Here is a 72,089-nt window from a genome sequence, read left to right on the forward strand (position 1 = left end):
TTGAGCATCTGACTTCTGCCCAGGCCATGGTTTCGCAGTTTGTGAGTTCAAGCCCCACATCGGGCTCGTTGCTGTCACTCTGTCAGTGCAGAACCCGTTTCAGATCCTCCGTCCCCCTCCCTCTCTGCCCCTCCCCTGCTCGTTCTCTCCCTTTCCAAAAAATAAATAAAATGCAAAATCTGTCCACTTTAAAAGTAAAAAAGTAAGAAATGTAAAATGTATCCAATATACACAATGCAAATAGGCTTCAGTTACACATAAGCAACATTTACGACTTTTTGCACAAGACGCGATTGCAATTTAACATTTGTTTATATTACAAGTAATCAAGATTAAGGTCGGTCTGTCACTACACCAAAATGGACCGTGTCCATTTTTATCTAACATGTCATAGGTGATCAATATGAACTTGATGAATGAATGAATGATCCACTGGTGTTGATTATAGCTAGAAGGGAGGTCATAGGCATGAGTTGAATTTAGCCTTTGGTTTAGGCAGGAGCAGAAATGCTAGAGGTATCTTACATGCTAGAGGTATCTTACACAGAAACACTGAAGATGGGAAAAAGGAATTACTTTTTAGTTGCTGGAAAGGATGAATTGGCTTGTACTGGATTCAGTGATTGAGCTCAAGGACAGGACTGATCTAGGCAGAGCAGATGCAGTTGCTAAGTGGTTGTTTACAGGGTGTAACGTCAGAGACTTGTTTCAATTCTACGAAAAAAGAGTAGAAGGCAGTTTCTTAATGTGTGGTCCTCAATAGATCTGCATCAGAATATGTGGGCAGTTTAAGAGGGCGGATTCCTGAACCCCGTTCAGAATCCCTGAAGAGGGGTGGTGCCAAGAAAATTTGCATTTTTAGCAACCTCCCCAGCTAATTCTCACTTCCAAATTTTGAGAATTGCTGGGCCAGAATAACAATAGATCTGCAGCAGGTCTAAGACTCTGACTAGGGGAAAGTCTGCGTTATAAGGTAAGAAAGAAGAAGGGAAACCTTACACGAGAGACTGAAATAGCAGCCAGAGAGCCAGAGTCCAGAGTCCCCGTTAAGAGCCAAAGAGGGTGAAAGTTTAAGAACAAGTAAACTGCCAAAAGTGTCAAATGTAACAGAGATGTCAAGAAAGAAGATGGAGACAAGTCGTGAAGATGGAATCCGGATTTTTCTGGGCCCGGACCTGTCCTTCAAGATCCAACTCGAAACATTTCCTCCCCAAGGATGTATTTCCTGCTCCGCTGGACAGAGTCCATCCATCGTTGTGGTATGTAATTCCATTATAGCCTTTCATCTATTGTAGTGAAATTCTCGTCTTCTTCCTCATTAGAAATACCGGTTTTTCCTCCTCATTAGACTGAGAATTCCTTGAAGGCAGGAGCTGCTTCTCATTTCTTTTCAAATCTCCAGTGTCTGCCATAATACCTGGCATATAGAGAATATGTGCAAATGGCTGCTGATTGGGAAGGAACCGGGGGCTGAGAACACAGTCTGGGAGTGAAGGGAGAAGAATCCTAAGTGTTCGAAGGCAAAGGAGAGCAGGGAATAATTAGAGAATCAGTTCCTGGAGACCATGAAGAAGATGTGATTAAAACCACAGCCTTAGCTTTAAAGAAGTGGACGGGCAATTCTTTCTGAGTCCTGAAGGAAGCCACAAAGGATGGGTGTACGAGATAAAGTCACTTAGCCCAGATGGCCCAACTCTAAATAAGTCAGAAAGCTAAGGCCTTTGCTGAGAATGAGGCACAGAAAGCAGGATCTAGAGCCCGAAGAAAGATGGGAAGGCTGTTAGTGGGAGTGTGCTGGTGGTTGGTGGTTCCATAAGACATTAAGAGATCCTATGCTATATCCTCAGGCATTGTTAATAGAGTGTTGTTACAAGATGACTCCCTTTCGTAGCCCTTGAAATAACAGGCTGCATCTATCAGCCATGCTAATTGGAGCTGGCTAGCAGACCTGGGGCCTGAAACTCACTAGGGTCGCAGAGCTCTTCCTCTCTGGAACATCCCCTGCGCTTCCTTACCACCTCTTAAGGCATGCTGCGGTCCATCTCCTATCATAGATACTTGTCTTTTCCTTGTTAGACTGTAAATAGTTGAGGGAGAAGGCTGTGTCTTATTCACTGTTGTGCTGTACCTTAAGCACAGCGCTTTGTACACAACAGGCAGAGGATGTCTGTACCAGGCACACACCTCTCTATAGCATTTATCACACCATACCGTATTTGTTTGCTTCTTTGTCTCCCTTTTTAGATCACAAGCTTGAGGTTAGGGATGGAGTTGATGTATGTCTCTTTTGTGTTTGGAACTTTGTAGTTTTACAGATGTTTATTGAATCAAATTGTTGAAATGAGTGCACGGTTGAGAGACTGAATAAAAGATAGCAAAATGTGGGGAGTTGGGGAGAAATCTAAAAAGACAACACACTGCACAGACAGTATGTTTTGTTACTTTCCCTATCATCAATGTCATTCTGACATCAATCAGTAAGTGTGTAAATGCTGGTGAAAATAATGCTGGGGGACCGTTTTAAAATACGAAGTTAATGTTTGGAACACACGTTCTAGATCTTCTTATGTAAATTGCAAGCCTCTCCTTTCTCTGTAGAGGGCCTGGGTGAAAGCCCTAAGGGTCCCGTGCAGCTAAATGACTGCTTTGTCCAACATTAGTTACCTGCTTGTATGGGATGCAATGTTACATGAACGCAGTTACTATTTCCTTTAGAATAACAATTTAAGTTTGACCTTGCAGGGAGAAATAAAAACAATGTTGAAACAGGGTAGTAACAATATAGGATCGCAACAATGAAAATCCACCGCCGCGACCCCCCTCCTTCCCTTTTACAGGAAAAATAGCTACAAAAAGGTTATCTTTAAATTTTCTTTGGTTTGCTAGGGCTTTTTTTTTTTTTTTTTAACCACTTGCTGGCAGTCTATGAGCGTAGGAGAAAATGACAAAAGCTGGCCCTTACATAGGGCATAGTATGTGTCCAAGTGTTATTCTATGTGATTTACGTGTATGAACTCCTTTCTCTTAACAGCTCTTTGAGATGGATACCATTGTGATCTCCATTTTGGACGTGCTGAAACTGAGGGACGGAGAGGTAATGCAACATGCTCAAGGTCATAGAGCTAGAAGTGGGGGAGCTGGAATTCAAACCCAAGCAGTCAGGCTCCATACATCAAAGAGGAAAGCGCTCGGTTAGGTGTCGGGTTTACCTGTGTGAGTTATAAAGGAAATCACTTATCTTTGTTGATTATGATAATCTCCGTATTTACAGAGGGCCTGTTATATGCCAGGGACGCTCATAGACGTTTAACTTGCAGTATCTCATTTCTTCTTCACGATAAACCCGTGAGATAGTATTTTTAATCCCCATCTTAAAGACAAAAAAAAACAAAAAACAAAAAACAAAAAAAAAAACAACAACAAAAAAAACCCAACTCTCAGATACAGAGACGAAAATGCTTTGGCCAAGGATTGAAATCCAGGCCGACCTACTCCACTACGAGCTTCTCAGTCTTTCCTGGCAGTAAAATGAGAGAACGGAGGACCTCAAAGGGATGCCACGAGAGTACAATGAAATAATGGATGTGAAAAGGCCTCGGTGAACAAGTGCAAGGGATCAGGCCTACCCACTTGAATCCCTGTTGAAAACTGGTTACCCAGGGCTCCCGCCCAACGGTTTCTAGTCCCAACCCTGCCCCTTCTCCGCCCGACCCACGGCGATATCTTTGAATCTCTTTCTCTATCTCCTCGGAGCCTGCCCCCAAACACTTGGCTGAGCGGCGGACCGGAGAATAGAAGGTACGCGCGCGAGCAGGAGGCGGAGCTTGCCGCCCCGATCCGTACTGGGGGCGGCCTCGGCACATGCGCCGTGGTTCTGCGGCTTCAGTTGCCCCGGCCGTGCAGCCAACCGGGGCTCGCGGCGCGCTGGAGACGTATTAACGCTGTGTTGAGTCGTTGCGTGCGAGGGGGGCGACGTAAGGGCGCTCCGCGAGCCCGTCTCTCCTCGAATGAAAGGAAACAACCTCCGGCGACAGAGCCCCGCTCCCAGGCGCTGCCGGAGAACCGACACCGACTTCTTTCTCTTTCCCCTCATTGGCGCTTCTCCCCTGCCGTTCGCCTCTGGGCCCCGCCGGTGAGTCCCCACGGTAGCTCGGGGGCCCCCCATTCTCTGCCCGGCGGGAGAAGACAAGGAGGATGGCGGTGGCCAGGCCGCCGCCCCTGCCCGTTGTTAAGGGGGACTCTCGGTGGTCTCGCTTTATTGTCAAGGACCCCAGAAGCGCCGCTCGTTGAAGGCGCTTGGCAGAGAGGTGGCTGAGAAAAGTGCTTCGGAGGAGCTAAGGGAGCGGTTAGGCTCCAGCGTAGACTTCGGGGGAAGGGGCGCAGCATTTAGGGAGGAAAAAATACTGGGAATTTTTAGTCTTTGCCATCGCTTAGGACATATTTGGGAAGGAGGGAGACTCCCAGTTTGGGAAGCGTAAGAGGAAGAATGGTCAGGATGGCAAGAGGGTTGGCTTTGCGGAATGAGGAAAAACTCTGGGGTGGGGGGAATGAGGGGTGAAACTGAGATCTGAAACGAGGACTATTTGAGAGCGAACTCCTGGGGAAGGACGGTTAAAGAAAGTGGTGGGATATCTTCCTGGATTCGGGAGGATTGGAAAAGGACGATTAGGGGACCCTGACTTGACCACCGAAAGGACCTGCTAAAGTGTTTTACAGGAAGATAGTTTTGCGAGTTTATCTAGCGCTTGATTAGAGGGAGGTCTTGGAGTCTAGTGTGTATTGAGGAATAAATAACGGAGAGAGGATCCGGTACGTTATGTGTACCATCCTTTTATTATATGGACGAACAGCACGGCATTCTTTTGAAATTTGTTCGTTTCGATATTCGGCGTGGAAGTTGAAAAACCCTTTCTTTTTGAAAACCCCTTTTCTTTTCATCGGCTTACTACGTAATATCGGGTCTTATTCAGACAGTTCAAATTCTTTCTTACCCTTGGGTTTGAAACAACTGGAAAATTCCTTCAGTTTCCTTTTGAATAACCGCAAAAAGCAGTGCGAAGCATGTAATAATATCGTGCAACCAAATTCAGGTGCCCTTCCGGTTCATCTCGATCGTTTATTTCTCTCCACTGTAACTTTCCTGACCGAAATACTGCTTGTTTGGGGATCACGTTTATGTATTTTCAACTGTATGTTTCAGCTTGATTGCGTGTGGGATTGTTTGATCTTCCGGAACGGCAGTTTTTGTTTTGTTTTGTTTTGTTTTTCTGTGGAAATGGTCTTTCAGATACGAGACGTTGAATGAGCTCTCGACTTGGTTCTTGAATGCTCTCCTTGATGTTTCAGGTTATTTCCACCTTGGTGCTTTACAGCATCTTGTAAAATCAGGAACGAATTGATTGCCTCAGCCTAACTGATCGAGCTTTTATATTTTTTCAGACATTTCAATTATGTTTCTCACGCTGTTATCTTTGCTTCTCTTTTTCTGCTTTATAACATGATCCATAATGTTATGTTTCTTTTAAGGAAAAGGTTTCATTGTTGGGCGAAAGCATCAAAGTTTGATCTCTGCGTGCCCTGAAAAATCTTTTACGCTGAAATTAAAATGCCACATAGCTGCGTGGATCGTTATGAACCCCTTAATATTGGTCCTTGGAATGCCCTTATTCTCCTTAACGAGAGACCACAAGTGAGACAGCATTAGATAAAAATCTGTATTTTTATGATAAAGACATTTTTGTGAGGAGTCATTGTTTCCATGATGTTCCCCACTTCATGTTTCACAAGGAGGCTGTAAAAAATTAGCAAGATATGCACAGATACATTATTTTAATTTTAGTGGAAAAATCCATTTAGTCATTGCACATTGGGGAAAGTTTTTAATTGGTTTGGTGCACTTTGTTGTGTTTTCTGTTCACTTTACCAATTTAAACTGATGAAAACACTAGAATATTTTTGAATGCAAAATAAAGCGTACCTTTTTTCTCTCTTAGATTTTTGGGTATTTGATATCTTAGAAAAGGGAATTCTCAAAATTAGGATGACAAATTTACCTGTTTATAAATTCAAAACAGGCAGAATTCTGTACGGATACAGTTTGAGGGACACCATTTTCAGAATCAATTTCAAGAGTAAAAAGTGCTTTTCTACTCTAGGACTTTTTAGAACCTTACAACCCGGTTTTATAGGCTATGCTAGGGTTGTGCAGAAATTACACATTAAAGATGACTGTACAGATTAGATTCATAATGTGCTATCCTTTGAACAGGCCAAGGATGACCGGGGAGAAATGCTGAATATGTTACAGTGCTTTCAGAGTGTCTACTATTCATTGCATAGTCGTAAAGAAAGCTAATTTAGAACTCAAATAGCAGATTTTGGTGCTGTTTGAATTTTGCTGTTTTGCATGGTTAATTCTAAAGATTTTGGCAGCTATATTCTTGATAAAGCAACTGAACACATATTTGCCTGTACAAATGCAAACACACTTCCCCTTTTGTTTCTTTTGTTTCTCTGTTATGTCCTTTTTTTTCTTTAATCCTAAAAGTATTTGCTGCCTGTTTTCAATCAGTTTCATGGTTTATAGGCAGTGCTGTGAATACAGTACTGTTGTAAAGTATCCGATGGCGTTTGGAAGACTGAGGTATTTAAAATTGTAGATAGCATTAAGGGTTTGTTAAACCCATCAATGCAGAGACTGCCAAGGCCTTTGAAGTTTTGTTTAAAAAACAAAACAAAACAACCCTAGGTATAAATTGATAAAAAGACCTGTTTCTTTGTGGCTTCACGTTAAATTTTGATTAAGTATCTGCAGTTTTATATTATAAAGCACTGAGTGGTTTGCAGCTAACACCTTCCTGGCACCAGCTGCTACTGTTCTTGCTGGTGAATGAAGTGCTTCTCACAAAGCTACAATGTGGTGTCAGTGAGTCCATTTTTCAACATAGTATTATGAAAATACTCAAGTATATGGAAAAATGGGAAGAATTTTACTACATTTTAAGATGAACATTGCAGATTTTATTGATTGTGACTTCTGTTGTGGCAGCCTGGATCCTGGACTGCTTAGTTCGGTTGCTTTGGGAAAACTACACAAATCACATAACTGATTTTACACTTGTTTAGATTCTTCTTAAGAATCCATGTTGAGATTGATGATCTAAATCTGAAACCTTCTATCTGAGAGCTTTTCTTCCCTTTCTTTGTGTTTGACTTTACCACCTAGAATTATAATTTGACTAGATTAAAGGGTCACACAGAAAAATTCTCCTTCCTTTATACAGTATTGCTAATTTAATGTGAACGTTACTGCATTTAGAATACCACTCTCTGTTTGTAACTTTAACCTGCAGACTTTTGGAATAAGCCTCAGAGTCAGATAATATAGTTGTTTTTTTTATAAATAATCGGTTCCTAAACTATGGTTTTTACAAATAGACTTATAAGCTTAATTTTTTCTTTACTCTAAAGAGGGATACAATAGCAAAAATTTATTAAAGATGTATACGTGATTTTTTTCTAAACTTGAAAATAATTCACATTTTAAAAATAGGTGTTCCAGAGTCACGGTTAAGTGCATTCATTTCTCCTTTGTTGGTTTATGAATATGTGAACTTGAACGAGTTGTGCAATTCTAGAATTCTGTTCACTCTGGATATTGTGTAGTTCTCTTACAAGTTTCTGCTCTGTTCTCAGATATATAATTCTTGGTCTCCTTGAAGGGGAATCTAGCTATACATGAAAAATATTTTTCATTAATATTGTGAGCAGATGATTGTTTTAGTGTCACACATTGCACATTTTTAATTTATCCACGCAGAAATCGTTTTAGTTATTTCACATATCCTCTAATTTGGGAGCAGTTTGATTTTTCCGAATTATTTCAGTAACTTATCTTTATGCATACATTTGGTTTTTTCATTATGGAGGCATTTCAGGTTTTAATGTTCATTTGTCTATTCTAAATACCCGCTTAAAAATGCATATATTAAAACTTAGGTTAAATATTAAACAACTACATGACTGTGTAAATGGATATTAAAGCGCAATTAACCATTTTGTTGCCCTTCTCATTCTCTGTAGCATTTCTTGAGGCTTAAAGTGGCATTCTAAAAGCAATTTAAAAATCATGTCAAGCTCAGTTGAACAGAAAAAAGGGCCCACAAGACAGCGCAAATGTGGCTTTTGTAAGTCAAATAGAGACAAGGAATGCGGACAGTTACTAATATCTGCAAACCAGAAGGTGGCAGCGCACCATAAGTGCATGGTAAGTAGAGGCCGGCAGCCGAGAGACCCGAAACCGGGAGGACCCGACAGTGACTGACTGTTCCCGAACAGGATGAAAGTCAGTTAAATTTTTAAGATCTGGTTTCTCACTAATGCTATGCCATTTGTACTAGAAAAGTTCCTTTTAAAGTTAACATCTTGTTGACTGTTTCACTGTAATGTCTTTAAATATGAATCTTAATTGTTTTTAAATGTAATTTATAGCTCTTTTCATCTGCTTTGGTATCATCACACTCTGATAACGAAAGTCTTGGTGGATTTTCTATTGAAGATGTCCAAAAGGAAATTAAAAGAGGCACGAAGCTGGTAAGTTGGTATTTCTGCCTCTTGAGAATAAAACTTACTTTAAGTTCATTAAAGAGGAAATTGCTTATTTTAGAGTGTATTGCATTATTATTAACAGTATAATTTTAAATTGCAGTCTTCCCCGCCCCCCCCCCCCCCCCCCCCCCCCCCGAACCAGAAATTCCAAGGCTGGGTTTAACCTATTTATCACTTGACAAAAAAGGAGGGAATCAATATTTATATTGTTCCGATTTTTTTTCTTTTCAAAAAGAATTAAAATCTTGGAGGCTGTGTTGACTTAGAAGACAAGCAGTTTGCTTAATTTGAATAGATCACGTGTTAAAGGGTTCATTCAAGGGAATTTTCATAACTCAGATGTGTTTTCCTCTTCCGTCATCAAGTAATTGTGATCATAAATGAAGGTGACAGTACCCTTTCGGCAAAACAATGTTACCACTTGCTGCATTTTATTGTCGTTCAGCCATGTAACAGCATTTATGACTTTGTGTAACTTTTGATGGATTTTACTGTTTTTTCTGAAGGTATGTATGCTACAGTAACTTCCTGTAGTTGTCTTCACTACTGGTAACCAGATTGACAAGATACTATATTGCTGTTTTGGAAAAGTAATATTGTCTCCTCTCGGGACTTAGAAAAGTGCTCTCTGTACTTATGATGCAGTAGGGTTTACATTGAAACAATTTTCCCTCGTTTGGCTATTGTATTTCTCCTTTGAGCCCTTTATTGAAATTACATCTGTAAATGTACCTTCGGTAGCTTCACTCTCAAGTGTGCTGTTATTTTATTTTTTTAATGTTTATTTATTTTTGAGAGAGAGAGAACATGCACCTGAGTACACATGCGGGCACAGGAGAGGGGCAGAGAGAGAGGGAGACGGAGGCTCTATGCTGACAGCAGCGAGCCCGACGCGGCGCTCAAACTCACGAACTGTGAGATCAGGACCTGAGCCGAAAGTCAGACGATTAACCGACTGAGCCACCCAGGCACCCCTCAGATGTTTCATTATTTTAAAGATGGGTTTGGCAGAACATATATGTATGTTCTTGGGCACTGGATAATCTCCTATTTCGCGAAGAATAGGATGAGCAGAGGTAGGAACTGTCATTTTGATGATCAGGAATAATCCATTTTTTGTAAGTTGTCAGTCTTGTAGTGTTAGGAAAAAAAGCAATATGAAGAAATTGAAGGAAGGATTTGAGACTTGCTTTAGGGTAAATAATCTCAAACCCTAGAATCATTATTGGCATAGGTGGGAATTCAGAGGTCAGTTTTTGTGGTAGTGAGGCCTTAACTGTGAAAGCATTTGTATTCCCCCACACCCAAAACTGTTGTAGTAATAGAATGCTTCGTGGGTTTTTTTAAATATTTTTTTAATGTTTATTCACTTTTCGAGAGACAGAGACAGCGTGAGCAGGGCAGGAGCAGAGAGAAAGGGAGACGCAAAATCCGAAGCAGGCTCCGGGCTCTGAACTGTCAGCACAGAGCCCGATGCGGGGCTTGAACTCACGAACTGTGAGATCATGACCTGAACCGAAGTCAGATGCTTAACCCACTGAGCCACCCAGGCGCCCCTCGTGTTTTTTTTTTATCGTGATTTTTATTTGCTGGTTTTAGATTTCTTCATGTTTTTATGGCTTGCTGATTTTTGAGAACCAGAACAGTATGTTTTTATTTCCTAGCCCTTAAAAACAAATTCAGATGCACAGAAAGAATACTATTTACTTGCAAGTGGTTGTGCTGTAAACCTTATTACCCCATTATTTATTCCTTGGCATTATGAATATGTCTGGAAAATGCTCTACATCCTGACTCGTGAGCATTTTGCTCCCTTGACGTGGCTGCTCTAGTCAGAACGGGAGCAGTTTTGGTCTCAGTGTTACTGATTATTAACAAATGCAGTGCCTCGTTTTACATGAAGCAGTATTGCTAAATCCAGTGGAGATTTCATTTATTTGGACGTGTTTGTGAAGAGAGCATCTGAACTTTGTACACGTTTCACTAATATATTTTGATTACTTTTTAATGGTATAGTATAGGGAGTTAATTTTTTCCCAAGCGTAGCGCGTTGTAAAGAACGGCATTTGCCCCTCGAACTAGGGATGGAAGAGCATCGGAGGTTAAGACCACAAACTATAGTAACAGACTTGGATTTGAACCGCAGCCCTGTCGCTGGCTGGCCGGGTGACCCTGGACAAGTTATTTACTTGTGTACACCACGTTTTCCTCACCTGCCAAAAGGAGACAGTGGCAGTGCTTGTCTCCCAGGGATACTGTGAGAATTCAAAGAGAGACTGTCTGGGACTTAGCGTGGTGCCTGGCACGTGGCTAGGACTTGGTAAATGGTAGCCACCCTGGTAGCCAGTGTTTACAAATAATAATAACCCGCTCATGTCATTGTAGGCTAATGAGAAGCATGCTGGGCTGGGAAGTCATGAGGCTGGTTTTTTTAATAACTCTGTCAGTGACACATTATGTAACTTTAGACAGGTCGTTAACTTATTTGTCTTTTTGCCAGTGGTAAACAGATAATGCTGCATCACTGCTTACTAGACGGTGATGTTATATGACTAAAAAGTTCTATAAAAGATCGAAAGAGTTGCCTTAGGAAAGGTGTTTCAGAAGCTATTTTGAGGCCCTGGGCATCTATTAGTAAGGAATAGGGGCAAAAGGAAAGAATTTGAGCCTATAGTTGTGTTCCTTTTCCTCCTCCCAAATGTCAGGATTTAAATAAGTTACATGGGGGATAGGACTCGAGTGGCATTCATATGTTTAACTTTGATCTGTGCAGGGAAGGTAGGTCGTGAATACCCACTGAAAATAGACAGGTGCTTCCAAGTGAGGCTCCAGCCGGTACCTGGTGTTGGCTTAACAGGTGCTCCCTGGCACCAAAGAGAAGTTTCGAGAGAAGAGGCTGGGACCTGCGATGAAAGTGTATAGGTGACCAAATGGGGTCAGAGTCTGAGAGAATGGGAGGTCACAGAGCAGGAGTCACAGGAATGTGGTTTTTATGTTCTTGCTGCCATAGGCAGTTTTCCAAGGTTTTCATGTCAGTCACAAAGACGAGGGGAGGAAAGCTATTCTGTATAAACAAAATCATCTCTTTTTCATCACCTTGGAGCGCCCAGATGGACCAGGAATGGCCAGAGTACTAAGAATTTTATCATTTGAGCCTCTGTTTTTGCAGTTGAGACAGATACATATTTTTCCAGAATGGTTTCCCAGTTCCTATTGAAGCCATATGAAGACACCACATCTGTACCATCTACTCTTACCCTCCAGCCACCTAGCACAGAAATGCATACTTCCAAGTAAAATTATGAATCATCATGACTTTTCATTCTCTTTGAGGAGATGCTTGAGTATATTTGAAGAACATACTCTTTCTGGAGGAAGCTAGGTGGTGAAATCCTTAAGAGTTCTACGTTGGATAGCTACTGTTACAATTGGTAACTGTGTCAGATATATCACTCTAAGGACAGGAGTTCGGAAGGCCCTTTAGTTCCTCTTCCCTCACCCCCATGCAAGATTGCCTACAAGCCATCCAACGTAAGATTCTTCCCCACTGTTTTTTTAATGTTTTATTTATTATTTAGAGAGCACAAGTGGGGGGAGGGACAGAGAGAGAAGGGGACAGAGGATCCAAATTAGGCTCCGTGCTGACAGCAGCGAGCTTGATGTGGGGCTCAAACTCACGAACTATGAGATCGTGACCTGAGCCGGACTCTCATCTGACCGAGCCACCCGGGCACCCCTTGTCTCCGCTATTAAATATATCAAGGAGTTGTGATTCTACCCAAGCAACGTGAATCATGACCGTCATGATATTACACTCTTCAGAATTGAGGAATCCATCCTTCTTTGTAATTTAATTATCTCACTTAATTTAAAGCCATTTATTTTAGGTCTCTCTCCTTCCATTAAAGGAAGTATTTGGGTTTTTTCTTTACTAAAAATGGACAGTCTTTCATATACTTGATGACTATCCTCAGGTCACTCCTGAACTTTCCCCTTTACAAACTAAATTTTACTCCCATGTCTAAAGAAATCCTCTGAACGTTTTTCCTGCTTTTTCCAGTGGTAGAAATAGATAACATTTATTGAACACTTAAGATGTGGGCAAAGTACCTTAAATACATGATTCTTTTTAATCCTGACAGTCATAATGTGAGATAGGAGGTTAAATCTCACTTTATGGATGAGGAAACTGAGGCTCAGTGCAGGAACCTGACTAAGGTCCTGTAGCTAGTAAGCGGCAGAACTGGTGCTTGACTTTAGGGCCAGGCGACTCCAGAGCCGGAACTCTTCATCACCCTAGGTTATACTAGACTGCCTTTTATGCTACTCAATCCCAAATCATATTTTAAGAAACGTAATTATTAGGGCTTAGGAGTTTTCTAATAAATATGGAAATACTTCTGAATTCAGGACATAATCTAACTCCTGTTAATATATTCTCTTCACAGCATTGTTAGTTTGGGGGACAAAAATCTTACATACATACTAGGTGAGAATATTCTGATTCTGTTACCCTCAAGATATCTTTTGTGGCCTCTGAAAATGAAAAGACCAATTTTAGGTGGTCTTTACTTTGTTATTTCCTCAGTACCAGTGGAATGTCTGGCGCCCTAGAGAAATGGGGCATCTGATTTTGAGTTTATGATCTAGATATCGGGCATGCCGTGAATCTGCATCTATGACAATTTATACATACACCTTTTTATTGTGTGTGGGAGGAGCCTTGCCTATTCAGGTAAGTAAGACTGCTTCCTAGAGATGGTAAGGTTTAAAAGAGGGAGCGGGGGGATGAGTCCAGGAAAGAGGTTAACTACCAGAACAGGTCATTGAGACCGGCAGTAATGGTTCAGTTGAGTAAGGTGGGATAGTTGCCGGGTCTTTAAACCTTAGACAGGAATTTCAACTTGGATAGTAAGGGGATGGGGATGGGGAAAGCAGGATTTTTCAGGAGAAAAGGGATATACAGTGGTCACTATGGAGAATGAAACCGAATAACGGCAGCATTTTTGTCTGCTATACATAGATGTTCTGCAAGGGCATCTTAAAATGCATCCTGTCTAAAGCATTATTCATCATCTCCCTGCACTGAACCTTGATTCTCTTTCTAAATCCTTTACCTTCAAGTCTTCCTTCTTCCACATCTGTCACATTGACTCTCCTTCTGGGATGTCTCTGCTTCCTTTTCTTTCTTGATGCTCCCCTGCATCCAGTCTTCCTCTTCCCATCCTTCCAACATAACTGCTGGTAATCACTTGATCTCTGCTTCCCTGCCTCCGAACCTTTACTGGTGCCTTAGTGTGTATGAAATAATACCCAGAGGCCTCAGCCTGCCCCTCAGAAGTCATAATCCACCTTTCCCATTCTTGAACTCCTTCTCTCTCCTCTTGGTTTCCCATACATCCTGTTTGTCCCCAATGTTGTGCAGGCACTGACATTATCCTAGCTGTCTGTCAGTTCTGTTTTTGAGTTCAGCTCAACCTTACCTCTGCCACTGAGTTTAACATGCTGTGCACTGTAATTGTTACACCTGTGCAAGTTTCTTCCCTACTATATCGTGAACTCTGGGAGGGTAGAGACGATTCTCTTTGCCTAGCGCAGGATTCAGTGGGGACAGTGCATGGAAGGCACTTAGCAGGGTACTTGATGTCTCATTTGTGCTCAATAGCATTTTAATAAATGGGCACTCATTCATTGTTGAATTGGAAGGAGAGAAGAGCTTCAATCGGATAATAGTGTGAAACCTTAATGGCTAAGTATAAATTGGCTAGGGAGGTGATGGTGTAGCAAAAAATTCCTCTTTTTTTGTTAATCAAAATTTTAGTGCTGTTTGCAACTCTAGCAGTTTGAAAAGGAAGGAGAGAAATCGAAAGGGAAAACTCAGGTTGGTTACTTGTTCAGGATGGTAGAGCGCTATGTATGCATCACACCGGAGGGTTGTCGTGTTTCTTCAACATTCCCTGGCCTGTTGTTTCCTTAGGCATTGTATTTGTCAAGTCCTCCGTCTGGAGTCTAGAATTCATCTGTCTGTCCATTTATCAGTTACTTAATTTAGTGCCTACTTTGTACCAAAGCAGGATGCTTAGACACTTTGGGTACAACCTCGAATGCGTCTAGTTTAGCCTTAGGAGTATGTAAAGAATGCCACAAGAGAGGTGGGATACAGGACCATCATGAATTCTATTTGGGAAGTCAGAAGGCTTCACAGAGAGTGACATTTGAAATGTGTTCCACTGGGAAAGTGATGCTGTAGAAGTCAAAGGGGGAAGAGTTTCAAGGAGGAGGAAGTGGTCAAAAGTATTAGGTAAGTATTAAATGGCAGTGCTATTTAAAGTAGAGTCAGTGGCTCGTTTAGCATTCGGTAAGGGCGAAATGGGGTGCCCACAGTGCACAGAATGCTACTGCTGCTTGCTTGCTTGCTGCATACAAAGAAGCAGAAGATGCCAGGTGATTAGTGGTGCTACGAAATCCTTAGAGCAGTGGTCCTTAGCCAACTTTTACATCAGAAGAGGAGTGGGCAGGGCATTACAGGCATGTATCTTTTGAAAAAGATTCCTAGATGATTTTGGATGAACACTCCTGGCTGTGGACCAGTGCCTTAGAAGATGGGTTGACCAACTTTGATTATAGGACCAGGTAATAAATATTTAAGGATTTGCCAGCCTTATTGTCTCCATTGTAGTCACAGACAACACACAAAGAAATGAGCATGTCTATGTTCCAATAAAATGTTATTTACTAAAATGGCTGGTGGGCTGGGTCCGGCTTGCAGGACCCCTGCCTTAGGGTATTTTTGTGGAAAAACAGGTAAATTCTTCCTGTGTCACTGGCCTCGTGGTCATCTGTGTAACTGAGTGTACGTGCATCACGGGTATATTCATCTTAATGTGTACTTTTTTAAAAAGCTCAGGTGATGGCATGCAGATTAATGTGTGTAGGTATTTTACGTGTCATTTGTATTGAAATGAATTTTGCTTTACTTTGGAGATGATTAAGGAGAAAGAATGTAAGGTAAAAGAGAAACTTCAAGTCCACTGCTGGAGAAAATCAGCTCTTTGACTGTTACTGAATAAATTATTTTTTTCTTTTGCCTTCACATACTACTTCTTTGTCATTGAGAATAATGTAAATTTATGTCATTACGTAACTACCTCTTATCTATTTGTGCTAATGGAGGAGCACCCAAACCACTAATGTAAAATAATCTGTTTGGTTTTGGGGGATGTGTTGGTACTCACTTGAGTACGGATATGTGTTTGACATTTCCCACCGAGTGAGTATATATAGTGGGCAACACGGCAGTTTAAAGTACCCTCAGCCTGAACTATAGAGCTGAGCTCAGAAAAACTATCTGAGTGTTTCAGATGAAAAAAAAAAAAAAAAACAAAAACCTTCAAACGCTACAGTGAGAATTTATATTCCTCATCAGTGATGACTCACAAAGTCTGATAGAGTTGGAGTTTGTGATATTCAGACCAAGGTCAGGAGACCAGGTTAAGTAAGAACTTGATAGGCTTAATTAGTTCATGGCCCTCCAATTTCAAAAAGCTTTCTGAACTCATTTATCCAGTAACTGCTTAGATTTAGTCTGTTACTCTAATGAAAACAAGTACTTTTCAATGGCTCTGTTTTTTAGAAGCACTTGGAATTTTAAGGTCCTAACCTATCAGTTTTGTCCTTTTTTAATAACTTTGATGGTTTTCGGATTTCTGTTTTGCTTTCCAGCTTTCCATTTAGACCTAATTATTACATAAAGTTTATTATTAATAATATTCTGTTGTTAACTTGGTGCTTTTGTGAGACCCTCTTCAAAACGCTGAACTGTTTTGTTTTGTTTTTTTTAACTGTAGCTGTAGTATAAACCAGATACAGTTATGTGTTCATGTTTCACCCTACCACACAGTGGTATTCTTCTTAGGAATTTTTAACAGGTAAATTGGATAGCTGTCATTTAAACAGATAAGTCAGAGGTCACTCTTGTTTTCTAACAGTGTTGGATATGTAAGGTATTACTGTAAATAAAGCCGTGAACCTGGAGTTTAGGAGCATGTTTTAGGCAGCTCTGAAAACTTACCCTAACGGCCTTGTCCCGCATTCATTTTTATCGAAGGCAGTGTTATCCGTTATTAAAAACAACACAAAAAGCCAGACACCAGTGTAAGGTGAACTGCCCTCCCTTTAGTTTTGTCTCCTGTCTCCTGTGCAGATATCCCTGGTACCCTGTCCCCAACTCCAGTGCTTTTTATGTTTCCCTGGCCTGCAGACTCAAGAATATGGCCTCGTTTTGGAACCTCTTTTGCATTCTCATACATTTGTAGCCCTTTTCTTAGAGCAGGTGTCTTGAGAGTAGTTAACCACTTGGCTGTGAGGATTTATATCTATACGGTGGTGGTCGGTGATAGATACTGGTACATACACAGCAGTTAAACTGGGCAAAGCGAAGTCTTAGCAAGTGAGCCCTTTGTCACTTGGTTCCATATGGCTCTGTCTAGCCATCAGATTCCAGCTTTCCTTTCTGCCTGTCCTAGAAGTTGGCAGTCTTATTTTAGTTTTACTTTGTGTGTCTCTGTGGTCTTCGTTGAGTTTTCCCTGAGCTTCGCCCATAGCTCCCGAGAAAGCAGTATTTCGCCTTTTATTCCTTAGGATTTCTTCCTTTTACAAACTGAACTTCAGCCCTTGCCTGGTTTAATTGACTGAGGAGCAGGTACATCCCAGCTTCTGGCTCCCGCAGGACTTTAGCTCAGTCATAGCCCTTTCGGTTCCCTTTATCGGCACTCATGTGTGATTTAGTTCCTCTTTAGTCTAGGTCAGCTCGTTGAGACTAAGCTTGTGGGGTACAGCTTAACCTTAACATAGTAGAGTTTCACTGATAGTAGAAGAGTGGTTACCACAGGCAGGACGGTGGGGAGGTGTTGGTTAACGAGTAAGAAGTTGCAATTGGGAGGGTGAAGAAGTCTAGAAGCCTGGTGTACGGCACGATGACTAGAGTTAATGCTACGTTGTATACTGGAAATTTGTTTCAGAGTAGATTTCTGGTGCTTTCACCACACACACATGCACACACACACACACACACAAAATGGTAAGCGTATGAAGACATGAAAATGGTAAGCATATGAATACGTGGCTATGCTAATCAGCTCAACTGTAGTAACCACTTCACTAATATTAAAGTATCATGCCATGCATTCTAAATATGCATAACTTGTATTTTAAAAATTTAGGAGCTAGTGTAGCTTCTAACCACACTGTAAAGATGATGTGCAAATATCTGTAATAGGATAGGGCCTTTTTTTCCAGTCTCCCCATGTCAGAAGAGGTGTTTGAGTTTTGAGGCATACTAGGTGTACTAGGGAGCAAATGAAGAGACGAGTAGAAGTAAAAGAAAAATGATTCTTACCAAATTTTCACCTCTACATAAAGAACTTGAAATCAGGGTATGAACAGGATAAGGTGACAGTTAACATTTATACTTCTTTGGGGGCCGAAAATGAGCCCTCAACTGAATATTTGATACGTGGGACAGACAGACATTTTTGCAGGGGGAAGGGGTCCACAGTTGACCATGTTCCTGTCAGATTCTCTTTCATTTTCCCACGTTGGAAAGAGTCACAGGTAGTACAAACTTGATGTTCAATGGCAGCTGACAGGCATTCTGCTAAGAGCCCAGGAGGGACTGACAAGTTTGAGGGCAAATGTTTTATGTCAAGACGAATACAGGATAACGTTACCTGGGTCTGGCCAACTGGTGCCAGCTGTGTTGGGGTCCCATTTTCCTATTACTCCACTTTTTCAAGAGAGGTCATCTTTTGTCTTCTTTTCCATAGCTTTTCTTAAGGAAAGTGTACCAGCCATCTATCTAGTTTCCCATCTTCTTTCATTTTTTCTTTTTATCTCTTTTTGATTCTCGACCTTGTATCTAACAGGGCGAATCTTTTCCTCCCAAATATTCTTGCCTCTGTTCATTCTGTGCCCCTTCAACTACAATGTTCTCCTCAATTTTACCTCTCCAAATTCTAGATCAGACTGTTTAAATTTTTAGGCATACTTGAAGATTATTATGTTAAATCTGCAGGTATTAGAACCATGAGTGAGAAAAAAAAATACACCAAAGATATTAAAATCTTCAGTAACAGAGTAAGCTTAAAGTCAATACATTTATTGAACACTGCTTTGTAAAGCAGTGTTTATCTTCCCAAAAACTCAGTCTAGAAACAATTGATGGATAAAATCTATACATTTATAAATATAATTAGCCAGACAAAGAAGTCAAATGGTAAGAGCCAAAATGAATGCTATATCTTAAGTCCCATAGGAGTTCAGGGCAGAAAGGATTATTCAGGGGCTGGGGTGTAGTAGTCTGCTACACTTCAAGGTGACAGTTACGTTTCTGTTTTGTGCTCCTAGGTACACAAACACATTTAAATTTTATATTTAGCCTTATGGATAATTTTTGCTATTTTGTTAGCACCTTGCCAAAACTTCATACACAAGCGGGTATTTCTGCTTTTATATGAATGCTGCTTAAAATAGATCCAGTAAATTCTAATTGAGAAAAATTCCTACTCCTAACCTTGAAAAGAATTTTCCACTCTTTGAAACCATTTTTATTGGTATATCTTTTTTCTTCCTTGAGAGGAAATAACAAAAGTGAGAATAAGCATTTCCTCACTTAAAAATTTTATCTGTCCTAAATTGCTGTAGTTAACTGGTTATACTTTGGGTGGATTTAAATTGAGAACCAGCTAAAACAAATTTTGATATATTTTGGACATTTGGTTTCCTTCTTATTCTCAATAAACTGAGAGATGGGTATTAAAAGCATTTGCTGGAGTATTCCCAATAGTGTTGATTTTTTAGTTTATTTTAATTTTTTTTTAATGTTTGTTTATTTTAGAGAGAGAGAGCGCAAATGGGGAAGAGGCAGAAAGAGAGGGAGACACAGAGTCTGAAGCAGGCCCCAGGCTTCGAGCTATCAGCACAGAACCTGATCTGGGGCTTGAACTCACGAATCGTGAGATCATGACCTGAGCCGAAGCTGGATGCTTAACTGACTGAGTCACCCAGGCGCCTGTATTTATTTTTAAGTTTGTTTGTTTATTTTGAGAGAGAGGCAGCGTGAGTAGGGGAGGGGCAGAGACAGGGAGAGAGAGAATCCCAAGCAGGCTGTGCACTGCCAGCTGCGGAGCCCAACGTTGTGCTCGAACCCACGAACCATGAAATCATGACCTGAGCCAAAACCAAGGGTCAGATGCTTAACCGACTGAGCCACCCAGGCGCCCCATTTTATTTCTTTATTTTGAGAGAGTGGGAGAGAGGGACAAGATCTTAAGCAGGCTCCATGCTCAGTGTGGAATCTGAGGCGGGCCTCAATCCCATGACCCTGGGATCATGACCTGAGCCAAAATCAAGAGTCAGGTGTCCAACCAACTGAGCCACCCAGGTGCCCCTAAAATAATTTTTTGTATATGAAAGTATTTTTGTCCATTGTAGAAAAATCAGAAAATACGGGAAAGTACAAACAAAACCATCCACCCAGTGACACAGAATCCGAAGCAGGCTCTAGGCTCCGAGCGGTCAGCACAGGGCCTGATGTGGGGCTCGAACTCACAGACTGCGAGATCATGACCTGAGCTGAAGTCAGACGCTCAACTGACTGAGCCACCCAGGTGCCCCTGAATCTCATTTTTTTTAAGACTAGAGTAATAGAAGTAAAATTAGTGGATCAGGAAATACGAACTTTTTAAAAGCTCTTTGATAAATAAGGCAAGCTGCTGTCCAGAGTATAGTGATTTCTAGCAGGATATGAGCACGCCCATCTCACTATTCTTGCCAGTGTTGAGCCAAGTACAGTATTTTTAACAACACCTCCCCTCCTTTCACTTTTACTTGCTAATTGAATTCAATAATGTTTTTCAAAATGTGCCTGTAAGCCCATTTTTGATGAAATTTCAAGATGAACTACTTGCAGTAGAGTTCTCATGAGATGGGGTATGTTTGACTTGTTAAGAAAAACTGGTTGTAAAGTAGTACGTGTGGAATTATGTACCGAAATACTGCCATGCGAACACTGTAACGCACCATCAGGGCATCTCTACTTGGTAAGCATGAGTGATTTTTAAATTTCCTTTGTGCCCTTGTCTTTTCCAAAATTTCTCTAATTGTGTTTTTTGATGAAAGATACAATTTGCTAAAATAATAAAACTTCATAATTAAGCTGCACTACAAATGCTGCATTTCCTCAAGAATTTATAAGCCACCCCAAAGTATTTAACAGCTTTTCCTCCTTGATGACTTGGCACAGTATTTCTTTTTAACAGTAATACTCTGAAGTTTCTGTATTTAAGGAAATGGAGTATTTCTCTAGTATCAGTAATGGGCACTGGCCCTCCTGCTTTCTGGGGTGTACCTGCCTTGAGAACGTTTCTACTTCTGACTTAATAGGAGTATTTCTTAAATGATAGCTTGATTGAGAGGTTGAGGCTCTGACTTGCTTAAAGAAGTATAAGGAATTTTATTGGAATTTATATTAGCCTCTCCGTATACCAAAAATGCTTAGGGGCCAAGTGATCCCAAAGTTAGGATGGTAAGTGTTCTTTATGTTAAAATCAATAGAGGAGTGAGAACGGTTCCAAATGAGGTATCTAGAAACCAGCAATTTTTAAGATTTACCTTCTAGTGAATTTGTTTTGGCATGGCATTTGTAGCTTCGGAGATAGCCTCATTGAAAGTCCACTCAGTCCAGTATACTATGATACGTTAATCAGAACCACTAGCAATCATTGTTATGTACTTTAAAAAAAAATTCTTTTTTAATGTTTATTTCTGAGACAGAGAGAAACCGAACACGAGTGGGGAAGGGGCAGAGAGAGAGAGAGAGAGAGAGAGGGAACCGCAGAATCCGAAGCAGGATCCAGGCTCTCAGCTGGCAGCACAGAGCTCGACACGGGGCTTGAACTCACAAACCGTGAGATCATGACCTGAGCTGAAGTCGGTCGCTCAACCAACTGAGCCACCTCGGTGCCCCAATTCTTATGTACTTTTTTAAAAAAGAGCTTTTTCCTAAATTGAGAGCACGAGCTAGTTCAACAGTAGGAATTATCCAATAAAGTTAGAACGTAAATACATTAAAATCTGTTTAAGAATATGTTCTTTTATCTATTTGCCTGAATTCATAATGCAGGAGGTAAGTAACAGATTAGATTAAAATAGATGAGCATGTTTTCAGAATCAACATCACAAATTATTTTTAGAGCTTGAGATATTTCAAAATCTACTTTAATTCTTTTATCCTTCTTCCCTCACTTGAAATTGATTTTACCAAGTTCCCCAATAGTATGTGAGGTTTTTCTCCCCAGAGATTCTCATTAAGTGGAGATGTGAAGGACAAATTGTTTCTGGTATGAGACATTTTCTGCAGTTACTCATTTCCAGGAAAATCTGGATTGTGGAAAGGGCTAAGTTATATACAGCTTACATTCCTGCTATGCAACATTTCAAGTTTTCTCTTGGCCACAGTGAAACAATAGACATTAATAATATTCCATTAATTTTGTCAATGTTTAACATGGGGGAAAACACCCCTGGTAGAATTTTATTCAAATTATTTCTAGGTGAGAACACAAGAAAAATGGCATTATTAGTTACAAAACTTCAATAACCAGTTTGTTTTCCTTGACAGAGATTGATATGCCTCTAACCTGACATCACGGCCTTAGGAAAATCGCACGCTAGTAATAATTATTTTATTGTTTTGCTGTAGATGTGTTCTTTGTGCCATTGTCCTGGAGCCACAATTGGTTGTGATGTGAAAACCTGTCACAGGACGTACCACTACCACTGTGCATTGCATGATAAAGCTCAAATACGAGAGAAACCTTCACAAGGAATTTACATGTAATTATTTAACTTCTTTAAGTTTTTTTTTCACAGTCCTACTTTAGGCTTTTGTAAAAGTTTTTCCCGTTTCAAAGCATTTCATCATCATTGTAAAGGGTGTTTTTGGTAAGGAATTTAATGGTTAGAGAAATGGCATAGGACTTTTAATAAGATTTGTGGAATCCAGCTTATGAATGGGCTGAAGTGTACTGCTCATTTTCTTAATTTGAAAAACGAATTTCGTTTGTTTACTTCATAATTTTTGATTTCTTCATTTTTTTGTAGGGTGTATTGCCGAAAACACAAGAAAACCGCACATAACTCTGAAGGTAAGTCATTCAGCCGCTTCTCAGTATCAGGAAGAAATTTGAGTGAATTCTGTACCGATTTTTGCCATAAGATGTATCTCGGTATTGAATACATTTCAAAGAATTAAGAAAAGTGTTAGGACAAACTAATATACATAGTGGAAATGATCTGAAGTTTTAAGGAAAATTTTACCCCTAAATTTAGTTCTTGCAAGGAGTACGTTGAGAATGTATTTATCTTGAGGAAAACACATGACGGTGGGGGTTTGGGATTTCTGTGATCACGAAAGTGGTAGTAGATTGCAGAGGTCATAATTGGGATCTGTGCTGCTGTCAGATACGCAAAGTGTGAACGAAGGACACTGGTACTACATTTTGTGATCACCAGGCTTTCTGTTAGATTTTCATGTTGTAGTACTGTTTTAAAAATACAGAGATGTTCATAAGAAGTCATTAACTTTAAAATATATTAACTTTTGAAATTATAGTTTATCTCTCCTTAAATTTAGATAAAACAAGGTCAGGGATGTTTATATATAGTTAGCCAAGTTGTACCTGGTCTTTAAACGGTATGGAAAAGTTCTTAAATTGAATTCTTATTTCGTACCTTTACAAACAGATGGTTTTGATACTGTCACTAGCAATATAAAAAGGCTTAGATTTAATCTGAGATTGTTCTGTCCTTCTATTTAGATTAGAGATCTTTAGTTTTTGTTAGTCTCCGAGAATGCGTTGCTTAGCAGTAGAATGGTTTCAGCCTGTTGATTTAGGAAGTGGTTTCTTTTATAAAGACTTACCTAGTTATCAGTGTTAGCATATTAAAGTTTGTGGCCCTTTTTGATATCTTAGATCTTGGCTGTATCCTACCCTTTGGGACTCCAGATTGGTTCCATTACTTTAGGATAGTGCTGGTTATATAATCTTCAGCAAAAACTTGTCTTTAAGGTAAACAGATTCCACAGCTGTTAACAACAGAACATTTCGGAGGTGATAAAGTACAACTGAAAAAAACCTTTATGTTTTCCTTGGTTTTTTCCTCATTTAGTTCTAGAATTCAGTTCAAAAACCTTTTGTTCAAAGGTTAAGAGGAAGCTTTCCCACCTTTCATTGGTTCAGATTTTAACAGTGTGTTTTTTAAAATTCTTAATGTTTATTTTTGAGAGAGAGAGAGACAGGAGAGAGTGGGGGAGGGGCAGAAAGAAAGGGAGACACGGAATCTGACGCAGGCTCCAGGCTCTGAGCTGCCAGCACAGAGCCTGACGCGGGACTCAAACTCACAGGCTGCAAGATCACGACCTGCGCCACAGTTGGATGCTTAACCGACTGAGCCACCCAGGTGCCCTGGATTCTCTTTAAAATTGTAGTGACCATATATGTATGGTAAACCAAGGATTAAGAGCTGGGATCTGATGAAGATGAGTATATGAACACCCTGGGGCAGAATACTTGAGGGTGCCAACAGTGATTAATGTCGGCAGCTCCCCTTTTATTCGGTAGATTTCTGAAGCTGATAGTACCATCTAGTGGTAGAGAAAAGTCACTGCAGACTGTAAAGTAAATTTTGGCCACCTTTTTGCTTTGAGAAATTTATTGAGAAAGATCCAAATTACTGCTTTTCAAGATGACTTTTTTCATGTAACTGGAAGGATTCCTAAATTCCTAAATTATTCAAATTTGTAATACAATTGTCTTGAATTTGGGGTTCGTTGTACATTTTTGTAGCACTTTGGGGCCCCTTGTATTATTGATATATACGTAGTGTGTATATACTCATATTGTAGAACTTGAAATATAATTTTACAATTTATCACTTTTATCTAGCTTGTATTTGACATTGAGTGCTTTGTCAGAAACAGAACTTCCAATTACTTCATTGTTCTAATGGGAAACATATGTTCTACTTTATGATTGTAATTTATGATTGGGGTTTATAGGATTGTATTTCAGGGACTATCTTTGAGAATTATACTGCAGTAGTTTGTATAGCAAAGAGGAATTGATTACCTGTGGCAGTGTCTTGATCATTTGCCATCGGTGGCTCAATAACCTAGTTTGCTAATACTTAAAATAATAAATACGCCATAATTCAGTCTGTTCATGTTAGTTTGATCTAATATGAACTGTTTTGAAATATTAAATTCAAAAATCTCTTTACCGTCTCCATAGTTTTGCCTTTTCCAGAATGTCATATAGTTGGAATCACATAGTATGTAGCCTTTTCAGTTTGGCTTCTTTCACTTAGTGGCCTTTTTTTTTTTTTTTTTTTTTTTGGAGGCGGCGGGGGGTGGGGGGGTGGGGGGTGGGGGGGGTGGATTAGTTGATAAATACATGCTTATGAGAAAGATCTGTTAAGCAAAAGGAGATTGAAGCTCCAGGAAGGAGGGAGACTCCGTGCACAACCAGAATTGCCCTGTGATGGGAGGACACTTCCATTGTAATAGAGAAGGAAGAAGATAGGTAGTTCCTCTCTCGTCTGTTTGCTCTGTGAGGGACAATGTAGGGGAGGCAGGAGGGCTGGAAGTTGAAGGAGAGAGGAGAAAGCTTGCAGGAATAGTTGTGAAGATGGGAAAGGAAGTTTGGAGAAATGTATGGGCTCCAGACCAGGTAGAGGGTTCAGTTAAGGTTGCTAACCATTTATGTAATGATACCCTCAGTTTGTGTGACTTCCGGCAATTCAGGATCCTGTGTGTAGCACAGAGAAAGTGGCTAGTTAGAAATCTAAGTTAGATAGGGAAGTGAAGGCAGGAAAAGAAGAAACAGGAAGGAAGTAATAGATGGGAGGGGCGTGATTGAAGATAAGTGAGAAGGAAAGTGCTTGGGAAAGCGGTCATTTTGTGGTCCCAAAGTATGTGTGATTCATAGTGAGTTCAGAGGTTAGAATCCTTCTTAGGTGGTTATAAAGGTGTCTGGGTGTGATTATAGGGATTGGGTAGTTGATGGAGGACATCACTGAAGGTCAGGGAACTTGCTTGGATTGTCCCATGGGCCTTTGAAATCACCCAGGATGCAGCAGGGGCTGGAAAGAGGAAAGAGCAGTAAGCTATGTGCTAAGGAGAATCCGATGCATGGGGTGGAATGATTGGGAGCTGGTAACTGTTAGCAACAAGGAGGGGAGGAAAGTAGCATAATCAGTGTACCAGCAAAATTGGCATCATCTGGGAGTTGGTTAGAAACGCCTAATCTCGAGCCCCACCCCTGACCTACTAAATAAGAATCGCCACTTTAACTAGATCCCAGGTGACTTGTTTGCACATGAAAGTTTGAGAAGCAGTGGTTTTAGCTGGATGACGTGGACCTCAGGTGCAGGGCTTTTTACAAGTGGCTATAGAACAAATGGTTCAACAAGGCTGTCTAGTAGGACTTATTGTGACACTGAAGTGTTCTATATTTGCACCGTCTATTATGATAGCCTCCAGCCACATGTGGTCGTTGAGCACTTAAAATGGTATAGTGCCCTTCTACTCTTTTTTTTTTTAATGTTTATTTTTGAGAGAGACAGAGCATGAGTTGGGGAAGAGCAGAGAGAGAGAGAGAGAGGGAGAGGGAGACACAGAATCCGAAGCAGGCTCCAGACTCCGAGCTGTCAGCACAGAGCCTGACTCAGGGCTCAAACCCATGAACCATGAGATCATGAGCCAAAGTCAGACGTTTAACCAACTGAGCTGCCCAGGCACCCCTGCCCTTACTCTTAATAGGAATTTATGCATTAAAAATGGGCAGGAAAAGCCTAGAATTAAATCCCGCAACTTACGTGCCCCATCCTTTGGCCCGTGTGTTTAGATAATAGATATATTCTTCACCTTTTTTTTTAAAGCAGTATTTTTTAAATACCCAACATTGGCAGTAACAGGTCTAGTTTGTAGCTGATGCTAGCTTCTGTATTGTAGACGTACCTTAACATGATAGGTTGTCATCGATAAACAGTTGAGTACCTACACGGAACTGTGATTATGTCTTGTGGTTCTTTTAAAATCATTTTCATTAAGAGGTTAAGGCTTTTCTGTTTAATAATGTATATGGAGCAAAGTAATCTGTGATGAGATAGAGAACAGTATTTAGAGTAGATGCTGAGTGTTAGCTATTTGCGGCAAGAATGTGTAGATTGTAAGTCGTGATTACAAACATAACCTCAGCTCAGTTTAGGTTCTTGAAATTGTAAGTAGCCAAACTTGTGGCTTATTATTTTTGTTAAGCTACCCAGTATAGAATGTTTTGCATGGTATGGGTGCTCAAGAAATGTTTGTAATGTCTTTTCTTTGGCTTGAAACAGAGCATGGTTTTGAATGTATCCCTTATTTGGGTGTGACCTTTCTGTGTCCTGTGGCTTGTCTTGCACCGGGTGTTAGTAGAGCATGATGAATTAATAGAACGGGATTTTTTATAAGTCTGAAATTTCTTAAAAATAGCTTAGTGAGAAGTGCCACAATTACGGTGACTGTAAAAGACAGTATATAAAGGAATCTTTTGTGCCTAACCTTGGAAGACCTGCTCTTGATTTTATTCAGGGACCTGGTGGATCCCCTAACAGACTTTCTGGAAACTTTATATTAGAGATTGCTTATCAAATCATACAACTCCATTTGTGTTTCAAGAACTAGAGTCACTGTAGTTCTGTTAGAGGTGTGTTGAAAGTGTGCTGTCCTCTGTGTGCATTCTGCTTTAATATTACCTTAGTATGCTCATTCCCTTTGTTTCTCTACAGTGTGTTACATCTTCAGTCTTCGTTACTTTTGTTAAGTGGAAGATGGGGAGATTTTTATGTGACGTCAGTGTCCTTGAAACCCTTTTAAGTTTTGTGGCATTGAATAGATTTATGAAGTACTGGAAAGGCGGTTTTGTGTACTGGTTGAACATGGGCTCTGAAATCAGATCCGTATTTGAATCTTAGCTCTGCTACTTACTCGTACGTGGTCTTGGGCAAGCCGTTTAGTATCTCTGGAGCCTTGGATGCTGCATTTGTAAAATGGGAATTAAAATAAAACCCTACCTAGGGGCGAGGGTGGCTCAGTCGGTTGACCGGCCGACTTTGGCTCAGGTCATGATCTCGTGGCTTGTGAGTGCGAGCCCCACGTCGGGCTCTGTGCTGCCGGCTCAGAGCCTGGAGCCTGCTTCGGATTCTGGGTCTCCCTCTCTCTCTGCCCCTCCCTGCTTGCGTGCTGTCTCTTTCTCTTAAAAATAAATAAACATTAAAAAAAATTAAAAAAAAAAAAAACCTCTACCTCATGGAATTATTGTAAGGATTAAATGGAATAATGTCTGTAAGGGTCTCAGCAACATTCCAGGCACATAGTTCAGTGCTCACTAAATACTACATTCATGTGGTCTTCCTTGGAAGATAATAGGACTTAAATTGTATTTGTGATTTAACTTGGGAAATTTGAGTAACGTGTTCACATTGTGCCCTTTGCTAGAACTGACTCCTTATTTTTTCTTTGATTCAGCAGATTTGTTGACTACCCATGTGCAAAAAGTACTGCGCTAGGCACTGTTTGCGTTCATCTTTCATTTAGCACACTTTTCAAACTGAGTACAGGAAGTATCAAGCATACATGAAAACATGTTTGAAAAAAAGCCCCATCACCTGGGTTAACAATCATCAGCTCCTGGCCAGTCTTGTTTCATCTGCACCCCTCACCTGCTTCCTCCACCTGGATTATTTTGAACTAAATCCCAGCCATATTTCATTTTAGCACACTTAATTAAGAATTAATATTTTGGGGGCGCCTAGGTGGTTTTTTCGGTTGAGTGTCAGACTTCAGCTCAGGTCATGGTCTCACGGTTTGTGGGTTCGAGCCCCACATCAGGCTCGCTGCCATCGGCCTGTCAGTGCAGAGCCTGCTTTGGATCCTCTGTCCCCGTCTCTGTGCCCCTCTCCCACTTGTGCTCTCTCAAAAATAAATACATATTTTGGAAAAAAAAAGACTATTTTTGAGGCATGTTGTGTTGTTTCTATGTGCATACACATATAAATATGCATAAAATAAACCATTTATCTGATACCTTTACCGAAAAAGAAAGCAGGTTTGTGTGTGACCTGGAGCGTGCAGGGCAAATGCACATCGCGCTTCCCTTGGAGGAGGCGGGGCGAAGGGCGTCCAATCTTCCTTTCGTTGCAGCACTCCAGGCGCCCAGCAGAGGCAGTGACGCTTACTGCAACCTTAATGCTTGTCATTTTGCTTCTGTTTTAAAAATAACCCTAACACACATTTATTGAGTGCCTCCTCGGTGTGGGCACGTGGGAGAATTGCCAATTCCCCAATAAAAAAAGCCCCTTGACAGAGAGCTTACCATCTACACAAGGTATGACAAGAGAAATAACTAACAAGTGAATAGAATTTTCTAGTTTACAAAGCATTTTTCACGTTTTCTTAAGGCTTCCTTTTCAGGAAGGTGTTCTCAGTTCCATTTGATACGCCAGGAGACTTTGCCTTGTGAGTGTTAACTAGCTTCACCAAGTTTTAAGACCTAGTAGGTGGCAGTTTTGAAACCTTCTGTCCAGGGGTCCTTTCCTTTCTACTTCATACTGTTAACTGATGTGAGACTTTGGGGAGGAAAGGAAATGGAGCTTAACCCAGGAAGGTGGAAGATGAGAAAAATAGTGATTAGAAGAGAATTGGTAATGGAACAGATAGGGCTTTCCAATACTAGGAGGAGGAGAGTTGGTGTGCTGGTAAGGTGGTCACTCCTGTGCCTCATAGTGGCAATCACAAGAGTGACAGAAGGACCTGGCCTTTCTAAGGTGACATAGACATCCAGGGGGCGGTGCTCATAAGGGTTGGGAATGCTTGGTGGCACTTTGTCACCTTATCAGCCTGGATTTGTAGAAATAAGAGCTGTGAGTACGAAGGTAAGGTTTTGTTTTCTTATCGCATTCATTTGTTTGATTAGGTGTGTGAACATTGTACAGAAATCAGCAGTACCGATGAGTGTACGTTGTTCGTGAGCTTTCCTCCCACCCTTATGTCTGTTTCCAGATTCCTTCGCTGAAAGCAGCCACTGCTGTCAGTTTCTTAAGTTTCCTTTCAGAGCATTTCTCTGCAGACATGAGCAAACGTGAAACTGTCCTTTTTCTGACTTCCAGGAGCACTTGACATTGTGTATTTCCATGACAGTGGGTATTGCCACTTTAAAAGCATATGGTTTCTCACTAGCATAGGTTGGTCCCAGCTCTGCCACTTCTTAGCTTGGTAACCTTGGCTAAACTTATTTAACCTTTCTGAACTTTTCCTTATCTGTAAAATGAGGGATGGGGATGCTGACAGATACAAGCTCGTGTGGTGGTCGTGAGGCTCAGGTGAGATCGTGCGTATAAACCGCATGGCCCATCTGGCATAGTCAGAACTCCAAAAGTCAGATGTTAGCTCTGAGATTTGGCGTGTTTCCAATTTATAAATTAAGTAGAAAAGGGCAAGATGCAGAATAGTGTGCTCAGAATGCCATTTGTGTGTGTATCCTTTTAAAAACCACGTTTGCATGCGCAGAGGAAGTAACAGCTGACATTTATTGAGAGGGTCTTAGGTGCCAGGCGCTGTTCTAAATTAAGTAACTTTACACTAATTCATTTAGTTCATTCATGGACCCTGGGGGGTAGGTCTCAGGTAAGAAGACACACAGGGACACACAGTCTGTGGCAGTTCCAGGGTTCAAAACCAGGCTCTCAACCCTTGAGGTTGAGAAGAAAAGCCCTTAATGGTGGTTACTTGAGAGAGGGAAGGAGGGAGGCAGAAGGAGAGAGAGGGAAGGAGGGAGGAAGAAGGAAGGGAAGCAGGAAAGCTAGGGCAGGCGCCAGCTGGGAGCGCCGCGCAGGCAGAATTAAAAGGTGGGAAGGAAGATTTTTACTTCTTTGATGCAGAGTTCTTTTATAATTATCATTGAAGGAGAAAAAAACACTTTTTATGTTAAAATGTTAAAACATCTTCACAGTTTTGAATTGGGGAAGAAAACCCTACTGTAACCATGTAGCCATGAAAAATTTAAACGAAGGTGCCGTGACTAGCCTCATACTCATTTTTTTCATGTGCATTTTCAGTTATCTTTTTGGGTAAATTCCACAAAGTATGATCACCGGGTCAAAGGGTTCAGTCTTTTTGAGGTTCCTGACACATGTTGCCGTGTTACTTTCTGGAAAGATTTTGCTAGATTGTATTCCCATCAGGGGTGGATGAGTTTACCCCTCTTTTCACCACATTGGATGTGAGACGTTCTTTTAATTACAAAAGTAGTATATTATCCATTGCTTAAAAATTAAAATAGTACAATAATGGGTGATGGGCATTGAGGAGGGCACCTGCTGGGATGAGCACTGGGTGTTGTATGGAGACCAATTGGACAATAAATTATATAAAAAAATAAAATGAAATAAAATAGTACAATAATACTGTTACATTAAAGCAGTTCAAAAAGGCCTCAAAAAGGTTACATTCTCTAGGAGTACCTAGTAATAACAGTTTGATGTATATCTTCCCAGAGCCTTGTTTACCTACATACAAATATTTAGTGTATATGCACACTTATTAAATACAGTGGCATCATAGTATATATAGATACTATTATGCTACTTACTTTTTTTATTCTCTGATTTATCACAGACCTCCTTCACTGTTGTTTACAGATTGACATCATTCTTTTTATTTTTGTCCACTGAAGCATTTTATTTGTCTTTTTCCCCATTGATTTTTTTTATGTTTATTTATTTATTTTGAGAGAGCACAAGTGAGGAGGGAAGGAAGGAAGGGGGGGGGGAGAGAGAGAGAGAGAGAGAGAGAGAGAGAGAGAGAGAGAGAATGAGAGAGAATATCCCAAGCAGGCTCTGTACTGTCAGTGCAGAGCCTGACGCGGGGCTTGAACTCATGAGCTGTGAGACCATGACCTGAGCCGAAATCAAGAGTCGGACACTTAACCGACTGAGCCACCCAAGTGCCCCATTTGACCTCTTTCTTTTTAACTGTTACGTTATATCCCATAGAATAAATAGAACCATAGTTTATTTAAGGATTTCTCTATCAAAAATCATTTACATCTATTTGTTTCATGGATAAAACTGTATTTATCTTCCTTGTACATATATGCTTGTATACTTATACAAGTGATTCCGTAGGGTAAAGTTTTAAAATTTGGTTTGCTTTTAACATTGGGGAAAGTACTGTCTCATGTACCCAGTTTATGGTCCCACCAACAGTGTATGAGGGTGTCCAGTTTTCTGCCTCTGTGCTGGGACATTACCAGTTTTTAATTTTTGCAAATCTGATTATCACATTAAATTTCCATTTCTCTCATCTCTAGTAAGATTGGACTTCTGTTCATTTTTTTTTTCCTTTTAGTCATGTTTCTTTTTTCTGTGAATTGCCAGCTATCCTTTGTGCATTTTTCTCTTGAGGTTTGTCCTTTTGAAATTGATTTGTAGCAAGTGATTTCTGTAATGGAAGTATTAATTCTCCGTCACTAAATGCAAATGATTTCCCAGTTTATCATTTGTCTTCTAACTTGGATTATGGTGCATGTGCCATGCAAAGGTTTCTAATTTTTAGTCACATCTCAGTCTTTCCCTTTATGACTTCTTAGGTGTTTGACCCAACATTATAAAAGCTACTCTCCTCCATTTTCTTCTATTACATTTATTGTTTGTTACTTTATGATTAGATTTTTTTATATGGTATGAGGAAAGGAATCTCAGTTTTAAAAAAATGGATAAGCAATTATGCCATCATGTCTTTTCCCCACTCAATTTGAAATGCTACCATTATACTCAGAATTCCCATATGCTTATGGGTCTATTTTCAACCTTGCTTTCTCTTCTGCTGATACAAGTCTCTTCCTGTGCCAGTATTTTAACTGCTGTCTCTTTACTGTATATTTTGATGTCTTTTTAAAAAAAATCTTGTTGTATTTCATAAATTTACTCTTCCAGAAAACCGTGGAATCAACCATTTTATCAGAGTTGCATTAAATTAAGTTAGTGAGAGCTGACATTCCAAAGTTGACCCTCTTCCTCCAGAAGCTCAATATTTTTGTGAGGCTTCTTTTTGATGTTTATTTCTAACACATCTTGTGTTCAGTTATTCTAGCTTTTTATAACTAAACTCTGCTATTATGATTCATGAAAATGATAGATCACTTAATTTACACTTGGATTGTAGAAAAGTCAATTTTCTATAAGTGTGTTTAACTACTTATACTCTGTGAATTATTTGGTCATTTGCTTGGTCCATTTTTCAATTGGAGCCTTAATCTCTTATGAGCTTATATCATAAGGATACTAATCCTTTTTCACAATTACAACAGAGTTTCTTCTAATTTGTTTACTTTTTTATTTTATCACTTTTTTTTGCTGTGTAAATCTGAAAATTTAGTATAGTTAAAACGGTCGGTCTTTTATGATTTTTACTATTGCTGTTAAAGTCCCCTAAAATTTTACACCAAGTGGTTCCATATTTAGTGCAAAAAAAAAAAAAAAAAAAAAGCCATGTAGAAAACTAGTCATGTTGGCCTGATAATGGAATTAGTTAAGTAATTTCTTTAAAGGTGTTTAATAATGTAATCTTATAATGTTAATGATTATTTGTTTTCATTGTAAGTAACAATATTCTGTATATCATATGTATTGTATAACATGTACCAGAATGATGGACAGATTTGCTTATGATTTTTCATTTTTTAAAGAATTTTTAATTTGGGGCAAGTGCAAGTAATTCTAACAGCTTTAATGAAATTCTGTGTCTTAAAAATTGTCAGTTTCAATGTTTAAAGTAGGTGATGTGTTTTGATATGAAATTTGCTATAATGTTAAGATCAGAAGATATCTTTGACTTCTCGGTCTTCACAGGAAGTTATTCACATGAATTTACCTTATTGCTGGTAAAACTTTTACCTTTCCCCCCTTTTTCCTCCCTCATATCCTATTGTAGTTATGTGAAGTTGCATTGATATAAATTTTTATGAACTGTTTTGCAGACAATCTAATGCCTTCAGTTCCTTGAATTTATATATTCAAGTATACTAATTGAATTACCCTTTTCTTGTCATAATGATTATGCTTTTATTTCTAAAACAATAAAAAAATTTTAAGTATTTATTGGGAAACATTGATATCTATGAATAGAAGTTGATATGCTTTCTCATTGAGAAATTAATCCCTGGAATTGAAAACTTAATGTTAAAAGAAAAAACAAAGGCATTAGAACTGTGCCTAAAACTGTCTTTAGTTTGACCCTAAGAGAAGTGAACATTCGGTTTTTATACCTTTTTAACACTAAATACTTTGTCTCATGTATAGTAGGCCCTCAATAAAGGAAGTATTTGTAGTGAGTAACTGGATGAAACACCGTTCCATTAATTATAGAAATTCTTTTCAAATTGCTGGGAAATGCAGTTCTAAAACTTCTACATAAATGTTATTTAATCCATTAAAGTATATACCTCACTTGCAACATAGCTTTCTTACCATTTGTGTTAGAAATTCCTTGCATACTTAATATTTGTTTAAGTACTCGATCTGTTGTTCATTTATAGATGACTTCCTTGTGGAATATGACCCATTTGATTTTCATGATAGTTTAAGGAGCTATCCTAGAAGAGTGCTGCCTGATAGAACTTTTTTGTGATGGTGGAAACGTTCTGTATCTGCGATGGCCAGTATACATGCAGCTCACCATCTGCGACTTATAAGCCCTTGAAATGTGGTCAGTGTGAATGAGAAACTGAAGTTTTAATTGTGTTTAATTACAAGCGACTAAAATTGTGAAAAACCACCTGTTTGTTGCTCGTGGCTGCTATATTGGACAGCACAGATACACCTACTTTATTTTCATTTAGTTTTCCAAGTTATAGTAAGATTATTTTCTTAGGTAAGTGTTCTGATTTCACTAACAGTGTTTGGTAAAACTCTTTGAAACCTATGGTAAAAACAATAATACAAGAGCTAATTCTAAAAATGGACTTTAATTAGGGTTTGAAAATGTTTACTGGCTTGTGTGCACAGTCAAGATCACAAAACTCATTTTTATAGAATTATAAATCCAAAAGAAATCATTATTACAAGGATTATAATAAAATTTTTGAAGTCTTCTGGTTTTTTTTTAAGTTTATTTAATTTTTTGAGAGAGAGAAAGAGAGCGCAAACAGGGGAGGGGCAGAGAGAGAAGGAGACGAGAATCCCACGCAGGCTTTGCACTGTCAGTGTGGAGCCTGATGTGGGGCTTGAACTCATGAACCATGAGATCATGATGTGAGCTGAGACCAAGAGTCGGACGCTTAATCGACTGAGCCACCCAGGTGCCCCTAAAACTGTTTTTTTTTGGTATTTGATTTTGGTTGCATTTATATGAAACATTAAGGTTCCTATATTGAGCATTCCACACACCGTTTCTCCTCGTTTCTGGAGGCGATTTCATTCTAAGGAGAAATGTGTATTCTAAGGACCCATGAACTAATGCCCATTTTAAGATCGGTCCACGTAAAGCTTTTTGTTCATTTTTAAGCAGCTGATTTAGAAGAAAGTTTTAATGAACATGAACTGGAGCCCTCATCACCTAAAAGTAAAAAGAAAAGTCGCAAAGGAAGGCCACGAAAAACCAATTTTAAAGGGCTGTCGGAAGATACCAGGTCTACATCCTCCCATGGAACAGATGAAATGGAAAGTAGTTCCTATGTAAGTAGGAAAATGTGAGATTTTTACTTTTTGCTGCACCATGAATATTTCATTTAAACTGTGTTTATAGGTAAAGCTCATCATTTGAAATGTTAACTAAGCTTGAGGGTACTGATAGCATATTTTGATGGATCTTTTTTTTTTAAGTGTTTTTTTTTTTCCTTTTACATTTGCAGAGAGATAGGTCTCCACATAGAAGCAGCCCTAGTGACACCAGGCCTAAATGTGGATTTTGTCATGTAGGGGAGGAAGAAAATGAAGCCAGAGGAAAACTGCATATATTTAACGCCAAGAAGGCAGCTGCACATTATAAGTGCATGGTAAGCGTGGTTCTTTTTATGTGCTTTTAAACCCAAGTTTTTTTTTTTGAAAGGCATTTAGCTAGTAACCAAATATGGCACTTTTCTCTCCAGCGTTAGTGGTTTTGAATTATGAATAGTATATCCTGTAGTCCCAAATCTTCATTAACTTTAGGGTTTTAAAAATACAGCCTTTATGACTTAGTAGGATTTAAAGTGGTCCTAATTATAGTTACCATATTCTGGATAATTGGTAGTTAACTATTTCGTAACTGTCCAAATTTCGGCTTATAAACCTGTCATGAGGGGGGTGTCCGGTGTCCACTACAACCTTGGAAATACCTGTGTTGTTGTGCTTCACACATTGTATTGCACTTACTCATTTGTGAGCCTCTCCCTTAATAATAGACTCTTAATTCTTTGAAGAGAAGAACTATATTTTTGCATCCTTAGATCCAGGTCGCACATACAGTGTACGTAAACATTTTTGAGTTTGATTGTATTGAATTATTCATCCCATTTATGATTAGGTTTTAAAAATTATTGGGATGCCTGGGTGGCTCAGTCGGTTAAGCGTCTGACTCTTGATTTCGGCTCAGGTCGTGATCTCGAGGTTTGTGAGTTCGAGCCCCATTTTGGGCTCTGTGCTGACGGTGTGGAGCCTGCTTCGGATTCTCTCTCTCCCTCTCTCTGCCCTTCCCCTGCTTGCTTGTTCTCTCTCTCTGTCAAAATAAGGAATTAAAATAAACATTTAAAAAATTAGATTATTTATATCAGAGGTTCTTGACCAGAGAGGTGTATCAGATTTACCTTGGGAGCTTTTTCCAAAATACTCAACCCTACAGTATATCCCAAACATGTCTAGTTAAAAAAAAAAATTCCCCAGGTAATTTTGATCTACATCTATGGTTGAAATTTGCCAGTTTAAACTATTTTTTTAAAACTTTCTGGAAACAGGGTACTGGGTGGCTCAGTTGGCTAAGCATCCACCCCTTGATCTCAGGGTTGTGACCTCAAGCCCTCGGTTGGGTTCTGTGCTGTGCCTGAAGCCTACTGAAGAAAACAAAGCCAAAAAACTTTGTGGAAACGTAATAAAACAATTGAGATGACAGGGTAACATTGTTGAAATCTGCATTGTGGAATAAAATATCTAATCTTGACTTCACACTGACAGCGTTAGTTTCATTTCATTGTCCTTATTTTGGGTTATAGTTTAGTCCGACAGATGAATGTATTAAAAGTATTTGAGTCAGTACTTGATTATTAGGGCAAAGTCCTCTTTCTCAGGATATTGAAGTAACATAACACACTTGTTATTACGTCGTTTAATCTTCCTCTCACAAGAATTCTGAGCGTTCAATGTTCCTGCATTTTTCTTTTCTAGCTGTTTTCGTCTGGCACCGTCCAGCTCACAACGACGTCAAGGGCAGAATTTGGAGATTTTGATATTAAAACTGTACTTCAGGAGATTAAGCGAGGAAAAAGAATGGTCTGTGGTTTTATATTTATGCTATGCAACGTTACTCTTCTGACTCTCTCCTTTAAACTTAGAACACATCTCAAATTTATGCAGTCATCAAAAAATTTAATATAAAGTAGTTCATATGTTAAAGCAAGTATCTATTGGACTTATTTGTAATATAATAAAGGACGCTGATGTTACTGAAACTTATTCCTCTTTCTATGTAACTTCATTACTTCAGAGAATTTCACTGAGATTTACATTTCAGGGTATCTGAGGGTCTTTTAATAAAAGAAATGAAGATGTGAATGTGACACACCTAATTAAGTTTAAAATGTTATATTATTTAAGCTCGCTTACAGAACAACTCCATAACCCTAATAGAGCATTGGGAACTTCCCTGTGTTGTTACTCATTCTTTTTTTTTTCTTTTTTTTTTCTTTTTTTTTTTAATGAAAGGAAAAGATTTTTTTCAGAGCCTTCTGTTTAGTTAAAGTTCACATAAACAGTTATGTCTCTTAAAATGTTTATCATAGCTTTAAAGTTTTCTTTATAAAATGTGCCTAAGTCTCCTGTTCTTAAACACACTGAATTACTAATAAATAGCTTTAAGAAATATTGGCATCTTTATTGATCACTTACTCCTTTACAGTTGGTGAATATCATAAAATGTCAATGGAATGCAAAATCTTTTCTTTAAGACAGCAACTGTCTCTAGAGATGACTTTAAACATTTTTTAATTGTGAAAATTTTCGAACCTATCAAAATTAGAAAGACTAGTAACACACATCTGTCCATCACCTTGACTCATCAGTTATCAAGAATTTGCGGCACTCGTTTCATCTATGCCTTTTATTCTTGTTGCTTGAAGTGTTTTAAAGCAGAGATGAGACTTCATATCATTTCACCTCTACATACTTCAGTATGTATCTCTTAAAAGTCGGACATTCTCTTAGCTAACCACAGTGTCATTACCCCTTATAGATTAACAATGAGTTCTCAGTGTCATTTAATACCCAGTTCGTATTTGTATTTCCCCAGTTGTCTCAAAACTATCTTTTTAACGTTGAGTTGTGTGAATCAGAATCCAAAGGAGGATCACACATTGCATTTGGTTGTTCTCTATCCTTTACGTAACCTAGGGCACTTCCCCGCCCCTTGTCTTTGTTGTTTCTTTTTCTGTTTTGTCGTGTGCCATTGGCCTGTTGAAGAAAATGAATTAACTGTCCTGTAGAATACCCCATATGTTTTATTTGTTGGTTTGCTTGTTTGTGATGCCATTTAACTTGTCTCTCTACTCGCCAGATTGTCTTTAAAGTGGAAGTTAGATGTAAAGGCTTGATTAGGTTCGGTATCAAGATTTTTGGGGGTAAGAATACTTCACAGGTGGGACTGTATCATCCACATTTTATAATATCAGACTAGTCCTAATGTCTGGTCCTTGGATTCGGGTGGCGAGTGTAATCCGTGCCCCTCCGTCGTGAGTCCGCCTTCAGCCTTTCATCCAGTGGTTTCAGGCTTTGCTGAGCTTTATCTGAATCCATTAGAAACGACCCTTTCTTTGTGCAACTGCAGCTTTGAAGGTGTGAAGATTGTTGATGTGAGCTATTCTGTTTAAAACCAGTTCAGTTTATTGGTACTTTGATTAGTCTTTTATAAGCAAAACTCCTTGGAATCAGAATGTGTAATACTACAAAAATATGTAAGGGAAAAATCTCTTTCACGTATCACACCGAGCAGTGTTGTTGTACAGCTATAAATAGGTGACCAGGATAACAGTTCCGTTCTGGTCAACTTATTTGTTTACCTCTGCACAGTGAAATGTTGGTGTTCTCACTAACCTAACATTCTCCCAAGTGTGCTCCAAAGGAAATTAGTCCATCGAGATGCTCCCCAACCCCTCCAAAAATAAAAGGGCATCTGGAGTTCAATACTTTGGGAGCTATTTCCTATACCCTCCTTCTTGCCGAAAGGCTGTGAGAAGTTCTGCAATCAAGCAATCTGTTGCATTCCTCCAACTTACTTGACTATGAAACTCTTTTGTCAACAATCACCCTTTTAATCTCAGAACATTCTTGAGGCAAGGCAGATCTAGGGCAACTTGTGATGTCTTGAAAAGATTTCAGCCCCATTAGCCTCCCTCTGCCCTTTTACCTACTTGGTAGCAGTCCCTCCGTGGGGAATCGCTTTCCTGTCTTCTCATTCTTTAGTCATAATAGCCAAGGACCTAGTCCCGTGAGGAGGAGAAGCCAACCACTAAAATCTAGAGTATCATTTTTTGGTGTCTTTGGCAGTATTCAGGAATATCTTGTTTATGTTTAGATGTCAGACCTTGGAAGGTTAGTATAGGTGAATAATGGAAACATCAGGGAGTGACTTAATATCAGCAAGTCTATCAGAGTGTGGTTTAAATTGCAGCGTGATTTAATCTAGATGCTCAACAGTAAGTTTGGTGTATTTTTTTTCCATAGAAAACTGGCTGTTTTCTTTGTAAACTGGAATGTTTGGCTGAAATATGGCTAAAATAGAATAAATAAGGTTGCAAAAACTTTGAAATACTGCTTATGATTATTCTTTCTCTTCCCTTAAACAGAAATGTACACTTTGCAGTCAGCCCGGTGCTACTATTGGATGTGAAATAAAAGCCTGTGTTAAGACTTACCATTACCACTGTGGAGTACAAGACAAAGCCAAATACATTGAAAATATGTCACGAGGAATTTACAAGTAAGAGAACAACAGTTGTCCATTTTCCTTAACTTGTCAGTAAGTAACTGCCCGTGAGTAGATGACATCAGTTTACTTGGTCACTGTCCCTAGATGGTATTTAGCCAAGTATAGAAGACTTAGGACTCCATATAAAGAAACAAGTACTATGATTGGCATTTTCCTCTTTCAGTGCATCCCTGGATTAACAGTCACTCAGCTAGCCAGTGTGTGTTAGGCTTACTAAGTGCCAGGTGTTGTGATAGGAGCTGGGCATACAGTAGTGATCAGTACACATATGGACTAAGTCCTCGCGAAGCTTATAGTCTAGTGGGAGAGACGTGTTAATTAAATGGCCACGTAAATGTACAATTACAAACTACATTAAGTGCTAGAAAGGATATGTTACAAAGCACCATGAGAACATGTAACGAGAAGGAGCTGACTTAATCTGTAGTGAGTGAATATTTAGGAATCTCCTTAAGGAAATAGAGCTTGAGCTGAGATAGGAAGGGCGTAGATCGATGTGGGTGTTGGGACCGTGTTCTAGGCAGAAGGAACAGCATGTGCAAGACCCTGAGGTGGAACCGGAAGCAAGGGTGCAAATGGGAAGGTGAGTCAGGAGGCTGCTGCTCAGGGTCCAGGTGGGAATTCTTGGCAGCTTAGAATAGGATGTGGTTGTGAAGATAGAAGCCAAGAGACGCTCTTGGGGGAATGAGGAAAGCATAAGGTTTGGAGATTTGGAATTACTGTCCTCTGCTTTATCGGTCTTCCATATCCATGTACGTGTATAATGGTTCCATTCGTTTAACTGAATGGAGACTACGTTGGTGGGGGTCCATGGATTTTTGACTTGCCTTCGTGAGTTGTAAAGCACTTCCTTCCATTCCCAGGATGCAATAAGCCAGTGACTAAACACCCTACTATTTTGCATACGAAGCAATTTATTGTAAGCAGTCACCACGTATTTGGGTGATTGGATGAGGTGCTAATGCTCTATTATAAAGTTTGCCAAACTTTGTTTAATAAGGAAGGCAGGAGATGTTTTTCAAGTGAATTCTGTCAAGCCTTTAAGAAACAGGAATTCTAATATTTAAAGAGGTCCAGCACATGGCGAAAGATGGAAAACTTCATTCATTCTGTGAAACTTACATTAACTGTGACACTAAACCTGACAGAGATAGCATGTAAAACAAAAACAAGAAAACCGCAGACCAAATCTGGCTTTTATAAACAATATACCAAATTCCTAAATGTTAGAAAATCAAATCCAGATCTGTATTCTAACGATTTAAAGACTGTTCAAAATTAGGAAATATATTAGTGTGAACCATTATAACTAATAAAGAAAGAAAGATCCTATCGCCTTCCTGGTGGATGGTGAAAAGGCATTAGATGGCATTCAGCATCCACTTCTGAATTTTAAAGTAAGGAACCAAGAGTGCGCTTGGGCAGCGAGGAGTCCTAATGGAGCATTTATGAGAAAACGGCAGCAAAGAGCCTTATTAAAGGAAAGGGACTGCAGTTCGTAACCAGGGCTGAGCCTCACAACCCCCCGAGGATGGATAAGGCCCGCTTTAAAAACGTTCATGCCTGGGCTCCACCATCAGAGATTTAAAATTCACTAGGTAGAAGCCCAAGCCATGTTTTTTAATGACACCCCAGGTTATTCTCATGTTCATCTGGAATTGAGAACCACTCTACCAGTACGCTTTCAACTACCAGTGTTACTTTTCAGCGCTCTTCGGGAGGGTTAAGCCAGTGCAACACGAGAAAGAGGAAAAATGTATAATAGATATTGTGAAGGAGCAAAATAAAATTGTCAATATTTGTTACGAGTGTCATCGTCTACCGAGAAAATCCCAAGGAATCAACACAATTTATTAAAATCAATAAGAGCTCAGTAGGGTTGCTGAATACTAGATGAATTTTTAGAAACAATCCCAGTAATAACTAGCTAGAAATCATAAATGAAAAATATCACCCTCCACCCCTTTCCCCATACACCTACACACACCACAGGTGAACCTTTTTTTTTTTTTAAAGTGTTTTTACACAGGACCCAAACGAAAAGTAAAATATATTGTTTTTTGATGAAAAGACTCGACCTTGAAAGATACCTGTCTTCCTCAAATTAATCTAGACGATAAATACAATTGTAATGAAATACAGAGTTTTGACTTTTATCTAGAAGAGTAAATGGGGTACTTTTGGTAATGGTTAAGTTACTTTATATAATAGGAAACAACTGAAAGCTTAAACCAGATAGAAATTTGGTTTTCCCCCAAAATATGTCCCAAGGAGAGCAGTCCAGATGTGGTAGGCTGTTCTGCGTGTCCTCGGGGACCCAGATGACCATCTTCCGGCTCTCTCCTCCTTGGGGCGTCCCTTCCACAGGCAGTTAGGAGGGAGTGGGAGCAAAGGAAAGTGGGTGAGGTGGCCATTCCTCCAGCCGAGTGGCTTTCTAGTCCGCCTTTCTGGAAGTTCCACAAGCTCTTCTGCTCAGCATCCCATTAGCCAGAATTGAGTCACCATGTCCCAGGGAGACAGGGGAACATACCCCTGGTGGGCATATTGCTACCCAAATCTGGTTCAGTATTACGAAGGGAATGGGAGAAAGTAGGTACGGGGGTAGTCAACACGTCTTGATCACAGCAGCCAAGAAGAAATTGAAATGAGATCAAGAGGGAAAATCCCCTATTAGATCTCAAAACCAGTGACATAGTAATTAAACCTGGTACTGGCACAGTGACAATGGCCACAAGAAATCCATGTCTCTGTTAGGGTAATTTCAGTAGTACTAGATCTGTGGAGACAGGATGGATTATTCAATACTTGGTATCTCTACGGTTTATACAACTGGCTCTCCATTTAGAAAATGGGTTGGATCCTTACCTCAGACTGCACCCCAGAATATATCCTTCATGGGTTAAAAACCTAATCGTATGTAAAACTGAGTAGAAAATGTAGGAGAAATTTTCTAGAATCTGTTGAGTACAGATGACCTTTCTAAGCATGATAGGAAACTCAGGATTTTTGACTGTATTGAAATTAGACTAAAGAGAACTTCGAATCCTTAAGAAAAACAGCCCAGGTTTTGTCTTTTGTTTTTTGTTTTTTTTTTTTTTAATGGGCCAAGGACATGCAAAGGGAATTTATAAGAGGACTGGCCGTGGATTATAAGCACGTGAAAAGCTATTCTCCCTTATTTGTAATGAAAAAAACATACATTAAAACAAGATGTTACCAGTTTTTGCCTATCTGATGGGCAAAGATTAGGATTCACATGGCAGCTGGGTTCTGGAGACCTGGGCATTCATGTTTGATACTGAGTTAGGCTATAAATTGGTACAATTTGGGAAAACAATATAGCGTTGGAGACCAAAACCTTTAACGAAATGGTGTATATATTTTGCCACTAGTCTGCTTTGTAGAGATTTATGCCAGGGAAGTGAGCAGAAAACAGTACAAAAACGTACACGCGAGAAGTTTCGTTGCATTACTGTTCGTGCTCACTGCGATACCCGCTAAGGCATCTTACTCACCTGTTCTTCGGGTTGGTGAGATGACCACAGATGGCATCAGTCAGCGTAACAGTGCGGCTCAGGTCCAGTAAGATTGGATTCACATTGGGTAGGTCCACAGGGGAGCCACCCGAGCTTAAAAGCCTCGTACCGCATTTGGAGCCAGCACCTGGTCCACTGTAGTTCTATAGGCATAGGTCACTGTCGGGTTACACCACACAGGAACAGAGATACAGCTTCTTCTCAGAGTATAATTCTCCCGCTCCAGCTACAGTCCACCCACCGAGGGGTAGCAGCTCAGTGCAGAAGCGGGCACGTCATGCCAAGTTTTGCTAAGTTGCCAGGGGAATAGCTAGAGTTAACTGAAGGTAAATCGGAAAAGATTTTTAGCCTTTCACGCATTCCAGCAAAAATCAACCCCCCAAAAACCAGAAGGTCTATCAAAAGACTTAAGTTTTAGTATGTGCGTTTAGTGGAATACTCTGCAGCAATTAAAGAATGAAGTAGCTCCCTATGGAGAGTCGTGGAGAGGTATTATACCTGTGATCAAGTAAGGTGAAAAACCCAAGTTGCATGATCTACTTTAGCATGTAACAAGTACACGTATGCACATGTGTGTGCAGATGCACACCTGTATACGTAAAAGATTTTTGAGGGGCATATTCAGCAGCTGAACAGTTGTTACCTCATCCATAATTTTACCAGCAGAGAGAATTTGAAATCTTTTGGAATATTTTCTAGACATGTGATCGTGTATGTACATATTTATAAAAAGATTTTCTTATGTATACTCTTATAATATCTGGGGTATTTTTCTGTGACATTAAACAGTTCTACATCACCATTTTAATGGTTGCATAATCACTTCCTTTTCTAGACATTCAGATGGTTTTTACTCTCTAGCTGTTAGAGAACCATGTTGCCAGTGACCATCTCTAAACGAAAGTATTTGTACCGGGGTCCACAGTGATTTGAATTACTCTTTCTATTTTTTTCACATTGCAATTTGTTTCTAAAATCTGCATATGGTGTGGGTTCCAGATTTTTTCATAGAGACTATTGAGCTCAAATCAGAGTCCGTATGCAAGTAGTTTGGGGATAGAAGAATGGAAAATGGGAGGAATACCTCTGAATGAAGGGGTTTCCCTCTCCTGTATGTGCTTTCCTTCTTCACTGGCTCTGGATCCTGAATATACTCATTAGATTATTATAGTAATCTATTCATTAAATGAAGTGTGTTCATTAAGAAGGCAAGAGAAGGTTACATAGTGATTCTGCTTATCCTGTTTTATTGTCTTTATTGTATTACTAAACTTTGAAATATGAAGGTCTCTAAAAAGTCAGTCACCCACCATAAAATAAATTCTGTGACAGTAGAGATCTTGTTTGACTGGTTTACACCCGTGATCTCGGTGTCTAGATTGGTGAAGGACATATAATGGGCCTGTGGGGGTGAAAAATAATCCCATAAAAAGATGAAGATCTGTTTTAACAAAAAAGGGCTCGTCCCTTTAGGAAAAAACTCTTACAGGGAAGAAAAAGAAAAAACTTAGGAAAAATTTCAGAAGTATACAAAAATAGAATAGGATAACAGCTCCCCATCTCAGCAGCTACCAAGTTACTGCCACACTTGTTTTCATCTATTGTTTTTCTTTCTGATGTATTTAGTTAAAGCAGAACCTGACATCCCTTTTGTCATTTTATCCCTACATCGGTATCATGGTGCCATTATCACACTTTGTAAGATCAACAGTAAGTTCTTAGTATGCTGTCCTACCAAGTCTACGTTTACATTTCCCCAGTTGTCTTGGAAATGTCTTTTTAGACTTGCTTTGTTCGAATCTCAATACTTTCAAGGTCCCTACATTGCATTTAATGGCTATATCTCATAAGTCTCTCTTGATATAGAGCAATCCCCACTCCACCCCGCCCGATAAGTCTTGTAGAGTCCCACATTCTAGATTTAGCTATTTGCTTTTTCATGATGCCACTTGCTTTGTTTCTCTACGCCTCCATATTTCCCATAATTTATAAGTGATTCCCAGTGGGTAGCATTTGAAGAGTACAAATTCTCCGTAGTTCTTTGGAAGTAACTGAAAATATTTTAAGAATAAAAAAATAAGCAAAACTAGGTCAGAAGTCAGTTGCTTTTGTTGCTCCCCACCCTCCCCTCTGCCTTTAATTCTACTCACATGTTAGACACTCCTCATGTTAAACCAAGTTTTAGATCCTTTGTGTCAGGATTCCTATAGGAATGTCTTATCTGTTGCTGACCACAAGAGGGCACTCACTGAACGTTTTTAAAGCATTGTTCCATCTTGTCATCTTATATATGTAATTGACTTAAAACTGAGCTCATATCAGCTCACCCACTGATTACAGTGGGGTGGTTACCTATAAAACACAGATTTGGTACTTATATGTTAGTTGGCCTCCCTAAACCCTTGTCCTAAGTAACTCACATTGCTATTTATTAAAAGCAATGAATGTCAAGTATATGGTGTATATTACCCACATAAAAGGTTGTCAGAACGGCCTAATGTCAAAGTATCACTCCAGAGGTACAAATCCTCTGGTTTGAAAGGGGAAAACCTACCATCCCAGTGGAGAAATTTGGCCATCACCACCACTTAAACCAAGTGATCGAAAAGCATCACTGATAGTGGGGCATTCTGAAATTAACATTCCTCTTGAAGTACACAGGGTCACCTATCAAATATCCTGGACTAACAAAGAAAAAAGTTGAACCTACAGCTAAGCAAGCCCGTGGACCTTATTTCCAGTTTTATAGGAATCTGGAGTAAGAGAGAACCAATTGAAGCAGCGCCACAGTTAGACAAGTCCAGAGTGGTGTAGTTGAAAAGGTAGCTGGTGTAACTTTTTCCAAAAAGTGAGTGTCATGGGAAAGAGAGGTTGGAAGAGCCAGTCTAGATCAGGAGAGACCTAGCCAAACACAGGGCCTGGAAAACTGTTAGGGGGCTCACAAAGGTGTTCTAATGAAAGCCAGGACACGAGTGCTGGGAAGACATTTTGAGGAATTTGAATAAAAATGTTTCATGAAACACGAGCAAAAAGCAACAGTATATATAGAGTTTATATTGTTTCCTAAAATGTACTCTTATTATCTTTCTGAAACCTCAAGTTTGATTATTTCATCTGTATACCTGCAAGTTTGTATTTTCAAGTTGGCTGGAAGATTTATTTTTCATCTCAGTGGGCAGAATGAGGACTTGCCTCATCTTTGGGCATGTGTGACAACGTTTACCCTAAACCAGAGGTTTTGTTTCCGATGAACTTGCGTTATCTCATTAATAGAGTGCTTTCCTATCTTTCAGATAGAAATGGACCCGTAACTAATTGTAGAGTTTTTAGAAAGCATGGATGAGGAAACCTTTATTTTAAATGGGCACCAACCTCATCTGCTAATGGTGTAAATGTATTATCAGCAGTGACAAAACGTTTTGAGATTTTTATCTTTCATCATTGTAGACTATATTGTAAAAATCATAGTGGAAATGATGAGAGAGATGAAGAAGATGAGGAACGAGAGAGTAAAAGCCGGGGAAAAGTAGAAATTGACCAGCAGCAACTAACTCAGCAGCAACTTAATGGAAACTAGGTATGAACGTTACTTCTCTCGGATCTGTTGTCAGGATACAATACTCACTGATAAATAACATGTTGGAGTAATGGTATATGCAGTATGATTTTTTTAATGCTATTATGTTTAGTTAAGCATGTTCCTAGAATGCTAAAGGATTGTGTAGGCTTGCATAGTTTTTTTAACTAGCTGATTTTGTACCAGTAAAACCAAGCTCTCCACTTTATCCATAAGTATAGTTGTAATGTCAAACCGATAAGATGTTCTCGCTCCTCAATAACATTATATTTATTGTGTTCCCCTCAAGCATCATATTTTACAATTTTTTATCATCTTTTGAACAGGTTCATGGGACAGAGTTAGAAAACTGGGAATTGAATAAGACATCCATAACTACTATGCTTTTTTCACTGTTTTCTAAAATCAAAAAGGGTTTGTAACTTTTTACTGCCCAACTCTTAGATCCTTCATTGAACCGCCTAAAAACGTCTTTTGTTTGTTTTATGAGCCTTCACTAGATGGCAGAATTTGACATGTTGCTATTACGTAGCTGTAGTTTGCAGTTTCTGGGAAGCAATTGAAACACTATTAACCCTGTGTTTAGTGTCGACAGTTAAAGCAGACATTGAAATGAAGTAAGCTATATTTCTGGACTGAACAAAGTTCTACTGTTTAGAGTGTCTAAGTTTGTTTAGTGGATTCATACTCAAGGGAGAGCATAAGCAAATTTCACTTTACAGTGCAAACACGCCTCTGGTGGCGACACATGGGAATTTGTGCTTTTTTTTTTTTTTTGCTTTTTTTTTTTTTCCACACTCAAGTAATGGATACTAGAAATGAAGAGAACCTTCTTTTTCTCTTGGCTTTGACAGCACATGCTAAAAATCTCTTCCAAGAAGTGTGCTAAAGCTTTTCATTTCGTCCCTGTTAAAGTTGTTCTCACTGACCAGCATGCACTCGGGCAACTGGTGATAAGTTATGAGCTCCGGTGCGCCTCTGCCAAACTTCTCTTGACAGTAAACCTCTTCTCTTATGTCATACAAAGAACTTCTAGCAAAATTATTGGATCCTCTCAAGTTGAAACTAACATTTGGCAACAGCAAATTGAACCTCTTTAAGATGTAAAGGGTTACCACTCACTAAGGACTTCAGCCACCATGTCGGAAATCGGTTCCTCTCAAGTGCCGTGTGGTGTGGAACACTTCATATATTGGCCCAGAGTATGTAAGGAGGTCTCATGTGCTGTAGGAGTCAAAAAGCAGCCTGCAGTAAACAGTATTTATTTTTAATTTTGTGACCACTATTTTAAAAAAAAATTATTTAATATTTTTAATGTTTTCGTTCATTGCTTTGCTTATCTATCAAATAGGCTTTCGTGCCCTCCTTTTCTTCTGGTAGGGCCTGGTGTTGTTTTTTCAATCATCGAAGTTGTTTTTCGAAGCCTAAGAACCCAGCTGTTCAGAAAGGATTTTCACACTGGCATTCCCAGCTCGTGATATTTTCTCCCACTTACCTGCTGAAGCACATTTATATATTTCTTTATGGCAAAACCAAAAAACTTTAGTTGTGGTCTGCCTAATATTACCATAGCACCTCAATATTCAAAGGTAGGGCTTCTGATTTCTGAATTATTAGTTAACCTACCACATTAAAGCAAATTAGCAAACAAGAGATACCGTGTTAACTTGACTGTGCATCGAGATATTCTGCAGCTTATGGAAAAGCATTTTTAAAATGTAACAGGTGGAAAATTACACTGTGCTTAATGACTGATTTTTTTTTTTTTTTAACCGCTAGTCCCTTAAGGTCACATTTGTCGAGTGTGTATTCACTTAAGTCAAGGGACTTGATGATTGCTTTATTTTAACCATCTTTTATTATTTTTAGAAGGAAACTAGCTTTAGTGGGGTTGCCCTATATGTTTTTCTCCTTTTGCTCTAAATATGCCATTGGGTGTTTTTTTTTTTTTGTTTTTTTTTTTTTTATGTTGTGTGTATGTGATGAATTTTCAAAATTCACCATGACTTGAAGTGCAACGACAGATCTAGATGTTTGTTTACCAAGCTATGTGACTTTTCCCAAAGGATCTGTACTTTATTTCCTTACAACAGCTTGAAACCTGTTATTTTAAATCTTTGAATCACTGTGTCTTGATCATTTTTACATGGTGTGCCATACACTTACCCACGGAACAATAGAGCACCTTCATTTTTGGACAACTACTGTAATGATGTTCTTAGGAAAAATGGAAGGTGCCGGGGTAAACATGGCCAGTCGATGATCATATCATGGACTTCAAATACTTAGCTGTCAGTCGATGGATTTGCTATGTAATCAAGTGTATACCTTTGTATGGGTGTCTTCAACCCTTTCTCTGCCACTAGCAACCAGAATAGCACTTTACCTTTTGGTTGGCTAGAATAAGTGGCTGGCTACCTATCTTTCTCACTGTGGTGTGATTGGCTAAACAGTCTTTCGTTAAAAGTTGAAATGAAATGTAAATTGAAGTCACATGAAAAATCACCTTTGGTTGTAAACCTCCGATACTTTGATTCTCCATCCATGTCTTCGTCACATGCTGAGTAAAAAGTGCCTTACAATGTAAAAATTGTACAGTACTTATGTTCCCAAGTAGCAGCATCATCTTCTGGGTAGTAATTACATTGTGGTATGAATATTTAGAAAAATGGACCTCAGCAGTGTATTTACTGTTCATCTCTTAAGTCCTTAACCGTAGTTTTAATAAGCATGACATTATTTGATAAGTATATAACACGTACGTCATTTCAAAAAATACTGCCATGACTGTCTTTTATGCATATTTTAGCTTGAAATTTTGAAGCGTCTTTTCTTTCCTTTTTTTCCCCCTCTGTTTTGTTTTGTTTTCGTTATCGATATTCAACAGTGTAATCTTTGCAAGCGTATATTGAAGATTATTCTGGAGCATTTATTGCCTTACCAGAACTGTTAGTAAGAAATGTTCTTTAGAGTAGAAAGATAGACTTGAGTTTCTATACTTTAATAAGAGCTCTTTGTTCCTGGGGGGAGGGGGAGGGGGTGTGAATTTTACTTTTCATCTCAATTTATTAAAAACCCACAGCTGAAATACATTTTATTTCAAAGATCAGCAATTTTAGAATTTCAGATAGTACTTGCTCAGGAGTACGTGCTACTCAAGATATTAAGAGAATAACAAGATATGTAGATCTACTGTTGAATCAGAATCTATGTACTTGAACAAATGTGTGAATCTTAAATATCTCAAAGAAAAAGAAAAGTGTTCTAGAATGTTGTTGCTTTTTTGAAAAGCACTAAAGGTTAGACCAAGGTATACAGTTTTGTTCTAACAGACATTTAGGTTAACTGTAAAGATAAGGAATGCATTATGGGTCAAAATCAAACATTCCTCTCATGTTATGTATATTTTGTTCCTGTTATATTGGCTTTATTTTCAAAATTGTAGTTTGTAGTATTAGTTTCCTTTTATTGGTATCCTTGCATATACTATTCATTCAATAAATGAGTTATGACTTTCATGTTTGTATGTATGTCTTTTTTGTCAAAGGGTATAATGAAGGGTATCATCTGTAGCAGCAGCAAGACTGTGTTCCCTTTAGTCTTCCTTCAAGACGAAATGCCCAGTTTGTTTAGTAACTTGTTAATAAAGAGAATGAGAGAGAACAAAAAGTGCGTTTGAGTCCAGTTCAAGATTTCACAACATCAGAGTTTCATCAGGGAGCGAGACATCCGTCTTTCGAGTACAACAGAACTGTGTTACCCCTTGGTTCTTTTATTAGTAACAGGATTCGGGTACCTTTGGCTTGAATTGGGTCCTCTGGAAGCTAGTTCAAAGGGGATTTTGAAAAGAAGCCAAAACTCCTAGTGCGGTTTATCTGTTTGGTCATACGGAGGAGGATTAATATTTTTTATAAAGGCATTCCACCTTACAGATTTCAATTGACTCCCTCTGTCGTGGACAGCTTACTTCTTGTACAGTGCTTGGAGATTGAGGTAGTCGTATCCAGGGCAGAAATGAAAGTTTTAATTAGTGGAATGTGCCCATTCCATACATACAACTCCTAACCTGCATTCCTACTCTAGAGGAAAAATAAATTAGGGGCACCTGGGTGGCTCAGCCGGTTAAGCGTCCGACTTCAGCTCAGGTCATGATCTCAGGTCATGATCTTATGTTTCCTGAGTTCGACTCCCACATCGGGCTGTCTGCGGTCAGCGTGGCGTCTGCTTTGGATCCTCTGTCTCTGTCTCTGTCTCTGTCTCTCTCTCTGCTCCTCCCCCACTCTCTCTGTCTTTCTCTCTCAAAAATAAATAAATAACTTTTACACGTTATGTAACAGGTCTGGTTAATGCTAGAACTATGGGATAGTGTACCTCACTGCAAATGTTACCTGGTATTACTCATCACACATGCATCCATGTGCCCGCGTGTGTGTGTTTAAAATCCATTTTTGGGGCGCCTGGGTGGCGCAGTCGGTTAAGCGTCCGACTTCAGCTCAGGTCACGATCTCGCGGTCCGTGAGTTCGAGCCCCGCGTCGGGCTCTGGGCTGATGGCTCGGAGCCTGGAGCCTGTTTCCGATTCTGTGTCTCCCTCTCTCTCTGCCCCTCCCCCGTTCATGCTCTGTCTCTCTCTGTCCCAAAAATAAAAAATAAAAAATAAATAAAAAAAATAAAAAATAAAATCCATTCTTTACTCTCATTTTGTTTTTTTAATTTTTTAACAAAAGATTTTATCTTTTTTACCACCATAAAAATATGGAAAAGGGGGTTATGTGGTTTTCTTTAGCTAACTGAAACTATTGACAGCTGGGGACTTTGGTGGGGGGAGTTCTGTTTTCTTTTTCCAGCTGCAGTCATCAGCAATTGCTCAGGTCATTCCAAAGTGTAAACCTGGTAGAATTTTCTAGGAAAATTCTATGGCCAGCAAAATTCTATGGCCGGTCCTTATTTTTAAGGGAAAACCGTCTATGTTTGTATATTAGAGTCCTCGGTTGCAGAGACAATGCTGCTTTATATATAAACCAATGTTACATAATTTTGCAATGTTGAGATAATGAAATATCTGGGCAATTACCCAGTATATATAGATATCTATCTATCTAGATATCTATATCTATCTGTATATACATCTATCTATATATATAGATATCTATGTAGATCTATATCTATATAGATATATCTGTGGATATATCTAGATATATCTATATAGATATGTATCTATATCTATATATCTATATATGTATCTATACATATATGTATCTATATCTATATATCTATATCTATATATACATACGTACATACTTATATATATAAGGATATAAGGCAAAAATTTACTCTTGATTTTTATTCAGAAGATGAAAAACCTAAAATGCCAGTTACTTATGAAAGTTAATGACCGCATTTAAAGTGTGACCCTGTAGCAGACACGTTCTGCAACATGGTTAGTGGACTGAAGTCATTCAGACCTGGATCTTTGTCAAAAGATAGGAGGTCCATATACATCGAAATTATGCCTTCGTCTCTACCTCTCTGGCTATAAATGTGTTCTTATGCTGTGGGTGGAGGCAGTGCCAGGGAGATCGGGAAGGCGCAGCTGGGCAAAGAGCTAACTAACTAGGTCTGCTGTGTGAAAGATAATGATCTACTAAACAGACTTAACATGGAAACGAAAATACTGTTGGAAGGGACAAACCTTTGAAATGGGACCCGAGAGAGAGAGAGAGAGAGAGAGAGAGAGAGAGAGAGAGAGAGAGCGAGAGCACGCATATTCAAGGACGTGTGGGGGGCGGGAAGGTAGAAGTAAACTTTAATATGGACATTGGATTTAGAGGTACTGAGTTTTTCTGTAAAGTGATTTGTACAAAAGGATGAGGCTTTTCCTTTTCTGAGTTTTTTTTTTTTAAATCAGCTATTTACAATTTTTTTTTATTTATTAAAGTCACACATCACCTTAAAAAGAAAATACCCTTGCTACAATGTAGACGAACCTTGGAAACATAATGCTAACAAGCCCGGCACAAAGGATCACATATTGTATGATGACATTTACATGAAATGTCCAGAAGAGGCATATCCACAGAGACAGAATGCAGATTAGTGGTTACGGGGGAGACGCGGAGAGGGGGCCCTGGGAAGTGACTGTTACCAGGTGCTACAGGGTTTCTTTTGGGGGGATGCAAATGGCTGGATTAAGCAGCAGTGGTGGTTACACAATTTTGTGAATATACTAAAAACCATGAGTTCTACCCTTTGAAAGGGTGAGTTATATTTTATGAATTTTACTTCCATTTAAAAATAATACATAGTCATCGTACAAAATTAAAACCTACAAAGATCTATAGGGCAAAACGGGAAAATCCCCGTTCTCCACAAGTCTACTCCCCAGTATTTGACGTGTATCCCTCTCAATGCTTGTGTACATATATAACTTACATACTTCTTAGAGTAAATAGGATCATGCTATACACGCAGTTCTGCACCTGTCCTTTTCCTTTGAACAACTAGATTTCTCATGTTCTGTTTAGAGGCTCCGCTCCATTGCAGTGTGTGGCTGGACTGAAATTGTTCTGTCAGGTCTCACATACTTCTTCATGCCCTTATGAGGGGCGCATTTATTAGGCCAAATTTCCAGCAGTGGAACTGCAACATAAAAGGTATATACATTTAAAGTTTTAATAAAAATTGCCATCCAAGAAATTTGCACCAATTAAAAAGATCATCTATAGGGATTAAGCTTCCCTGCTTTTCCACTCCAAAAGGAATGCCTTTTATTTTTATTTATATTTTTTAACATTTATTCATTTTTGAGAGAGAAAGAGACAGAGACAGAGCGTGAGTGGGGGAGGGGCAGAGAGAGAGGGAGACACAGAATCCGAAGCAGGCTCCAGGCTCCGAGGGGTCAGCACAGGGCCTGACGCGGGGCTCAAACTCACGAACTACGAAATTGTGACCTGAGCCGAAGTGGGCCACTCAACCGACTGAGCCACTCAGGTGCCCCGAGGAATGCGTTTTAATGGAAAGCGTTCTGGTACCTTCTTTTAAAAAACATGATACATGCCTTATAGAAAACTCTGTAGGGTCTTGATTTTTGTGGTAAAGCCCATAGAGACTGTATCTCAAAGTAGAATATGGATTATTTGGGGGAAACCATCGATTAAGTCAAAAGGTTTTGTTTCATATGTATTAGTAACAGTAGTAATTGGTGAATCTTCTCCATTCCTCCCGCTTTCTGAAAAAGTAACAGATTGTTCATAGCTGTTCATTGTTGGCCAGATGGATCTGCTTCTCTGTATGTCCGGGGTCATGCATGTCTTGCTTCGGTGCACTTGAAGGGGTCGTGCAGTGTTTCGCTGAAGAATTCCTATGACCTTTATGTGTCGTGATGGTTCTTACTCCCCAAATCATGAACGTGTCTAACGTCTAGTCAATTATGTAGAAACAAGATGAAACCATTTGAACTTTTCACTTTTCAACTAGTTGTTTTGTCCTTGGATGAATAAACTGTAAGACAAACCAGAAAAATTGGCTTGATATATCTATATATAGATATATAGATGTATCTATAGATATCTGTATATAGATATCTATCTGTATCATGCTTTCAGCTCATTTGCAAAAAAAAAAGATTGTTCTCACTTAAGAATTTCAAGCAAGTTACCTGCACGTCTGAAAATAAATTGTTGGTAAAAACAACACAAGTATTCAGTTATGCCGGTCAGTCAACATGCCAGTTTCTAAGTAAAGAATAAATTGAATGTAGTCAAGGATGATTGATACCACATGAAAACTAGTTTTTCCTAATTCTCAAAATCACATTTTGTGCTAATTGGGTATTTATGATATTAGCCAAACAACCATTTTATTTAAAAGGATTTAATCCTATGTGTAACCTTACAAAAATAGTTTTTCAATATTTTACCAATAACCTTTGATCATGTTTCCTTCCACCCTTTTATTCATATATGTATGAAGTAATGAAGTCTTTAAAGAGGGGTAGCATTAGAGAGTTCTTCTTGTAACTTTGAACTTCGGTGGTCATGGAGACTGCTATTATTTTCATTTCAGAGGTTAGCCAGACAATTTAACACAAAGGCTTATTTTCAAACATTCCTGATCCTTAAGCCCAAATAGGCTTATGTTCTATATTTAGTATTGATTTAGTATTACCAGGAAGCAATCATTCTCCGGACCCTGGTTTCATATGTTCTCGGTTAGAGAGCAAGCACAAAAGATAAGCAGTTTCTGGAAAGTTTGCACATCACAGAGCTGGAATTTTGGCACTATCCTCAAATAGGACAGTCTTTCCGGACCTCCCTTAGAAGAGTTGTTCTTAAGCATTTCAGCCTATCCGTGTGCCCAGACCGCTCAGGGCGGCTATCCAGTATGCGGGGGTTGGGGGTGGGGACACAGGGAGAGGGGTTAAAGAAAACATATGTTGCTTAAGGGAAAGGCTTGGCAGCCTTCACGGCATTTCATAACCGGGGTCACTTCATTCCATGAAACTTGGAAATGCAGCTAGCCGTGGGCCACTTCCTAGAAAGATCGACACAGAACTTGGAACATTCCGCTTCCTTATTTTCTTCCTTTGATGCCCTCCTGGAAACTCTCTTACCTTAATTCCCGCGATCTTCCCCCCCCCCCCCCCCCCCGCCCCACGAACGCTACTCCTTTCCTGACTATTCTCCCTAGCCTGATGTGAGTGTTCCACACTGTTCCAGTCTTTGCCCTCTCGTATTGTTCTCACTTATCACCGTGATCTGCTACAGCTGTCCGCCGTGTGTTCTGCTGATGAGGCCCCATCCCGGAGCACAGACGGCTCCACCCGCTGAATAGTCTCCACCGTGTTCTCCCGGACACGTCTACCCGATCTGCTGGCTGCTCGGCGCCAGTCCCCCCCTGAGTCGTCCTCACCTGAGTTTTCTCTCTTTGTCAACGACGCTCTCAGTCGATAGGGCTACGGTTGGTCCACGTCAGCTTGCCAAGTTCGTCGCGATCTGTCGTTCTGCCTTTTGGATCCGTCCTCTCCATTCTTGCTGCTGACACACCAGTTTGGATTTTACTCGGCGTTCGCTTGTTGGTTTTTCTCTTTCCCCCTTTGCCCAGAATCCTAACTTCTGTTTCCACGGTGCACCCGTGTTCGTCAGACTCTTCGTTCCTTCGTTTTCTTGAGGGGGGCAGTTCTTGGCCTCGCTCCCTTAGCTACTCAGGCTGCGTGAGGTGGCTAATCGCCTCCACTGCCTCTAGACATCACTGGCCTCAGCGTCCTGCTTCTCTCAGTTCTCGGCCATCCTTTCGCCTCCCCCGTGCCTGGAGTTCAGTCTACTGTTCCATCTGGGAAAGGTGACCCACTAGAGGTGGTGGCAACAGCGTGGACCGGTGCCACGACAGATATTGGTGTTTCATCTCAGGTTCTCCACATTGGTCTTCAGTCCTGTTTACTTACCTGTCTTTCCTTTTATACGTAGAAAACTGTGACACACATAAGCGTAGGGACTCTCGGTTCTGGTGGCCTTGGCGCGGATCCTGCGTGACCTTGATTAAGTTAACGGAATCTCCGCCTCCGTGATCCCGTGTCTAAAACGCAGGTAAAGATAGTAGCCCATGCACAGTCTCGTGGCGATGAAAGGAGGGAACAGAGACTCGAGACTCTCCCGTCCCCTGACACGCCGGCCCTCGTTCCTGTGTTCCCTTCTAGTTTGACCTGTTTCTCTCCTCTTCTCATACGATGTTCTCGAAAGTCAAGTCCCCACGTGGCGTCTCCGCCTCCATATTGTTCTGACCCGTTCCCCCAGCTTCGCCACACTCACTTCTGTCCACACCCCTCCGCTTTCTCAGCTACCCTGGAACTGCTCCAGCAAAGCCCACCCGTGGCCACTGCCAAAGCCTGCGGCTACTCTTCGGTTCTTATTTCCTTGACCCCTTGACAGTAACGTCCCCGAGTGGCCAAAGCCCTGTCACGTGGTCCTCTGCTAGTCTGCTTTTGCAGCTAACCCGGGAATAAGAGTAACGCATTAGGTGACAGGGACCAAGACGGAAACGCCTAGTCCCCTTTCCACACGTGATCCTTCAGATATGAAAGTAAAGCTATCCTGTCACTTGGAACATTTTAGATTTTCACTATTCACACCTGACTTGACGCTCATTATACCAGAATGAGAAAATACACATAAGCAGACATAAAAATTTCAAAGCTCCCATAATCTTACGAACCATCAAGTCACCATGCTCTCTCCCGTAAAACCTTCGAACATTTCTGTGCGTGTGTGTAATTATATGAAGTGGGCGCATGTTATACCTGCTAAGTTGTATCCTGCTGTCTCCATTTAAAAGTTGGAAATATCTTCCCAGTTCCATTGGTTGCATGAGACTCCCTTTTGTGGACGTATGATAGGTTAGCCATTTCCCTATCATTAGATAGTTCCGTTTCCAGGTTTCGTGGTTGCTATGATTTTGCTCTTGCAAAAACGGTGCTGATGCAATGGTGAAGAAACAGCAGAGAAGAATATTCTACAGAACAACTGGCCGGTACTCTTCAAAGAAGGGAATGTCTCGAAGATCGAAGACACACTGAGCAAAGGTGACAGAGAGACGTGACAACTAAAAGTAATGTGTGATCCTGAATCGGGGACTGGTTCGGGAAAACAGAATTCTTGCTGGGCAGGACATTTGGGGAACTATTGAGTAAATGTAAATACGGATTGAAGATCAGATATTATTATGTCAATGTTAATTTTGATAATGGTGGTTATATAAGAGAATATTCTTGTTAGAAAATATACACTGAAGTGTTTGGGAGTAAAGGGTCATGTCTACCTTTTAACTGGTTCAGGAAAAGAATGTGTGCGTGTGTGTGCGTGCGTGTGTGTGTGTGTGTAAAGAGATAAAGCAAGAAGTCTTTGTACTATTTTTGCAACTTTTCTATAATTTTGAAAAAAAATCTTCAAGTACACCAACAGAAATAGCAGCAATTATTAAGGAAGCCGGAAGAAGGTCCAAACTCAGAACAACGGTCTGGGGAGGGGAGAGGAACCACATTCTGGAGGAAAGAGCGTGAACTATATTTGGATCAAGTGGCCCAGAGAGAACTCTCTCCCTCCCCATGACTCAGGGTGATCCCCAATGTTTTCTGCTGACGTACACCCAAAATATAGGAAATTGACCTTTCAAGCTGTTTTCACCCTTCAGATACCACCGCTTTGTTTATATTTCAATGTCCTCGTCTATCTTAGGTTCCTTTTTCATTTTGTTGAAGTAACATTTCCTTTCTTCTTATAGGAAGCATGGGTAACAAATATTTAAAAATAAGTAATGCTGAGATGAACATTCTTATACATATAGCTTTCTGCCCTTGTCTGATTGTATCCTTAAGATACATTTCTAAACAGAGATTCCCAAGTTAAAGTTTTGGGCACATTTTTCGAAAAGTCCATCAATTCATACTGCGAAATGCCCTGCAGAAAGATTTCACCATGAACACATGACCCAGCTTCAACGTTGAAGCAAATCACAGACATAGCATTTTTATGTATTTATTTATAATTATATATCTCTAAAATACAATCCTGATTTCAGCACTCACTTTATATATTATTAGTGCCTCTATATTATATGTGATACAGGCATACATTCCGGGCAATCCTAGTAGACTGTATAAAATTAGATGCTTATTAATGTAGTTTTATACTGATTTGAAATCCCCGAAGACACTTAAGAATATTAAGAGATATAAAATAGAGGTAAAATACTGTTGCTAAATGATCTTTACAAACATGCAGCAGATAATATGCCTTTAAAAGTCCTCACACAAAGTTGAGTGGAAACATTTCTAGATACTCCTGTAAATTTCAGAATGTTACCTGGATTCAGCTAAACAAATCATTACTAACTCGCTGCCAGAGAAAAGTCAATTAATTTGTTGCCTGATCAATTGCTTTTTAAATTTCTAACAAATGGGATCGCCTGGGTGGCTTGGTGGGTTAAAGCATCCGACTTTGGCTCATGAGCTCACGGTTTGTGAGTTCGAGCCCCGCATCAGGCTCTCTGCTGTCAGTGCAGAGCCTGCTCTGGGTTCTCTGTCTCTGCCCCTCCTGCATGCGCCTATGCTCTCTCCTTCTCTCTCAAATAAACAAACAAACAAAAAAACAAACATTAAAAAAAAATAGGGGCACCTGGGCGGTTCAGTCGGTTAAGCACCTGACTCTTGATTTTGGCTCAGGCCATGATCTCACAATTTGTGGGTTCCAGCCTCGCATCAGGGTGCACGCTCGCAGTGCAGCCTGCTTTGGATTCTCTCTGTCCCTCCCCTGCTTGCGTGCACTCCCTCTCTCAAAATAAATAAACGTAAAAAAATAAATTTTTTCACAAATGGTGGAAATTAGACATAGTCTTAATTCTGTAGCACACAAGGTCATTAGTAAAGTTATTTATATTCATGATAATGTAATATTCCTTTAAACTTGATTCCTAGGTTAGGAAAATGTTTCCAACAAATTTCACAAGAACTCCTTTTCACTGGTAGCTATTTCGTGTAGCCTGTGGACATGGGTGTGGTAGATGTGTTGGTGCCCTCTCTGGGTCCCTTTACCAGCTAGTGCCCTCATCCCACATCTGCTTGCTGTATGGTTGACGCCTGCGATCTCTGGTTACTCGCCCTTGTCTTATGGGAGCCTGGGAGGCTACACTCTCCCCCTTCCCAGGGAACCAATGGTACTAGGATACCAAGTCCCTATCCCCTAGCTCAAGAGGAGACCAACGTGAGTAGGTCCTGGGAGTTGGCCAGGGCTAGACCTCACCTGAGGCCCTACCCTTGCTCCGCTCTCTCCCTGTCCCTGTCCTGCTTTGATTCCTCCCTTGCAAGGTTTTCCTTAAAAGCACCCCTCCACAAATCAGATCATTGAAATAACCTACCAGTCAAGGAAAGAGGTATGCTCTTGGTTTAGAAGTTTAGGTCGGGAGTCCACTGGTAATGAACTTGGAGCAAATGTGTGCACCCCAATGGCATCAATACAGCTTGCTAAACAGGGTTAGAGGAGAGAGAAGAGAAAGGGGACTTTGCCCATGCCTGCCAGAAACGGAACATTCAAAACAATTCCGATAAGATTCTGAGACAAACCGCGACTAGATTTCTCATCAACTTCACTCAGTCCTACTCGGTTTTCTACTCAGAGTAGCAGTCTACCCTCATGAAGTCATCTGCCTCCGGGCTAAGATAATCCTGGAAATCCTAAGAGTTAGGAGTACTGGAACAGTCTGACAGTTTTATGCACAGTATGAGCTTACAGAGAAGCCGGCTTCGGTTACTAGAGCCCTTCCCACCGATGCTCTGAGACTGTTCTTTGTCATTCCTTCTGGAAGTCTCACTCTCTAGCCCAGAGCTAATCTACGGAACTTTCTACAGTGTTGCAGATGTTCTTTGTGCTCATACAGTAGCCACCAGCTGCAAGTGGCTATTGACCATTTGAAATGTGGCTAGTAGGACTGAGGCACCCAAGTTTTAATTCATTTAAACTTAGATTTACATAGCCACGTGTGGTTAGTGGCTACTATATTGGATGGCACATCTCTATCTAAACTACAGCAGGGACCTTGGGGCGCCCGGGGGGTGGCTCAGTCAGTTAAGCGTCTGACTCTAGATTTCGGCTCGCGTTATGATCTCACAGTTCATGAGTTTGAGCCCCGTCTCGAGCTCTGCGCTGACAGCATGGAGCCTGCTTGGGATTCTCTCCCTCTCTCTCTGCCCCCCCACCCCCCGCACATGCTCTCTCTTTTTCTCTCTCCCTCTCCCCCCAAAATAGATACACTAAAAGAAAATTTTCAACGATAGCAGGGACCTTTAGGCAAGCCTGAAGGGAGAGCAGCAACCAAAAGTGTCAGAATGGAGGAAAGCGGAATATCTTATTAGGGAGGGAACGGACCAGCTTGTAACTATTAGTGTACGATAACCCTGAGGCGAGAACACTCTATGAAGAGAAGGCGTTGGGTAAATGTTCAGGGTGTTAAAATCTGCCCAGTACGCCGTGTGCTACAATCGCTATGGAACAATAGAGCTATTTTAAACTGGGCGGTAAAATCTTTGTTACAAGTCAACTTGTTAACAGTCCCTTCATTAGCCCTTACACACGTGAACGGGAACCTGTCACTACTCTGCTTGAAAAGATGCACAGTTTCCTATACTAATAAAAAGTAACCTAAAGTCACTTGAGCTGCTTTGTACTTGACAACTTTGCCTATACCGTGAGCCTCAACTATAAGATAGTTTACTGTTGATCTCATTAAAAATATATGAAGCATACCTATTATACCTAATTATTTCTAACATACCCCTCCCCACCTTTGCTTGTGAGACCACGTGGTGTGTGTTAACTCACTGGAGTGTAAATAAAAACTTGGGGGGTAAAAAAGAAAGAGACGTCAGCATACTGATACCTGAGAACCCCAAGTAGCCACGGCCTTAGCTATAGTCATAACCAGAGTAACAGTGCTTCCTTAAAGCCCTGACAGGAGGTGACCTCGCCTTAGGGACTTCTAGCTTCTTTAGAAGCAAAGAACCCTTATAAAATCCTGTTTTATTTGCTGATTTTTCTACCATTGGCTCTAGCAGAAACACTCAAATGCAGCACAGAAGGATGAGAGTCAGCAGGCCTTTTTATTTTAATTTTCTTAATGTTTATTGACTTTTGAGAGAGACAGCGTGAGCGGGCCAGGGGCAGAGAGAGAAGGAGACACAGAATCCGAAGCAGGCTCCAGGCTCTGAACTGTCAGCACAGAGCCCGATGTGGGGCTTGAACTCACGAACCGGGAGATCATGACCTGATCAGAACATGAGGTTCTGTTTCCAAAAAAGAATTCAATATATACATATTTGAATATATGAATTTAAACATACATACACATAGTAAATAATGATAAGTGGCATTAATTAAGCTTTAAACCTTAGTTTTTATATTTTTTAATTTTTTCCCCTCTTTTGTAAGTAATCTCTACTCCCAACTTGGGGTTCAAACTCCCAACCCCGAGATCAAGAGTCCCATGCTCGGGACACCTGGGTGGCTCAGTCGGTTGAATGTCAGACTCTTGATTTTGGCTCAGGGCATGATCTCACAGTTGGTGAGTTTGAGCCCCACGTCGGACTTCTCTGTCTCCCTCTCTCTCTCTCTGCTCCTCCCTGCTCGCTATCTCTCTCTCTCTCTCAAAATAAATAAACATTAAAAAAAAAAGAGTTGCATGTTCTGACTGAGCCAGCCAGGCACCCCTAAGCCTTAGTTTTTAAAATATAATTACTCTTAAGACATTGTTGATTTTTACCATCATGATTTAAATGTTATAACCCAATGCCCAGAGCTTGGTTTCTTTTCTTTTCTTTTCTTTTCTTTTTTTTTTTTTTTACATTTTTTTAATGTTTACTTTTGAAAGAGACGGAGTGTGAGTGGGTAAGGGGCAGAGAGAGGGAGACACAGGATCTGAAGCAGGCTTGAGGCTCGCAGCTGTCAGCACAGAGCCCGATGCTGGGCTCAAACTCACGAACCGTGAGATCATGACCCGAGCCGAAGTCGGACGGTTAACTGACTGAGCCACCCAGATGCCCCTCTACTTCTTTTAACACTACTTTCCAATGGAAGGAACCAGGGCTTTTTGGAAAAACAGCAGATTCCAAGGCTAGGACAGGAAAGGTACAAGATGAGCCTTGGAGTATCTTGTGGTGCCAGAAATTAAGGAAGTGCTCAAAGAACGATGGGGAAATAACCACAAAGGTACAGGAGCCAACATGGAGGGACTCCCAACAGCCAAATTTGATTTAAATAATTTAAAAAACAATGAATAGGGAGAAAGAAAAGCTCTTTATTATAGTAGCATTCCAAAAATCAACATTCGAGAAACACCCCAGTAATAATTGTTTCAGTGAACAATCACCAATGCATGTTAGAATTAGTCAGTGAAAGTTTGATGAGGAACAGAATATTTACATAGTCTCAAAGTATGTGGAGTTTCTGGCCCCAAATGGAACACCTGAAATTCAGACAAACCCAGATTGCGGGACATTCTGCAGAATAACTAGCCAGTGTCCTTCAAAAATGTGGTCATAACAGACTGAGGAACAGTTCTGGAGTAAAGGAGATTAAGGAGATTTAAGGAAATGCATGTGTGCTCCTGGATCAGATCTTGGTCCAGAAAAGAACATTAATGGGACAATTGATGACGTTTAAATAAGGATTCCAGATTAGTTAAAAATGTTACGTCAGTGTTAATTTCCTGATTTTGATCATTGTACCAGATGTGGTTATGTTGAATGTTAACACTGGGGAAGGGTATATACATCTTGCTCTACTTACAATGGGCTTATGCCCTGATAAGCCCATTGTAAGTTGAAAATATTGGATATAAAAAATGCATTTACTACACCTAACCTATCAAACATCACAGCTTAGCCTAGCCTAGCCTACCTTAACCGTGCTCCAAACACTTACATGAGCCTACAGTTGGGCAAAATCATCTAACGCAAAGCCTATTTTATAATAAAGTGTTGAATATCTCGTGTAATGTGTTGAATACTGTACTGAAAGTGAAAGAAAGATGGTTATATGGGTGCAGAATGGTTGTCAGTGTATGGGTTGTTTACCCTCGTGATCGCATGGCTCACTGGGAGCTGTGGCTCACTGCCACTGTGTCCAGCATCACGAGAGAGGGCCATACAGTACGTCACTAGCCTGGGAAAAGATTGAAATCCAAAATTCCAAGTATAGTTTCTACTGAATGTGTATCACTTTTTCACCATCATAAACTTGAAAATTTGTAAGTTGAACCATTGTAAGTCAGGAACCATCTGGACTGAGAAGTTTGAGAGAGAAAACTAGGGAGGTAGGACATTCAGGAGGGTGTTGTCCCAGAAGCCAAAGGAATAGAGTCAAAAAGAACACAGTGATAGGGGCACCTGGGTGGCTGGGTGGGTTAAGCATCCAACTCTTGATTTCAGCTCAGGTCATGATCTCACAGTTCGTGGGTTCAAGCCCCGCGTTGGGCTCTGTGCTGACAGCTCAGAGCCTGCTTGGGATTCTCTCCCTCTCTCAACGCCCCTCCCCCACTTGCTCTCTCCCTCTCTCTCTCAAAATAAATAAATAAACATTAAAGAATAAGAGAACACAGTGGTAAACACATCAAATGCAACAGGGAGAACAATTATAGAAGGTCAAAAATAGTGTCCATCGGGAGCCTGGGTGGCTCAATCGGTTAAGTTTCCGACTCTTGATCTCAGCTCAGGTCTTGATCTCAGGGTCGTGAGTTCAAGCCCTGTGTTGGGCTCCACACTGGGCATGAAGCCTACTTAAAAAATAAAAGAAACCTTTGGGGCACCTGGGTGGCTCAGTGGGTTAAACGTCAGACTTGAGTTCAGGTCATGATCTCATGGATCATAAAAATAAATAAACTTAAAAAAAAATAAGCTAGGGCTGTAACCAAACAATGTTTGTTTGTTTGTTTTTATATTTTTAATTATTTTTAATTATTGTATTTTATTTTATTTTTTTAATTTTATTTTTTATTTTTTAAAATTTACATCCAAATTAGTTAGCATCTAGTGCAACAATGATTTCAGGAGTAGATTCCTTAGTGCCCCTTACGCATTTAGCCCATCCCCCCTCCCACAACCCCTCCAGTAACCCTCAGTTTGTTCTCCATACTTATGAGTCTCTTCTGTTTTTTCCCTCTCCCTGTTTTTATATTATTTTTGTTTCCCTTCCCTTATGTTCATCTGTTTTGTCTCTTCAAGTCCTCATATGAGTGAAGTCATATGTTTGTCTTTCTCTGACTGACTAATTTCACTTAGCGTAATACCCTCCAGTTCCATCCACGTGGTTGCAAATGGCAAGATTTCATTCTTTTTGATTACCGAGTAATACTCCATTGTATATACATACCACATCTTCTTTATCCATTCATCCATCGATGGACATTTGGGCTCTTTCTATACTTTGGCTGTTGTTGATAGTGCTGCTATAAACATGGGGGCGCATGTGTCCCTTTGAAACAGCACACCTGTATCCCTTGGACAAATGCCTAGTAGTGCAATTGCTGGGTTGTAGGGTAGTTCTGTTTTAATTTTTTGAGGAACCTCCATAGTGTTTTCCAGAGTGGCTGCACCAGCTTGCATTCCCACCAACAGTGCAAAAGAGATCCTCTTTCTCCACATCCTTGCCAACATCTGTGGTTGCCTGAGTTGTGAATGTTAGCCATTCTGACAGGTGTGAGGTGATATCTCATTGTGGTTTTGATTTGTATTTCCCTGATGATGAGTGATGTGGAGCATTTTTTCATGTGTCGGTTGGCCATCTGGATGTCTTCCTTGGAGAAGTGTCTATTCATGTCTTTTTGCCCATTTCTTCACTGGATTATTTGTTTTTTGGGTGTTGAGTTTGACAAGTTCTTTATAGATTTTGGACACTAGCCCTTTATCTGATATGTCATTTGCAAATATCTTCTCCCATTCTGTCACTTGCCTTTTAGTTTAGCTGATTGTTTCCTTCGCTGTGCAGTTTTTTTTTATTTTGATGAGGTCCCAGTAGTTCATTTTTGCTTTTGTTTCCCTTGCCTCTGGAGACGTGTTGAGTAAAAAGTTGCTGCGGCCAAGGTCAAAGAGGTTTTTTGTCTGCTTTTTCCTCGAGGATTTTGATGGCTTCCTGTCTTACAGTTAGGTCTTTCATCCATTTTGAGTTTATTTTTGTGTCTGGTGTAAGAAAGTGGTCCAGGTTCATTCTTCTGCATGCCACTGTCCAGTTTTCCCAGCACCACTTGCTGAAGAGACTGTCTTTATTCCATTGGATATTCTTTCCTGCTTTGTCAAAGATGAGTTGGCCATACGTTTGTGGGTCCACTTCTGGGTTCTCTATTCTGTTCCATTGATCTGAGTGTCCGTTCTTGTGCCAGTACCATACTGTCTTGATGATTACAGTTTTGTAGTATAGCTTGAAGTCTGGGATTGTGATGCCTCCTGCTTTGGTTTTCTTTTTCAAGATTGCTTTGGCTATTTGGGGTCTTTTCTGGTTCCATACAAATTTATTTATTTATTTATTTATTTATTTATAGTTTTATTTTTAATTTTTTAAAAATATAATTTATTGCCGAATTGGTTTCCATATAACACCCAGTGCTCATCCCAACAAGTGCCTTCCTCCATGCCCATCACACACTTTCCCCTCTCCCTCCGCCCCCCCCATCAACCCTCAGTTTGTTCTCAGTCCTTAAGAGTCTCTTATGGGGGCGCCTGGGTGGCGCAGTCGGTTAAGCGTCCGACTTCAGCCAGGTCACAATCTCGCGGTCCGTGAGTTCGAGCCCCGCGTCGGGCTCTGGGCTGATGGCTCAGAGCCTGGAGCCTGTTTCCGATTCTGCGTCTCCCTCTCTCTCTGCCCCTCCCCCGTTCATGCTCTGTCTCTCTCTGTCCCAAAAATAAATAAACATTGAAAAAAAAAAAAAGAGTCTCTTATGGTTTGGCTCCCTCCCTGTCTGTAACTTTTTTCCCCCTTCCCCTTTCCCATGGTCTTCTGTTAAGTTTCTCATATTTATTTATTTTTGAGAAAGAGAGATCGAGCAGGAGTAGGGTAGAGAGAGAGAGGGAGACGGGATCCAGAGCGGGTTTTGTCACCCAGGTGCCCCCCAAAAAACTTTTTTAATCAAAGTTTATTTTTAAAAACCATAAGGAAGCAGAAAGCAACTTCCATTAGCCGTGTGGGATTTTGAAAGCTCTAGAAATTAGTCTTATATAAAAAACTATTTGCAGTAATATCAGAAGGCTATAAAAGGTGTAAGACAAGGGCAGACGGCCTTATGCCCTGAAAATAGTTTGTCATTAAGAAAACCCTGCTATAGACATAGAACATTAGAATGGCGATTTAATGGGGGAAACTCTGGGTGATTGGTGGCTGACAATTTTCAGATGAATAGATACAGCATTTTAAAAGAACTCAGGAAGAATACGTTGGTCTTATAATAGCACCTGGCCTTACTTGTTATAAACTCATTTCTGTGTTCCAACTAAAGCCATCATACATGACTTCCAATAGCACTTAACTTGCTATAGACAGTCCTGTCATAAAATGTATTAAAACAAACATTTTTTGGGTGACTGGGTGGCTCAGTTAGTTAAGTGTCTGACTCTTGATTTCGGCTCAGGTCACGATCTTGTGGTTCATGAGTTCGAGCCAGCTGATGATGTGGAGCCTGTTTGGGATTCTCTCTCTCTCTCTCTCTCTCTCTCTCTCTCTGTCTCTGGCTCTCCCCCGTTCGCTCTTTCTCTCTCTCTCTCAAAATAAAAAAATAAACTTTAAAAAAACCACAAATTTTTCTAAGAACCTCATGGACATTTTTCTGAGAACCTGAGATGTGGCATTAAGAGAGGACTTTAGGGGCGCCTGGGTTGCTCCGTTGGTTGAGCGTTGGACTCCTGATTTTGGCTCAGGCCGTGATCTCAAGGGCTGTGGGACTGAGCCCCGCATCGGGCTCTGCTCTAATTGTGGAGCCTGCTTGGGATTCTCTCTCTCTCTCCTTCTGCCGCTCCCCTGGGCTCACCCTCTCTCTCTTTAAAAATAATAAATACTAAATAAAAAAGAGAGGGCTTTAAACATGTTCGCTCATTCATTCATTGATTCAGTTATTCATTTACTTATTTACTTTTAGGATAGGAGAAACCTGAGTCTGCGTACTATGGGAGAATAAAAGTAGCTATCTGACAGACAGGTACCAGAGGCGATTGGATCGCAGGGTGTACCTGGATCTGCCAGAGGAGGGACTCCTCACCTCTGGGCCCGGAGGAGAGAGAGGACACAGCATAGACGTGGATGGACGGGACTGACGTGTTGCATCCTTGTTTCATTCACTCTCTTCGTAAGTTAATGGGTTGAGTCTATCCTTGGAGAACGAGGATGATGAAGTTGAATGGGGACAGACGTACAGAACATGACTGAGGGGGACATGATGGGGGGCAGACCAAGGTCTTGGAAAGGACTGTGGAGGGGTGTTTAGGGCCTAGTTGAGACCCGGGCCCACGAATGTATAGAGGAACCAATCTCCGTGGTTGTGGGATTTTTCTCCAGCCACCCTCTGCAGCCTAGCGGGGGCAGATCAGACAGGCTGGGGGGTGGAGCCAAGATGTGGCTTTGCTGTCCTGGCAGAGCAGAATTAGGAGGGTGCAAAGGACTCCACACTGAAGGTGGGATCCACGCTGAAGTGGGAAGTAAGGGAAGGCGGGAGCGGAGTGGTAGACGGGGGACTTGGAGGTCTCCCGATGACTGTGAAGCACAATTATGCCAGGCAGGGTGGCCAGGGACAGCTAGGGACGAAGAAAATTGTGGTCGGAGATTGGGATACTGCAGTGAAGAGCCGCCAGCAACAGCGTTGGAAGGCGTTCCTCCTGCCTGGCCCTGCACCGCTGCAGGGGGCTCTATGCTCCCATGTGCCGGGGACCGCTAACCCGGCATCTTGTCCAATGTAAAGTTTTGAAAAATGTTTATTTATTTTGAGAGAGAGAGAGAGAGAGAGTGAGCGAGCACGAGCAGGGGAGGGGGAGAGGGAGAGCGTGCCAAGCAGGCTCCGTGCTCAGCGTGGAGCCCTACGTGGGGCTCGATCCCACGACCCTGGGATCACAACCTGAGCCGAAATCAAGAGTCGGACACTCAGTGGACCGAGCCGCCCAGCTGCCCCGTGTCTTGTCCGATTTAGCGGTTGTCCCAGAGTTTTCATTTTCCCACCAGGAGGAAGTATTAACAACTAAATTGATATAAGCAAGCCAGATGGGTCTGCGGGACCACCACTGTTTAGTTCCAGCTTCTGCCTTGGTCTCGTCTGCTGGCTTGTGCGAGGCCTGTACAGAGAAGCAAATTCTCACTTTGACACAGAGTTAAACGTAAACAGCAACCGGTGATAACCCTTCTCCCTTTTTCTTTTTCTTTTTTTTTAATTCTTTTTCTTTTATTTATTTTGAGAGAGAGAGAGAGAGAGAGAGACAGAAAGTGCAAGCGGGGGAGGGGTAGAGAGAGAGGGAGAGGGAGAGAATCCCAAGCAGGCACATGTTCAGCGCAGAGCCCAAAGCGGGGCTCAAACCCACAAACTGTGACATCATGACCTGAGCCGAAGTTGGACGCTTAACCAGCCGGGCCACCCGGGCGCCCCCCTTCTCCCTCTTTCTAATCTTTTCCAAATACAACGTAACCCTGTCAAGGACAGTGTGCTGGGTATTCACTGATAACGAAGCAAGTGCACTCAGATATTAGACAACCGACTCATTCTTGTCCCAGGCGGGGATGGGGAGGGGGGAGTATTGACCATTGTGCCCCTTGCTGGACACACACAGCAGGGTGTGCCGGCCAGCTGTGCCCATGCCAAAGCCTATGACATACAGGAAGCTGCCAGGCCACGAGTTGGTAGGCCCATAGATGTAGGAAATTACACCTTCACGTGTACATAAAATATGTTTAGGAAACGGAGGCTGAGGAGTCCTGCCGTACAACGAGTAGTCTGAATGGTCTTCGTACAACGGTTATGTCATTCGTTACGTGGTGCAAATCTACAACCCGTTATGTTTTTAAATTTTGCAATCCACCCTTTCAGCATGAGTTCAAAAACTAAAGTGCTTAATGTGCAATTAAATACCATATTTTTTACTCAAGAAAATTGATCATGAATGTGTAACATGAACAAAACACTTGTCCACGTTTATCACCTACATCGATGTCACTGACCCCTTGAAAACCAGAAGACATAAATCTGCAGAGACGGCGTCAGCATCTACCTCAAAGGTTTGTACTTATTTTAAGAAGACTGTTGGGGCGCCTGGGTGGCGCAGTCGGTTGAGCATCCGACTTCAGCCAGGTCACGATCTCGCGGTCCGTGAGTTCGAGCCCCGCGTCAGGCTCTGGGCTGATGGCTCAGAGCCTGGAGCCTGTTTCGGATTCTGTGTCTCCCTCTCTCTCTGCCCCTCCCCCGTTCATGCTCTGTCTCTCTCTGTCCCAAAAATAAACGTTGAAAAAAAAAATTAAAAAAAAAAGACCAGCAGAATGGAGGGGCGCCTGGGAGGCTCAGTCGGTTAAGCGTCCGACTTCAGCCAGGTCACGATCTCGCGGTCCGTGAGTTCGAGCCCCGCGTCGGGCTCTGGGCTGATGGCTCGGAGCCTGGAGCCTGTTTCCGATTCTGTGTCTCCCTCTCTCTCTGCCCCTCCCCCGTTCATGCTCTGTCTCTCTCTGTCCCAAAAATAAATAAAAACGTCGAAAAAAAAATTTAAAGAAGACTGTGCTCAAAGATGAGGATTTCAGGGGATGCAGCTGCCGAGAGGGTATTTATCTATTGCTCTGTGAACGACTTGTTTTGATCCAATGACTTCTCTGCAAAATTCATTTGCTCGTTTTGATTTCAAGTTTCCTTGTACATGACAAAGAGTGAAGCAATAAATAGCTTTAAATGAGGAGCTCTGTTAGCAGAAGGACTTCACAGTTAAATGATGCCACTTATGTGATGTCATCTATATCATTAGATGCTTCAAATAGTAAATGAGTTGAATTAGGGTTCTCCAGAGAAAGAGAACTAATGGGACGGGTGTGTGTGTGAGAGAGAGAGAGAAAGAGAGAGAGAGAGAGAGAGAGAGAGAGAGAGAGAGAGAGAGAGAGAGATTTATTTTAAGCAATTGGCTCACACGATTGTGGAGGCTTCTTCCCAAGTCCAAATTCTGGTGGGGTAGGCCAGCAGGCGGGACAACTCAGGGAGGAGTTGCTGTTCCGGTCCAAATGCAGTCTGCTGGCAGAATTCCTCCTCGATTAGGGTCAGCATTTGCTCTGTTCAGGCCTTCAAATGATTGCATGAGGCCCACCCACATCGTGGAAGGTAATCTGCTCTACACATTTAAAATGATTTAAATGTTAATCTTCTCCAAAAACCACCTTCCCCGAAACTTCCAGAATAATGTTTGTCCAGCTATCTGGGCACCGTGGCCCAGCCAAGTTGACACATAAAATTAACCGTCACGTTAATGAATTCCAATACTTCTTCACTGTTGCATCCAGCTCATGGAATCAAAGCAAAGCTTACAGAAATTTATTCTGATGAGGGGGAAATATACAAGATTATTGAGAGAGCTACTATAAATTCAGTTTAAACATTCGACATTTATGGGGCACCTGGGTGGCTCAGTAGGTTAAGCATCTGATTTTGGCTCAGGTCATGATCTCACGGTTCATGGGTTCAAGCCCTGCGTCGGGCTCTGTGCTGACAGCTCAGAGCCTGGAGCCCACTTCAGATTCTGTGTCTTCCTCTCTCTCTCTGACCCTTTCCCGCTCACACTCTGTGTGTGTCTCTCTCTCTCTCAAAAATAAATAAATAAATAAAATAAACATTAAAAAAATTAAAAAAAATTCAACATTTAGGGTGAGTATTTTGGTGGTGATTATTTTTTTCATAGAAATACAAATTTGGTGGAGAAAAAAAGACAAAATTATTTTGTCTCTATGAAAGTTTTATTTTCTGTAATAATGAGTAACAATTATTATTTTCTTGACTTCTTTTTTGGTTTCAAGACTATTATAATTTTATTTTATTTTTTGTTTTTGAAGACAATTATAATTTTAAAATAACACATTTTGATTTTAAATCTATTGTCCAAATTCAGCAAAATATTTCACATGTGAACCAGATTTTCACTTACCAAATAAAAGTATCACATCTTACAAATGGCACTGTTTGCTGTTTTAAATTTTTCTTAAGTTTTTTTAATTCATTTTGAGAGAGAGAGAGAGAGCACGGGCAGGGGAGGGACAGAGAGAGGGAGACAGGATCTGAAGCAGGCTCTGCACTGACAGCACAGGGCCCGATGTGGGGCGCGAACCCACAGACCGTGAGATCATGACCTGAGATGAAGTCAGATGTGCTTGACCAACTGAGCCGCCCACCTGTCCCCGCTGTTTAAAATTTTAAACACAAATAAAAGTTCCAAGTCGTCCTAGAATGACAGGAATGAAATGATAGTACTGTTTCTTTGTCTTTAGAATCACCAGGCTATCACTGTTTAGTTCAAGC

The 72,089-nt window shown here is 40.5% G+C and overlaps 1 protein-coding gene across 5 annotated transcripts; it reads left to right on the forward strand.

The window, feature by feature from the left end:
- Window positions 1-3,950: 3,950 nt before the first annotated feature.
- PHF6 (PHD finger protein 6) lies at window positions 3,951-50,565 on the forward strand. Of its 5 annotated transcripts, none has more exons than XM_019824320.3 (11): window positions 3,951-4,132; window positions 8,083-8,266; window positions 8,491-8,592; window positions 22,367-22,500; window positions 22,768-22,811; window positions 35,267-35,436; window positions 35,613-35,756; window positions 37,120-37,224; window positions 39,792-39,925; window positions 46,918-47,047; window positions 47,374-50,565. In XM_019824320.3, the coding sequence occupies exons 2-10, from the start codon at window positions 8,129-8,131 to the stop codon at window positions 47,045-47,047; spliced, it is 1,101 nt and encodes a 366-aa protein (XP_019679879.1). In that variant the 5' UTR covers window positions 3,951-4,132; window positions 8,083-8,128; the 3' UTR covers window positions 47,374-50,565. The 5 variants fall into 5 exon arrangements, with proteins under 5 accessions (XP_019679879.1, XP_019679880.1, XP_044906522.1 ...); XM_019824321.3 differs by having other exon boundaries at window positions 47,902-50,565; XM_045050587.1 differs by having other exon boundaries at window positions 48,075-50,565.
- The last annotated feature ends 21,524 nt before the right edge of the window (window positions 50,566-72,089 follow it).

The sequence above is a fragment of the Felis catus genome, chromosome X (assembly GCF_018350175.1).
Source record: "Felis catus isolate Fca126 chromosome X, F.catus_Fca126_mat1.0, whole genome shotgun sequence".
Taxonomy (NCBI): Eukaryota; Metazoa; Chordata; class Mammalia; order Carnivora; family Felidae; genus Felis; species Felis catus.

Coding starts and splice junctions, on each gene's coding strand:
- PHF6 (XM_019824320.3), top strand. CDS start 8,129: ATGTCAAGCTCAGTTGAACAGAAAAAAGGGCCCACAAGACAGCGCAAA. Junction 35,437..35,612: donor AAATGGAAAGTAGTTCCTAT/GTAAGTAGGAAA, acceptor TTACATTTGCAG/AGAGATAGGTCTCCACATAG. Junction 35,757..37,119: donor CTGCACATTATAAGTGCATG/GTAAGCGTGGTT, acceptor TTTCTTTTCTAG/CTGTTTTCGTCTGGCACCGT.